This window comes from Eschscholzia californica, unplaced genomic scaffold (genome assembly GCF_041429995.1).
Source record: "Eschscholzia californica isolate CP2 unplaced genomic scaffold, dmEscCali1.0.p SCAF_2, whole genome shotgun sequence".
Taxonomy (NCBI): Eukaryota; Viridiplantae; Streptophyta; class Magnoliopsida; order Ranunculales; family Papaveraceae; genus Eschscholzia; species Eschscholzia californica.
In genome coordinates this window covers 11,936,140-11,994,652 of record NW_028238309.1, presented here as the reverse complement: position 1 = coordinate 11,994,652, position 58,513 = coordinate 11,936,140, and the positions used below count along the sequence as shown (strand labels likewise).

The window sequence follows — 58,513 nt, the reverse complement described above, 5'->3', positions numbered from 1 at the left end:
TTGCATACATTATTGGGCCACATTATTTTAATTCGCTTTGGGCCACCAAAATGTCAGGACCGGCCCTGGCTTTGATTCTGATAATAACCTGCATAGGTGTTTGAGACTGCGTAGAGAGGTATTTTTCACATCTCGCCTTCCAAATAAACTATAAAATTTTAGCATACAGATTAATAAAATTATCATCAAGTTCCTTCCAAAGAAGTATCCAGTCCTTGACATTGGTAATATTATCCGTAGTATGTGGAATTAAAACCAAATTGTTTTGGCGTAACAACAATGTAATAAAGTATGGTTAATAGTTTCGTGCTGGTTGCAATAAGGATATTTTTATCCTTATGCTGCTAAATGACTTTGTTACTTTTATGTATCCAAAATGATACTTTTACCCTTATATTGTTAAATGATATTCTTACCCTTATGTTCTGAAATGATACTTTTACCTTTACGTTGCCAAATAACATTTATCATTTTACAATACCAACATACACTTTTACTTTGATGTCAAATGACATATTTACAACATGATACGTATTCATTTTTATAACAAATTCTTACTCTGGTATTTTTATCCTTATGCTACCAAATAACTTTGTTACCTTTATCTATCAAAACTACATTTTTACTCCACTTTTTATGGTGGCAAGATGACATAATATAGAAGGATAAAAATGTTACTTTGGCAAGATAAAAGTAAAAATGTAATTTTATTGATATAAAAATATAAATATTTTTTTTTACATGAACTACGAGAGTCATTACAACGTATTGATACATCACAAAGATATAGTACAAAGATTCATGAATTGAATCAACACTATAACAACAGATTTTATGACACCCCGAGCCCTTAAAGGCCAAGGGGCCTAAATCCCATCTAATTTACCTATACTTTATGGGTTAATTCTGTTTTAGCCCCCAATTCATGACCAACTCACTATTTTGGCCCAATAAGTGTTTGCAGTTCGTTTTGACCCCCAAACACCTAAAAGATTCAACTCTTTCCGGAAATACTCTATGGGCCCAAAAAGGAATTAATTCTCAAAATACTTAAAAAATAATTAATCCACCTCATCCCTCCCGCTTTCCTCCATTTCATCATCTCTCTCCTCAATTTCATCATATATCTCCTCTACTTCATATTTTCCTTCGCCACCTCATCATCTTCTCCGGCGAAGGTCGTCAGTCATCCACTTATTCTGGAAACCTTCAAATTAAAAAAATAAAATGTATTTCTTCTTCCTCCCTCTCTTCTTCTTCTTCCTCTTCTCTAATTTCTTTCTTCTTCTCTCCATTTTCTCTCTCTAAACTCTCCGAAAAAGGGCTCCCGTTTGTTGGAGATCTGGTTTACGAGATATTCACCACTAGACCTTGAAGATCTGGTGAACCAGATTTGAAAAACCAGATTTCAAACATATATTACAACACTGCTTTTTTTTTCGATTTCTTACTTTCCGTATGTGAGTGAAAAATTTGAAATACAAAATTTCATGAAAATAAATTCTGTTTTGCATCTTTTTATTTTTACCAAAATTGCTCTAAACATTCATATCAAAGGGAAGTTTTACTCCATAACAATTTTGTCAAGAAAGATGCATCTTAAGTTGCCACACACGAGACTAGCCTAATCTTCTAGAAGACTTAGCTATAGTATCGGTGTAAGGTCCATCTCTCACATCCCGAAGTGTAAGATCTTCAATCAATTTAAACTTTTTTTTAAAACCTTTCCAGAACCAAGAAGAATTTGAAGGAGGTTCGCGAGATAATGACCTTCTTACACAATACTAGGCATTAAGAAAAGTAGCACAAAGGTATGTAGGATTAGTTTTGAACCTTCGTACATGTTTAGACATCATAGCCACATTACCGAAGTGTATAATCCTGAAGCCCAACCCAGCTTTGGATTTTGGTTTAGATATAGTCGACCACGCCTTAAGAAAAAGTTTATTAGAATTTCCTAGTTTCCTCCACCAAAAATCCCTCCGCGGGGATGTAATAACATGTTGAACCTTTTTAGGGAATTCAAAAACATGTCATTTGGTATCTGAGGGCAGAATGAATAAGATCTGTCTTACCTACCTGAGAGGAGTTTTGATTTTCAAATACTTAATTTTGATCACTTTATCCTATCAATCAAGAATTAGAAGCATTTAATCTTTGATCGTCTTATGAACAAGGTGGTCCCCAAATATATATCATTTGCATTTATCATATGAACTTTTAGAATTCTGAATACCATTTTGCGGTGTTGCTATGAGCATTAGAACTGAAAAAAAATTCTTGACTTGTGGAAATTAATCATCTGACCAGAGATATTTCCGAACACCTGTAGTATATCCTTCAAAGATTGGACCAAGGGGGCATCCATTTAAATGAAAAGGAATCAACCGCCTGCGAACAACAAGTGTGAAACGATAGGAGAAGTAATTGAGTACTTAAAACCTTGAATGCTCCCATTGTCTTGAGCTCGAGATAACATTCTACTAAGCTTCCCCGTACAAAGAATAAACAAGGAGACAAGGGCTCCCCTTGTCTTAAGCCTCTATTCCTAGTATCCCACTTAACAAAACACTAGCTGACACAGTAGAAATACATTGCTTAATCATCTAACTTAATTCTTCAGAAAACCCCAAGTTAGAGAGAATTTGAAGCAAAAAAAATCATTCAACTCTGTCAAAAGCCTTCGACATATCTAATTTGTGACTCACATATTTCTGCTTTCCCTTCTTAGTCCTCATACAATGCATTATCTCATGGACAAGAATAACATTATTTGTTATATGTCTACCAGGCACAAACGTCGATTTTTTTTTTTGTTGAAGAATAAATAATCATGTCTAAAAAAGATTTCAGTCTATTGAATACAATCTTGAATATGATTTTATATGTTGTATTACAAAAGCTAATAGGGAAGTTTTATAAGGCCTCTCCAATTTTGTTAAAAGGCCTCCCCATGAACCATTTTACTTGCTAAATTATCACTGAGGGGAGGCCTTTTAACAAAAATGAGGGGGCCCTATAAAATCTCCCAAGCTAAGGGAAGTTTTATAAGGCCTCTCCAATTTTGTTAAAAGGCCTCTCCAAGTTTTATAGGTCAGAAATTCCCCTCGAATTTGTGAAACTTTTGTTCAATATTTCTTTTGGCCAGCGCTTTGGGGAAAGCTAAATAATTTCCGGGGTGTGAAATTTTAAAGGGAATATGTAGAATTTTAGAAATTTTCCGGGGAAATAAATTTTAAGGGGAAATAAAAAAAACACTCCACCTCACCTCGCTCTCTCTCCACCTCACCTCTCTCTCACCACCTCACCTCTCTCTCACCACCTCACCTCTCTCTCTTCTCCGACAAGATCGCCGGCCGGAAAATTTTCCGGCCGGCGACCATTAAAAAAAAATAAAAAATTTCACTCTCTTTCCCTCCTCTCTCTCTCTCTAACAATTTTTTTTTCCTTCTCTCTCTCTCTAGATCAGGGGCAGACCCACGTAGGGACCCGTGGGGTCACGTGCCCCCACGGTCCCATGGTTTAAGGCTAAGGGTCCTAATAGTTATGGTTATATAGTGAACGCTCCAGGTTTTTGTCATCAAAGGATGGTTAGCATATTGGTAGTACCCTATGTTGTCCACCTTGTTGACACAAGTTCGAACCCCACCAGCCTCAGCTTCTTTTCTTAATTTTCCAATGAGTAAATTCCGATATGCCCCCTAGTTTGTAATTAGCTGTGCATTTAGCCCTATATTTCTTCATTTTAACACCCTATTTGCAGATCAGTTCACTTTTTGGTCTTTTTTAGGTGTACATTCAATGACTCCCATTAACATTGTTAGAGATATTTTTCTCAATATCATTCTTATGCCTTTTTTATGTTTAATAGTCTTATACACACACACACATATATATATATATATATATATATATATATATATATATACATACATATATATGTTATTTTCTGACTATTTTTCTAAAATGAGTTTATCCACCCTCGTTCCTTAACTTCTTTATATATAATTCGAATGTGTAAAAGATTACTTAGTTATATTGATTTCAATCAAAATAACTCACAAGACAATATTGGTTGAATTGGATTCGAATGTAACGATAATGTACAAAAATTACTCGTTTTACATTATATTAAAAATTTTGGACGATTTCCGTTCTAACTAAAAGTGCCCCCAGCTAGGAAAATTCCTGGGTCCGCCACTGCTCTAGATTTGTTCTAGAGAGAGAGAGAAGGAAAAAAAAAAGAAAAAAAAAAAAAGTTGTTAGAGAGAGAGAGAGAGAGGAGGGAAAGAGAGTGAAATTTTTTTTATTTTTTTTAATGGTCGCCGGCCGGAAAATTTTTGACCAATTTTCCGGCGACCTGTCGGAGAAGAGAGAGAGTGGTGGGGAGAGAGAAGATGAGGTGGAGAAAGAGAAGATGAGGTGGAGAAAGAGGGAGCTGAGGTGGAGAAGCTATTTTGCTTTCCCCCTAAATAAAATTGTCAAACAAAATTGACCAATTTTTGACCAAGTCTTCACACCCCGAAAACTATTTTGCTTTCCCCAAGGCGCTGGCCTTTCTTTTTTGCATTTGATTCCCTAAAAACTCTATTATTTCTAGAGAAAAATCACTAGCAATGGGTGGAGAAGGTACTCGACTTTCTTGGATATGTCGAATAGCTTTTATTTTTTGTATGTTTCTAAAATGATAAAATCGTGTGGTTTACAATCTTCTTATGAAGAGATCCAACGGGTGAAGATCTTTCTAGAATACATCGACGTGTCTAAAATGAAGACCTAACCCTCAAACCTCTTTCTTCTTTCCCAAGTGATAAAACCCCCTTCCCTTATCTTCTCCCACGAGTGTGAAATTCAATTTGCTTTCCATTTTCTCATTCTGGTGTTTCGAAATTAGGGTTTCACGCTCTTCGTATAAACAAGAGCTTGAATCGCCTTTATATTCTTGTCTGCCAATTCTTCCCAGACTCTTAAGTTTATAAAAGCCCCTTAAATTTGACTCACTAATTCCACAAAAATGGCGTCTTCTTCAGCTGCTCAGATTCATGTTCTTGGTGGAGCTGCTTTCCCATCTTCTTCAAAGAAATCAAGTGGTAATGGGTCTAGAAATCTCTTCTTTGGTCAAAGACTAAGTAGTAGTAGTGTCTCATTCGGATTACCTCGTTCTGCTTTCTTGAAGATTAGTAGAAATGGAAGAAGAGGTTACTCAGTTGGTCCTGTTAAGGTTGTAAATGAGAAAGTAGTAGGTATTGATTTGGGTACTACTAACTCAGCTGTGGCAGCCATGGAAGGTGGTAAACCAACCATTGTTACTAATGCTGAAGGACAAAGAACAACTCCTTCAGTTGTTGCTTACACCAAGACTGGTGACAGATTGGTTGGTCAAATCGCCAAGAGACAGGCTGTGGTTAATCCTGAGAACACTTTCTTCTCTGTCAAGAGATTTATTGGGAGAAAAATGTCTGAAGTTGATGAGGAATCAAAACAGGTTTCATACAGAGTGGTGAGAGATGAGAATGGTAATGTCAAGCTTGATTGCCCTGCTATTGGTAAACAGTTTGCTGCTGAAGAAATCTCTGCTCAGGTTCCCCTTACTCTCTCTCTCTTTCTCTCTCTATAATGCTTATTAAACCATCTATTACTAGTGTATTTAAAGCATGAATTAGAAACAGATTATGCCATATTAAGGTTGGGTTAGTGTTAAATTATTGAAATGGTTCTGATTTATGAACATTTGAACTAAATATTGAAGAAAGGTTGCATCTTTACAGTTCAGGTTATGGTATTATGACTAGTAGCTTAGAAAGAAATACTTAGTTATCTAGTCTCTCCTTGGTATTAAGCAAAGATTACTTCTTTTTGGTCTCAGGTGTTGAGAAAGCTTGTAGATGATGCTTCAAAGTTTTTGAATGATAAGGTCACCAAGGCAGTAGTTACAGTGCCTGCTTACTTTAATGATTCACAAAGAACAGCTACTAAAGATGCTGGTAGAATTGCTGGATTAGATGTTCTTCGTATTATCAATGAGCCAACTGCTGCTTCATTGGCGTACGGATTCGAGAAGAAGAACAATGAAACTATTCTAGTATTTGATCTTGGTGGTGGTACATTCGATGTTTCAGGTATCTTTGCTATACTTGTACTTAAACATACTTTTATGTATCCTCTAGGGGCTGTACACTAAAGGTGCCATGGTTGTTACTTGTTAAAATTTCTCAGTTACATAAGAGGAATGCCTGCTTTTCAAAAAAAATAAGAGGAAGGCCTAAACTTAGTTATTGGGACTTCACTATTAAAAAAAGGAGTTGCGGGTTTTATACATTTTCATTTGCAAGGTGAAGAACTTCACATTCTTTTGTTTTAATTGCTTACCTGCCTATGGTGCAGTTCTCGAAGTTGGTGATGGAGTGTTTGAGGTGTTGTCTACCTCCGGAGATACACATTTGGGTGGTGATGACTTTGATAAGGTTTGTACACTTTCCTAAAGTTTGTGACGACCAATATCATTATTGTATGTATTTTTTTCTCCTCGACTTACTAAGCATAACATTTTCAACCAAGCAGAGGATTGTTGATTGGCTTGCTGCTGCCTTCAAGAGAGACGAAGGAATAGAGCTATTGAAGGATAAACAAGCCCTTCAGCGTCTCACTGAGACTGCTGAGAAAGCAAAGATGGAGCTGTCTTCTTTGACTCAAGCAAATATTAGGTGCAAAGAGCTCTCCCATCTCTCTCTCTCTTTCTCTGTGTTCTGTGTGTTTTATCTGTTCACTCTGTTTCCAAAATGCTGATTGTTGTTTGGCGTTCTCTTTTGGTAGTTTGCCCTTCATAACTGCCACCTCTGATGGACCCAAGCACATTGAAACTACTCTTACAAGGGCCAAGTTCGAAGAGTTGTGTTCGGACCTTCTTGACAGGTATGTGATAGTAAAGTTTCCATGTTCTTGTTATTCTCGCAGTCGTGACTCGTGAGAGCAAGTTTGTCTAATATTATTTTTGCTTAGTTATTGAATTATGATGTAGCATCCTCACCTTCTAATTTGGGACTCTTTTTCCAGGCTTAAAATCCCAGTTGAAAATTCCTTGAGGGATGCAAAGCTCTCATTCAAGGACTTAGATGAGGTCATCCTAGTTGGTGGATCAACACGTATTCCAGCTGTGCAGGAGCTTGTGAAGAAATTAACTGGCAAAGAACCAAATGTCACTGTGAATCCTGATGAAGTCGTTGCTCTTGGTGCAGCAGTTCAGGTTAGTCAAACTGTCTGAATGTTTTTATCAGTTATTGTTGTAAAATCCATGCTTGAATCATGCGAAACTAAATGTGATTCTTGAAATTACAGGCAGGTGTTTTGTCCGGAGATGTGAGCGACATTGTACTCCTAGATGTCACACCATTGTCTCTGGGTCTAGAGACATTGGGTGGTGTAATGACTAAAATTATCCCGAGGAATACAACACTGCCGACCTCAAAATCTGAGGTCTTCTCGACTGCTGCAGATGGTCAGACGAGCGTTGAGATCAATGTTCTACAAGGGGAGAGGGAGTTCGTGAGGGATAACAAGTCTATCGGTAGCTTCCGTCTGGATGGGATACCCCCAGCCCCACGTGGTGTCCCCCAGATTGAAGTTAAGTTTGACATTGATGCAAATGGAATCCTCTCAGTAGCTGCCATCGACAAGGGTACAGGGAAGAAGCAGGATATCACCATAACTGGTGCTAGTACATTGCCCGGTGATGAGGTAAGAATTTCAAGCTTACTCGATTGTCTGAAACATCTCTTACATTTAACCTAGAACACGAAATTGTGTGACATGCACTGCACTGTAGTATTTCATACCGTAGCTCCCTTCTTTGTAAGGGTTGTTTGAGTGTGAGTCGACGGTCTGACCTATTCCCGTAAATATATAGTCTTGCTTGTTAGGAATTCACGACTCAAAGTACTGCTCGATCCAGTGAAAGGGTGTGAGCCATTATGTTGGTATATGTTTGCTGCCATCAAGATAAGTATGCTATCTCGAATATATAGACAACCAAGCAGTTCTGTCGAGTTTCTACATTTACATAGAAAATCTTACCGAGTAGTTAACAATTCCAGTGAGATCCCCAGTAGTTTACATGCTGAAGTTTTGTTGCCTTGGTTTACCTTTTGTCAATCATTCACAATCGTTTTTGCAATTCTATCTAATGAAGAGGTAAATGAAAATGGGTGCAGGTGGAGAGGATGGTTAAAGAAGCTGAAAGATTTGCAAGTGAGGACAAGGAAAAGAGGGATGCCATAGACACTAAAAACCAGGCTGACTCAGTAATCTACCAGACAGAGAAGCAGTTGAAGGAGTTGGGAGAAAAAGTTCCTGCCCCAGTGAAGGAGAAGGTAGAGGCCAAACTAGGAGAGTTGAAAGAAGCAGTGTCAGGCGGATCAACGCAAGCGATCAAAGATGCCATGGCTGCTCTGAACCAGGAGGTCATGCAACTTGGTCAGTCCCTCTACAACCAACAGCCAGGCGGTGCAGCTCCCGGTGCTGAGGCTGGGGCAGCACCTGGTGCGGATGCTGGTGCAGCTGGGTCGCCGACTGATGGTGGAGATGTCATTGATGCTGACTTCACCGACAGCAAATGAGGAGAGTAGAGAACATATAAAGTTTTCTACATTTATCCCCTGCGGTGTGTATATGGTTTCTATATTATGATTGAAAGCACAACTGATTATTTTCGGGGAGGACATTAGGTGGGGGGCAGAGGTTGGGATCAAGTTTTGGACTTTTTTTTGTTTGGGAGCCTGAGGATTAGGGTAAAGATAGAAGTAGCTGGTTCTCCCATGATACTGATATTTTGAGTTTGTTCATTATCTTTAATAATCTAAATCTTGATGATGCCTTGAGAATGAATAGTGTCGATTGCTATCCCAACTTAATAGTCAGACCACACATTTTCCGATTAACAATGTTTCAAGTTTAAGCCTTCTGCACAAGGCTTCTCTGTCAAAAATTGTAGAAGTTGCAACCAGTTGGGGCAGATACAGTTCATTATATTAGAAGAGAAAGTGTTCCTAGGTTGTTTAGTTGTTCAAGGGAAAGATCAGCAGAAATCACCTGTTGAGACCTGTGGGATATCACAAGTCAGACAAACAATCATTTTGGAATCTAATCCAGAGTTAGTTTTCAGATATGACTTGGATTAAGCAACTACTAGCTAACACAGAATCCATTTTATGATAAATGGCATTAAATTTGTCAAACAACCTTTGGTCCGACTGGTAATCAAGTTCGTTTACCCCTCTAGGTCAAGGGTTTAAGACACATTCAAAAGCGCCATCAGAGCAAAACTATATCTGAATCTTAAAATATAGGAATAAAAATAATAGTCATTTCAACAACAAAAAGCAAAAGGGTGTCGTACGTTTTTTAGGTAATTGTCCACCTACCAAACTTCGCTAAAACTCTGTTCGAACTCATGTATTCAAATACGTACATTTACTTGGAAACTATTAGAGAACGGATCATAATGATCGAGGAGCCAATCACAATATCCGCAAGTTCAATACGTTTTGGTTAATCTGCGAAATGCAAATTTTGTGGTGGTTTGCGAATCTTGGTTACTTGTTCAAACGAATAGGCTCTCTCAATAAGTTTCGGTTCTGATCCTCTTAGCCCACCAAACCAGATGCCTAAGGCTTTTCATCATTAAAACCCGCAGACACATTGATTGCTGGGTACCCTCCTATCCCCAACATGGAGAAACGCGACACTGGAACCACCACTGCGTCAAGATTGTAATCACTCATTAACTTCTCGAACAACCTCCTCTGCTGATATCTTCTAGGGGTGTTCGTTGGTTCGGTATCCGGTATTTTGGTGTCATCCGTTACCAAACCACTCATGGTTTGGTTAGTGATTTTTCAAACCGTTACCAAACCGCTCGTGGTTTGGTTCGGTTACTAACCAAACCATCATAAGCGGTTTGGATACTACTAGATACCAAACCATCTATAAAAACAATTTGTTCTCCATGAAAATCGGTGAATCGAGTTACTTTCTGCATACATTGACGTATAAAATCAAGACAACGCTCTTAAAAAACCTGGAGAAACGATCAAACTAACATAATACGTCGAAAAACATTTGAAACATTAAAGACATGTGCAGCATCTACCGAAATATTTTATAGTAGCTAGTAACATTAGTATTAGTAACACATGAATTGTTTTAATCTAATCCTAGATAGTGACATTATATTGTAGTAGTATTGTTGTTTTGTATGTGTGGTAGTTATTCTTGTTTCTGGCAAGAACTTGATCAAAGGTGTGTATTTGTATGAAATTATAGAGATATGATAGATATATTTTAGGAAAAATTATGCAAATATATAATACAATTACGTATAATAATTGAACTTGACTGGTTCGGTTTGGTTTTAATGGTTCCTAAAAATTACATCCACTTACCAAACCAAACCAGTTGGTTTTTGGAAATCTACAACCGTACCAAACCACTCGTTGTTTGGTTTGGTTTGAAAACCGACTGGACCGGTTTGGATTGGATTGGTTCGGTCTATTTCTGCACACCCCTAATATCTTCTTCAATTCTTTAAGTGCTCTTATGTGCATTATGTTCGGTAATTTTGTCTCTGAATCTTTCAACCAGCACTGACCGTAATCACCTAATTTCTCCTGCAACAAGACATCCGCTTGTAAGCACAAGCCAAGCTCGGAAATGTTACATAGAAGCCAAGCTCGGAAATGTTACATACAAGCCAAGCTCGGAAATGTTACACACAAGCCAAGCTCGGAAATGTTACCTATATATATTATATAAACTGTGAAATTACCTCTCCATAATGGGCGATAATATCCGCTAACGTTTTGATTTCAGATCCCGGCAAGTTGGACAAGTAATTGTTAAATCGCGTTTGAGCTCATATGCAACAACTATACTAATGTTTGTGCGAATTTCGCGTTGGATGTCACAGAAATTCGGTATCTCTACATCTGTAACGACAGCTCCATTTCGTCTAATTACCTCAACAAAAGAGAATATCAATTCCATTGAATGCTGTCCTAAGGCTAACACCGCCGATAAATATGTTAAAAAAAAAAAAGGCAAGAACATTAGTTTTACCTGAAAGTAGAACAATGTCTCAGAAATGCACCTGAAATGAGTACTGGAAACTCAGCGGTTTCATTTTCATGATCAATGATCTTGTAGTAATCCACCAAATGTCCTAGTCTCTCACCCTTAAGTCCATCAAGTTTTAGAAATCGCTTGTATCCACCAGATGGAATAAATTTTGAAGCTTCTTTTGTTATCTCGTCCCTTGGGTCGAAACCCACGATGGCATCCAATACATGCACAGCATCGGAGACTGTCCTGCTGATAGGACTGCCGACTAAAAAATTTATAAGCAACTATTAGTTCTCGTTTTGAGCTTCTAGTCTCATTTGACATGAAACTTGAAATAGTAGAGCCAATTATAAGAAGAGCAAGAAGAAAATGCGGATTACCCAACACTGTCTTGTCTAAGACTATAAGGAATAACTCCAGACCTACTTGTGAGACCAATAGTTGGTTTAATACCCACAACACAATTAGCAGCCGACAGGTGCAAGATTGAGCCCATGGTGTCAGTGCCAAGAGAAACCGTTACTAGATTCGCCGCAACACTAACTGCAGGTCCTGAGCTAGAACCACCCGCTACTGGTTTAAGCACATAAGGTTTCTGAGACAAAATTAAATTCCAAAAATACGATATAGTAGTATCAAATTGTTTTCTTTTTAGAGAAGAAACAGATAGTGAACTTACTTGAACAGTACCACCTCTTGCACTCCAACCATCAGAGCAGTATTGTGAACGAGAACCAGACCACTCGGTAAGTCCAGCTTTGCCTAATATAGTTGCCCCAGCTTGTGTTAACCCCGTATACAACTTCTGCATCACGAGGAACATCGGATTTAATAAGTGCATAGGAACCCGCCGTTGTTTTGAGTTTATCCTTAGTAGCAATGTTGTCCTTAAACAAAACCGGAATTCCTTGAAGCATTCCACCTCCTACTCCTCCTGGAAGTTTCCGATCGTTATCAGCCTTCTCAGGTAGTTCCAGCTCTTCTTTGTTCACCTCAATTACAGCAAAAAGTATGTCTTGTTGCTTCTCAATGGCATTCAGATAATATTGGACTAGTTCTTTGGAGGCGAGTTCATTACGTCGAAATGCTAATTGGATTACCTCAATGGTTGCTCGTGATATCTTCAGATCAGATCACGAGCTTGATCTAAATTTTAATGGGTTGAGATTGGAAATGTATGAAAACAAATACAGAAGAAGAACTGAAGAAGAAGGTTGAATCAGAGCTTTATCAGTTCCAATTGATTTTTGAGAATAAATATGATCTTTTATCATTTGGGTTGTTGATTAAAAGTTACCAGAATGATTCTTGATTAAACCCAGAGTCTTGATTATTAGATTATAACAAGGAATTACAATAGCTGGAAACTTCTTTCTATAGTTTTGTTAGTTATGAGTCATCAACAAGTTGACAGTAATAACTGTCTTAACTTTTGTAATACTATAGATTCTGTAAGTGAGTTAATTAATACAGTTAAAATTGGATTTTAACTGTGACACAGGGCCCTGTTACATTATCTTGATCTTCATGATCTCTTTCTTGAATTACTCTATGGAGACGAGATTTTGACTGCCAAGGTAAACATGAAGCAGTTTCCCATCTACGGACTAAGTTCGACTAACTCTTAGACATTCTGTTGTTGGTTATTGCTTTTTCCTTAGTCCATACGGGATTCTCACATTTGCGGTACTTTGAGTTTACTGTTTACTTAGTAGAGCGCATTTGCCCGTGGGACTATCGTCTACCCAAGCTCTGAAAAATTTGTGGACATATTCAGACTCATGAGTGATGGTTGATTCTGCCATCTTGTACTGCAGTTATGAACCCCTCTATATTCAAGATCTCAAACAATGGATGGCTGTTCTCTTCATCCTGGTTTCATGTGTTGGGGCTTGTGAAATCTCGCATATATCCCAAGCTTCTATGGGAATTGGGAGTTTGGACACATCGGCGTGCTCAAGTATACCATCATTTCTTGTTTATCTTCCACTTTTACAACCAACTATTTGTAACTTCTACGTCAATACCATTCGAGACACTGGTTCCACAATGAGAAATAAATGAACAAGGATAACACTTGACACTAATCTCCTTGGAGTATAAAAAGACTGCTGTGTATGAATCAAGAGTTAACTACACTAACCACAGTACTCAGAAACAAAATAGAATGTTGTGCTAAACTTTAAACAAGACATCAACCCGCCAACCCTTGCTCCCCAAAAGGAAACGATATCTCGTTTTAAATATATCTCAACACCAAACCATATACACTCAAACTGAGGGAGAAATGCTGAATACTGAAAGCTCCTTGAATAGTTTCTTCATCATTTGCTATCAGTGAAATCTGCATCAATGACGTCTCCACCATCAGGAGACTTGCCCGTCGATCCAGCAGCGCCAGCATCTGCCCCAGGTGCAGGTCCAGCCTCCCCACCGGCTGGTGGCTGTTGGTTGTATAGGGACTGGCCCAGTTGCATCACCTCCTGGTTCAATGCAGCCATGGCGTCCTTAATCCCCTGGGTTGATCCACCAGACACTGCTTCCTTTAACTCCCCTAGTTTTGCCTCTACCTTCTCCTTGACTGGAACAGGTACCTTCTCTCCCAACTCCTTCAACTGCTTCTCAGTCTGATAGATGACTGAATCTGCTTGATTTTTAGTGTCTATGGCGTCTCTCTTTTCCTTGTCCTCACTTGCAAATCTTTCTGCTTCCTTGACCATCCTCTCTACCTGCATCATTTTGGTTTGTCTCAGTAAATGAGCAATATAGACGTATGTGCGAATTTACAAGTTCACTGACAAACTAAGGCAGCGTGCCAGTTCAGTGAAAGCTGCATCTCAAAAAAGAGATGGTCTCAAGATGCAAGGCAAGTTTCAGGATAAGTAAGAGAAGTTCTACATGTCAAAGAGTTGTCAGGCACCCGTTGAGATTCCTATGTAAATGCTGACAAGTTCCTTGGTTGTTTATAAATCCAAGATAGTGGCACTAGTTTATTATTGAGAAAATGGGTACCAAAATCGTGCCTCCTCCACCAGACTCACTGGGCAGCACTCAAACGGGAAAAGAACTAAGGTTAAACTGTCAAATGAAAAAACTACAAGCAATGGATGGTACACAATCTAGCCTTCTAGGTTGCATAAAGAAAGGTTTTAAACAGTGGAGTACGCGCTTGAAATACATACCTCATCACCAGGCAATGTACTAGCACCAGTTATGGTGATATCTTGCTTCTTCCCTGTACCCTTGTCGATGGCAGCTACTGAGAGGATACCATTTGCATCAATGTCAAACTTAACTTCAATCTGAGGGACACCACGTGGTGCTGGGGGAATTCCATCCAGACGGAAGCTACCAATAGATTTGTTATCCCTCACGAATTCTCTCTCCCCTTGTAGAACATTGATCTCCACACTCGTCTGACCATCTGCAGCAGTTGAGAAGACCTCAGATTTGGAAGTAGGCAGTGTTGTATTCCTTGGGATGATTTTAGTCATCACACCACCCAATGTCTCTAGACCCAAAGACAAAGGTGTGACATCTAGGAGTACAATGTCGCTCACATCTCCCGACAAAACACCTGCCTGTAATTTCAAGAATCACGTTTAGTTTCGCAGGATTCAAGCATGTCATTTACAAAGTAACTGATAAAAAATTCAGACAGTTTATGACCAACCTGAACTGCTGCACCAAGAGCAACAACTTCGTCAGGATTCACAGTGACATTTGGTTCTTTCCCAGTCAACTTCTTTACAAGCTCCTGCACAGCTGGAATACGTGTTGATCCACCAACTAGGATCACCTCATCTAAGTCCTTGAATGAGAGCTTTGCATCCCTCAAGGAATTTTCAACTGGGATTTTCAGCCTGGATAAAGAGTCCCAAAATTAGAAGGTGAGAATGCTACGACATAATTCAACAACTAAGCAAATATAACATTAGACAAACTGGCTCTCAAGACTAAAAGAGCAACAAGAACATGGAAACTTTACTATCACATACCTGTCAAGAAGGTCCGAACACAACTCTTCGAACTTGGCCCTTGTAAGAGTAGTTTCAATGTGCTTGGGTCCATCAGAGGTGGCAGTTATGAAGGGCAAACTACCAAAAGAGAACGTCAAACAACAATCAGCATTTTGGAAACAGAGTGAACAGATAAAACACACAGAACACAGAGAAAGAGAGAGAGGGGAGAGCTCTTTGCACCTAATATTTGCTTGAGTCAAAGACGACAGCTCCATCTTCGCTTTCTCAGCAGTCTCAGTAAGACGCTGAAGGGCTTGTTTATCCTTCAGTAGCTCTATTCCTTCGTCTCTCTTGAAGGCAGCGGCAAGCCAATCAACAATCCTCTGCTTGGTTGAAAATGTTATGCTTAGTAAGTTGAGGAGAAAAAAATACACACAATAATGAAATTGGTCGTCACAAACTTTAGAGAAGTTTACAAACCTTATCAAAGTCATCACCACCCAAATGTGTATCTCCGGAGGTAGACAACACCTCAAACACTCCATCACCAACTTCGAGAACTGGACCATAGGCAGGTAAGAAATTAAGACAAAAGAATGTGAAGTTCTTCACCTTGCAAATGAAAATGTATAAAACCCGCAACTCCTTTTTTTAATAGTGAAGTCCCAATAACTAAGTTTAGGCCTTCCTCTTTTTTTTTTCTTTTGAAAAGCAGGCATTCCTCTTATGGAGCTGAGAAATTTTAACAACAACCATGGCACCTTTAGTGTACAGCCCCTAGAGGATACCATTGACAACTATTAGATGCATTTAGTTATCACCTTAAATCCACAGGGATTGAGATAGCAAAAAAGGGATTGAGAATTTGAGATCATATGAAGTCCACAGGAACCATATGAAAGACGGGAACATGTATATCACCTTAAATATATAAATATGAGATCATAAATATGGCCCGAGTCTGAGAGAGAAAGGAGAACATGACAAAAAATTCTACGTTACCCACATCCCACAAGACCTATATATGACAGTAGGAGATGACATGTTCCAAAAAGAGACAACTAGAAAAGCAAAAGGGTACTTCCTCTTGCATAGCATAAAAGTATGTTTAAGTACAAGTATAGCAAAGATACCTGAAACATCGAATGTACCACCACCGAGATCAAATACTAGAATAGTTTCATTGTTCTTCTTCTCGAATCCGTACGCCAATGAAGCAGCAGTTGGCTCATTGATAATACGAAGAACATCTAATCCAGCAATTCTACCAGCATCTTTAGTAGCTGTTCTTTGGGAATCATTAAAGTAAGCAGGCACTGTAACAACTGCCTTGGTGACCTTATCATTCAAAAACTTAGAAGCATCATCTACAAGCTTTCTCAACACCTGAGACCAAAAAGAAGTAATCTTTGCTTAATACCAAAGAGAGACTAGATAAACTAAGTATTTTTTTCTAAGCTACTAGTCATAATACCATAACCTGAACTATAAAGATGCAACCTTTCTTCAATATTTAGTTCAAATGTTCATAAATCAAAACCATTTCAATAGTTCAACAGTAACCCAACCTTAATATGGCATAATCTGTTTCTAATTCATGCTTTAAATACCTTACTAATAGATGGTTTAATAAGCATTATAGAGAGAGAAAGAGAGAGAGTAAGGGGAACCTGAGCAGAGATTTCTTCAGCAGCAAACTGTTTACCAATAGCAGGGCAATCAAGCTTGACATTACCATTCTCATCTCTCACCACCCTGTATGAAACCTGCTTAGATTCCTCATCAACTTCAGACATTTTTCTCCCAATAAATCTCTTGACAGAGAAGAAAGTGTTCTCAGGATTAACCACAGCCTGTCTCTTGGCGATTTGACCTACCAACCTATCACCAGTCTTGGTGTAAGCAACAACTGAAGGAGTTGTTCTTTGTCCTTCAGCATTAGTAACAATGGTTGGTTTACCACCTTCCATGGCTGCCACAGCTGAGTTAGTAGTACCCAAATCAATACCTACTACTTTCTCATTTACAACCTTAACAGGACCAACTGAGTAACCTCTTCTTCCATTTCTACTTATCTTCAAGAAAGCAGAACGAGGTAATCCGAATGAGACACTACTGCTACTTAGTCTTTGACCAAAGAAGAGATTTCTAGACCCATTACCACTTGATTTCTTTGAAGAAGAAGAAGAAGAAGAAGATGGGAAAGCAGCTCCACCAAGAACATGAATCTGAGCAGCTGAAGAAGACGCCATTTTTGTGGAATTAGTGAGTCAAATTTAGGGGTCTTTTATAAACTAATAAGACTTTGGGAAGAATTGGCAGACAAGAATATAAAGGCGATTCAAGCTCTTGTTTATACGAAGAGCGAGAAACCCTAATTTCGAAACACCAGAATGAGAAAATGGAAAGCAAATTGAATTTCACACTCGTGGGAGAGAAGATAAGGGAAGGAAGGGGGTTTTATCACTTAGGAAAGAAGAAGAGGTTTGAGGGTTAGGTCTTCATTCTAGACACGTCGATGTATTCTAGAAAGATCTTCACCCGTTGGATCTCTTCATAAGAAGATTGTAAACCGCACGATTTTATCATTTTACAAAGTTAGGTGACTCCAATGCTGTTTCTTTGGGAGTCTGAATCTGAATCTGGCTTGATTTTCTTTTGGTAGGAAAGAGCCCAAGTAGTACATTAAAGAAATTCAATTTATGTACTTGCTATTCTTCGAGTCTTAAAGGGATCATTTAATGAATAATTTTAAATATAGGGACTTGGTAAAAAGTAACAATAAATTTATTACTTTGTTCACTCTTATCGTGTTGTCTAACATAACCAACTCAACTCTAATATCGATCACTACCATTGACGTCACCATTAACATAACAAAAACTGCGAAATACATAAGTGTACTATCATTAGTGTCTTTGTTACAAATTCTTAATAATGAATTAAAATCTCATGAAAAAAGTACCACCACTAATAAAGGAGGCAACCAACATCAAAAAATAAGAGTCCTTCGACTTAAACAAAATCATCGATTTAAACGAAGATATCAATTTAAACAACGAAATCGATTTAAATCGAAAAACATGTATAGTAAGGATAATACATAACATGCAAAGGAAAATTTTTCCTTTTTCTTTCTTTATGGTGGAACAACTATTTTGAGGGTCTTATGTCATTGTTTGTTCTAATCCATAAAGGAGTTTTCAAGTGGCAGAATGAAAATCAACAAGAAAATTCGGCCAAAACGTATGAAATTTTATTTATTTTTGTAACCAAAGCCAATGAAGTTAATCAATCAATTAAAAAGATGAGAAGTTATAACAAACAAAAAAATAGATAAAACGAAATTGTGATATTGGAATTGAAATTGCAGAGATTTTTCGGTCTAATAAACGACATTGCAGAGATTTTATAAAGGTCGTAACTGAAATGAACTAAAAGAAATCAATCATGTAAGAAGATGAGGAATCAAACTCTTACCTTTCTTTTCTCGTATTCTTCATCTACCAAAGACATTTTCTTAGTGAATTCTTCATCTACTAAAGACATTTTCTTAGTGAATGTTGGGTTATAATTAAGGCCTTGCAGTGGGCCAACCACAATCAAACTCCCCGTATCCATATCGAGAGTGATAATCTAAACATTATAAGGAAACTACGTAAGGAAGACTCGTCGATCCATTGGCAATTTGAAATCTTTTGAAGCTCATTTATCAGCTAGCTGGAAATTTAGAAGAAGTGGTCTACTCTTTTATTCCGAGGGAAGGTAACACCAAAGCTGATCAGCTAGCGAAATGGGGGTGCACAAATGAAGGAAATTGGATGTGGATCTCAGAACAGGCTCTACCGGGGGAAGTTTCTAATAGTTGTTCTTAGTTCTGTTTTTGCCTGTTTCTCAAAAAAAAAAAAAAAAAGACATTTTCTTAGTACCATAAGAAAAGTTGTAATAGATGGGAGACTCAAGAATAACTAAGGGTCCTTCTCATTCATGTAAAAGTGTTTGGGTGAGAAAATCGTCCTTTTCTCATGGGCAGGGGCGGAGCCACATAGGGGCCTGTGGGGGCACAGGCCCCCACGGCTCCGCGCCAAAAGCCTTTGTAGGTGTGAAAATTTCAAGACCGAGTTTGAGTTAAATAAAACAGATTGTTGTATTATGTCACAAAGTTGTAGATGGCATAGTGGTTCCGGTACTAGTTGTGCACCCGGCAAGTCATGGGTTCGAATCCTACTTCTTTAAAATTTTTCAGATTTTCTTGAGTATTTTATTGTGAGAAGTTTTAAAGGTGCCTTGCTTTAGTGTTAAAGGCGCCCCCTTCCTTCACAGACTTTCTCTCATGTTTGTCTTGAGGGAGGCACCATTAATACTTACGTTATTTAATTTAATTGCAAATGTTATTTATTTATATTTAGATTTTTGTCAAAATAAGTCACGGTTAGTTGTAGCCTAATTAGTTGATAGACTGATAGTGTTGTAATGATATATAGAAGTCATTGGTTTTTACAACATATGATTTTTTTTTTTTTTTGTAATTTAGACTTATAACTAATTTTGATAGAGATTAGTAATGAAGCTCGCAATTCGTCATTAATGACGGTATTCGTTTTACTGTTTAACTGTGCCCCCACAAAGAAAACTTTCTGGCTTCGCCACTGCTCATGGGGAAAGAAAACGAAAAACTTCTAATAAGAAATACATTTTTAAGCTATTAGTACATGGTAATGCATTTTTAATTAAGCTATCGGTAAATGGTAAGAAAACTTGAAGGAAAATTCTAAAAACGCCCGACATTATTGATGTTAGCGCCCTCTGTGAAGACAAATACGCTTTTATAAGTTCTCTAACTTAAGTCTCAAAGTGAACTCAACCTTTACGTGTTGAAATGTAGTGTACATTCCTCAGTTCCCGCTACATTTTACCGTTCTCAATTCGTTCCCACTTTTCTTTGTTATGTGGAAGTTCACTGTACATTTTTTAATTTTCATTCGCCTCATATTTCTATCTTTTTCCTTATTTTGTCAAGGTTGCAACGTGAAATCTTTTTCTTAAACAGAGATTCATAGATTTTGGAGAAATTTCCAATTTAGGTTTAGAAACAGAGCTTATAGTGAAGAATGAAGATTTGATAAATGTTTAAATTTCCAATTTAAGAGTTATCCTTAACTTGATTTGCGTTGACTATTTTATTTTATTTTACTAAAAAAATTCCGGTACACAAGAAAATTTCCGATACCTAACATCTTAAAGTTTCCTACAAATATTTTACTAATGTCTAGTACATAACCAAATGGAAATTACATAAAATAATTCTCGGTACATAAGAAAATTTCCAATATAAAAGTGTCACGTACAGAACCAAAGGGCCATTACATAAAACAATTCCCGGTACACAAGAAAATTCCCAGTACAAAAGCGTTTAGTAAATAACCAAATGGCTAGTAAATAAAACAATTCCTGATACACGAGATAATTCCCAGTACAAAAGTGACCTAGAAAAAAAAATGTATAGTACACATAACAATTCTCGGTACACAAGAAAATTCCCAGTGAAAAATGTTTAGTAAATAACCAAATGTCCTGTACATTTCAAAATTCCCGGTTCATGTTAAGAAGGCAGAGTACATAAAAAGTTATACTATGCATCGTAAATTTGTAAAGGTCCAGTAAATATCATTTATATTACCACATTTAGATGATTATATGAAATATAATTATTTTATTTATAGTACATTCGTAATATCCAGTACATTTTAAAATTTTCTTGTGCATGTTACGAAAGCAAAGTATAGAAAAAAGTTACATTATTCACCATACATTCGTAAATGTCCAGTAAATATCATATATATTCCCACATTTAAATAATTATGTAGAGTGCATAGAGTCACACCTAACATCTTAAAGTTTCTTTCGAATATTTTACTAGTGTCCAGTATATAACCAAATGGCCAGTACATAAAACAATTTCCGGTACACAAGAAATTTCTAGTACAAAAAGTGTCTGATACATAACTAAATGACTTGTGCATAAAACAATTCCTGGCATAAAAAAATATTCCCAGAACAAAAGTGTCTCGTACATAACCAAATGACTAGTACATAGAAAAATTCCTAGTACATAAGAAAAATCCGAGTACAAAAGTGTGTAGTACATAACCAAATGGTCAGTACATAAAACAATTCCCAGTAAACAATAAAATTCCTGGTACAAAAGACAATTCCTAGTACAAAAGTGTCCAGTAAATAAAAAAAATGTACAGTACAAAGAAAAATGTCCCATAAATTTCCTTTGAAAGTAATTTATGTTTTGGAAGGAATGTCCAACTCTCCATCATATAAGGAGAAAATGTTTGAGAGAAGGAAAGAAGTTAAGATTGGAAAGAGAAAATATGTTAAAAAAAAAATTTAGAGATAGAATCAAATCAATGGAAAACTATCAAAAAATATTGGAAACAAACTAATGAAAAACTACCAAAAATGAGAAAAATTTCTCTTTGCACAGTTTGTTATCAAAACGTAATTGTTACTAAATCAGAAAAAACATTTAGAAGTAATATCCATTACTTATTTCCAAAAAAAAGAAAAGAACTTCAAGATTTTCAAAAAAAAAAAATTTACTTAAAACAAAAGAAAAAAAATTAGAAAGATATAAAGTATTTGAAGAGAAAGAGAAAAATATTTGTAGAAAGAGAAAAAAAATTAGTTTAGATTTGAGAGAGAGAGAAAGATGGAGAGGACGACGTTAATCTGTTAATGTAGAGAGAGAAAGTGGAGAACACAGTGTAGAGAGAAACGTGAAACACGGGATGGCATTTTTGTAATTTCGGGTGGCAATTTATGTAAATAGGAGTAAAATTTTCGTTATTGTTGTAATTTCCCACAATGATTTGACTAGTGGACCTGCCCCTCATACTTGATGTGCAGTGTGCCTGCTTCTTCTTTTGGAGAAAAAATGGACCTTTTGCCCAACCCTCCTTAGAGCAACTCCAATGTGGGGGGGCTGGGACTCACAACTATTTTATCTCTTTCTCTCTCTCTATCAATTTCTCCTCCATTAATTTTTTTTTTCAATTTGAAATTCAAATTTCCCCCAAAATTTTGGTAAAATTTGAAATTTCAAATATTAGAGTCAAAATTTAATGGGTGAAAATTAAAACACAAACCTCACACACGTACGCCACACATGCACAAAATTTAGATTTGGGAGCCCAACATTAGAGTTGCTCTAAGCTCCATGACTCTCAAAATTCAGGGGCCCGAGCCCCACATTGGAGTTGCCCTTATGATATTGAGGTGACTTTTTTTTTTTACTATTATCAATTTTTCTTTTTTAATATTACCAATTTTTTTTGTGTCCCAACCTACCATCACCCATTAGATAAGTCAATTTAGTCTTTCTTCATTTTTTCTACTTTTTTTTTTAAGGATTATACTAGTATTTGACTCAAACTGGAAAAACATAATTTGCAGAAATGAAGGGTTGTAGGAGAAAATGAATAGGTTGCCAGAGTATCAATCACCCAATTCTCAAATCTCCAAATATAGATGACAATTGGATTAACTGCTCCTTAATATTAGGGCAAAGAACTTAGACTGATTTCTGGCTAGAATCATTAACCAAATTAAGTACCCAAAATAATTTCCAATTTATAATTACCCATATAATCTCCACCATTTATTCACATAAAAACCCATTATTGCCTCAACTTCAAAAGTAAGAGGAGAAACATAGCTTTCAGACCCTGTTTGAATCTCAGCAGTGATTACCCTAATCACCTTTCTCCCTCCATTAAAGGGTTGTTCCTATCTCTCCATTTCTCTCTCTGCTTTATTGAATCATTTAACCTTAATTTATGGTTGGGTTGTTATTGTTTGAATGCAGGTGGTTCTGACTTCACTGCTGGGAAAAAATGGCTTTAAAGACATCAACAATTGCTCTTACTGTTGCATTTTTTGGAGCACTTTCTTTCTTATTGGGAGTAATTGCTGAAAATAAAAAGGTTTCTTAACGTCGCATTTCTTATTTCAAAAAGTATATTCAACCCGCCTTCTCGCACACTATCTTGAATTGTTTGCGAAAGAAACAAGGGTTTCTCTGCGGTTCAAGTGGGCGCCCAAGGGGTCATTTTAGATGATCAAATATGTTATAGGTGTCAACATTACATCATGTCATATACACATCATCAATATGAAATCAATCTATAACAGCCATAAAAACAACAAAAAGTGCAATGAGGGTGCCTTTATAAGGGACCCTCATTTTTTGCTATCGGGCCTCCTCTCTCTTGGCACTCCGTGGGTCTCGGAATCCGAGGCCTGCAGACAAGGCAGTCCAAGGGCACTTAGACTGGCCCGAGTCTTTGCTGTTCAAGCCCAACATTGACTAGGTTCAGTCCTAGTGCTCTCAGACTGCCCAGATCCGTGAGGGGCGCTAAGAGAGGGGCGACCCAAGAGCAAAAAGGAGGGCACCTATGACGTACTCTTGCAACTATGTGAGACCCTCTTAGGTAGGTGGTAAAATGTGTTCATATCGACAACTTTGAGCGGGTTTCAATCTGCAGTTGAAAGTTCTTGCTCTTCTATTAAAACCACACTGACCTTTTCAAAGAACATAAAATAAACAATGCAACTGGCGTCTAGGCCATGATAACGAACCCTAAGTTTATATTGTGTGCTAAAATCTTACAAATATAATAGCCTAAATCATGAATCATATGACATGAATATAGAAAGTTAAACTTTATCTAAATATTACATCTTTATTCTTGTACCAGCCAGCAGCTGGAATTCCTATACCTGGAAATGGTGTGGTGATATGCAAATTTCCTTCTGATGCAACAGTGGCACTTGGGAGTTTATCTTTTCTAGCTCTTCTTTTCTCCACTGCTGTAGGCTTATTTTCTATATTTTACTCCTACAAAGGCGAATCCGTTCCAAGAGATGCTTTGTTTCAAAGCACTACATTGATTGTCTTCCTCGGTATCTCTGTGTAAGTTAACTCATCCCTCTCTCATATTCTCCGTCTATTCTATAATATCGTCCCTGATTTACACACCACCAGCTCATCGGCCTCTCTTAGCTAGACCACCCCACGCATCTCCGTCTGACCAATCTAGGGCGAAAACAACCCAAAAGACCTAGTTAATGTATAAGAAAATGTGTTATGTTATACCCGAGATGTAGAAGGTCTTCTAAAGTAATGTTGGACTAAATTGGCTTCCGCAAAAGAATTTCGTTTAAAACATTGTAAAATGTACCTATGATGTGAGTTTAATGCTGAAATCCAGGGGGGTATCTGTAATCGGAGGTGTTCTAATGTTGTGGGCGACTATTCAAGAAAGCCTTCACCAAGTGAACAATGTCCATCAGGGTCTTGATTATCAGTGTCCCACGGCCAAGACGGGGCTTTTTGGAGGAGCAGCTTTTTTGTGCCTAGATGCATCCCTTTTTTGGTTGGTCTGCCAAATGTTGACACTCAATGCCAGATCCGACTACCTTGAAGACGATGATCCCAAGGGTGAATACGGTCAAGTTCTTGCTACCGAATACGATACAAGTGCAAGAGGTGCTAAGGTGTGATTAACTTCGCCGAAGGAAAGAAAAGTTTCTCTCTTTGTTCATGAATGACCTCTACTCTTCTTAGTCTTAACTAGTGTTAAAACTCGGTTTCGACAAAAACAAAATAAGAATATAATTTAAAGCTAGTTGTAAATATGAAAAATCATGTCTTTAATACCTTTGTTGATTTCGTAATTTAGTAATATGGCATTATGGCTCATTTCATATTCGTTTCTTTATGAACAAAAGTAGAAGAACATGTAAACTATCTTAATCTGACTTTGTTTCATTCCAACTCAAAGCAATATGTTTTTCTTGGGTGATGGAGTAACCTAAGGCACACGAGCTCCACTTCAAGTGAATACTCAAATCTATATCTACCTACTTGATATGCCCATTTCAAACTTGAGGCCTTCCTGGGTTATCTCTTACTTTTTTTTTTTTGTTGAAATGGGGTTATCTCTTGATAGTTTAAACATCAGGGTTAGTTTGATCTTATTGCGAATTTTAATTTTTTTTTCACAAAATCTATAAACGCGTAGATCGAGAGAAGAAAAAAAGTGGTCAAATCATAGCATATATAGTAATAAGGTCATATTTTGAATATTTCTCCAAGATTTGATGAAATAATATGGATACTCTCTTAAGAGCATTTCTAATTATTAAAGCTAGTCATACTATTTGAAATGAAAATTTCTAGATTTTGTTAGAGATTATGTAGCAAGAACATTTGCCAACTCCCCCTGAATTATGTGTCCTTTTTTCATGGTTGTGCTCTCCCACGATATCTTTTTTTTTCAAGGGAAAAAGTCAACTAGGTTTAAAATTGTTGAATACCACCGACCCACCTTACTCATTGTTCCTTTCATGGTGATGCTAGGAGAAACAAGTGTACAAGTGTAATTTGTTGTGGAGTTGGTGTGATTTGTAGGTCTATATAAAATTATAAAATGAAAGTGCATTTTTACTATGACTTGTGGTGATGAATAAGAATTGACCCAAAAATATATACTACAATGTATCAGTACGGCAACAAATAAAAGCAAGCAACCAGATCGACTAAAACCAGAATTATAGGTGTTGAAATTGGACGAAATTGTAAGCGTTATTGCGAAATAACGTTCTGCACATTTTTGCGACTAATGTCACCTTTTAGTCTACTTTAGAAATCAAATTTCATCGTTTAGACCCTCGAAATAGACTTTTATTAGAGTAGTTTTTTATCAACGTTTTTAGTATTTTTTAATTTAAAACGTATCATCAGGTAGTTTTTATTTTCTTGGAATCCAACAACTTATTTATTTAGAAATTTCTTTCCGAATTCGATTAGGTTCAAAAAATCTAATCTTTTGTAAAAGAGATCTAGTAATTGTTTAACTGGTTTAGTTTATCAACAAAATATTATTGTTTTTACTCTTTGTGGATTTCGAATTTTTTTAAGTTTTAAATATTAGAAACTTTGTTAAATTTTTTGCTGCGTCACTTCTATCTTCTGTAATTTGTTTCTGTGACAGTAGGATCGACAAATTATTGTTTATCAATAGCAGTTGACAAAACATAAATATTCAATTTTTCTTTTTGTTGCAAATATTCAATCTTATTGATATCATTAACATTTTATCTATACTAGGGTATATCCCGTGCCCTAGGGCACGGATACTTGTATCAATCAAATATTACGAAATTTATTGTTATATTTTATTGAGAGGGAGAGATTCTAATTAGTTATTATTTCTTGTATTACTTTTCTCCTAAATTAGTTACTATTCTATTGGGAGAGAGAGAGATTTCAATTTCTTTTTTTTAACCCTTGAAATTTATTTTTTTTCTTATTTCTTAAATTAGTTATTTTAATTTCTATGAAGGAAACGATTATTGTTTTTTAAATAGGTAACTTTATTTCTACGAAGGACTATATTTTAAATTATGAAGGGCTTCTAAACAATATCCTTTCTTTTTTTAACCCTTGAAATTTATTTTGTTTCTTTATTTCTTAAATTAGTTATTTTAATTTCTAAGAAGGAAACGATGATTGTTTTTAAATAGGTAACTTTATTTCTACGAAGGACTATATTTTAAATTATGAAGGGCTTCTAAACAATATCCTTTATTAAAAAAGGATGTTTGTCCCCGTCATCGTTTTCCCTTCTGTTTTATATAATAGATTTTATTGAGAGGGAGAGATTCTAATTAGTTATTATTTCTTGTATTACTTTTCTCCTAAATTAGTTACTATTCTATTGGGAGAGAGAGAGATTTCAATTTCTTTTTTTAACCTTTGAAATTTTTTTTTTCTTATTTCTTAAATTAGTTATTTTAATTTCTATGAAGGAAACGATTATTGTTTTTTAAATAGGTAACTTTATTTCTACGAAGGACTATATTTTAAATTATGAAGGGCTTCTAAACAATATCCTTTCTTTTTTTAACCCTTGAAATTTATTTTGTTTCTTTATTTCTTAAATTAGTTATTTTAATTTCTAAGAAGGAAACGATGATTGTTTTTAAATAGGTAACTTTATTTCTACGAAGGACTATATTTTAAATTATGAAAGGCTTCTAAACAATATCCTTTATTAAAAAAGGATGTTTGTCCCAGTCATCGTTTTCCCTTCTGTTTTAAATAATAGATAATAGATATAGTAGTTTTGTTACATTATTCTATTTTATGTATATATCATATCATGTAATGATTATCAATTTCAACAAAAAAAAAAAAAACAAAAAAAATGAACAAAAAAAATGTAATAATTATCAAACAAAAGAAAAAGAAAATCTGGTTTAAGACTTCCCTAACCCCACCAACACAAACATGTCTGAGGCAACTTCTCTTTCTCTCTCTCTCTCTTCAATTACATTGTAAGATGATCATTTCTCTCTCTTTCTCTCTAATTTAATAGAGACAACAAGAACTCCATTGAAAAGGGGGTTTGAAGTTTTCTGGGTAAAAATACGTGTGGGTATAAGTGCTCAACTTTGATTCTAGGTTGTCATTTTCAGAAAGGAAAATAAAAAAGAAGATATGGGTAGGACTACTTCTTTAATGTGTCATTTATGTTTGATGATATAGAGTGGATCCCTGTCTCTTTCTCGAGTTTAACAAAATCGGAAAATGGGGAGTTGTTTCTTTCGAGTTTAATCAACTCTTACCCATTTTAACCTAAAAATTAGAGAAGAAGAAGAAGAAAAAAAAAAGCATCTTTCTTTTTTCATATTTCTGCAACTTGGGGGGGAAATCATTCACTAAATTCCGACTAGGAAACAACACCAGCATAAGTAAATCACCTCTCTTTTTACCTCTTTCTCTCTCTACTCTCTCTCTCTCTCTCTCTCTCTCTCTCTTCAGTCATTAGTGTCAGAGTTGTTTGTCTTTCTTTTATGGGGTAATGAATAATTTGAATTTTAATATGAACAGAGAGTCTTCTTCTGTCCTGTACTAGTTTTTCAATTTTGAATTTTAGGAGGGAGAAAAGGGTGGTGGTTGTTGATATAGACTACTTGTTTTTTGAAATTTTTGCCTACCCTTTTTCTGGTTGAAGATAAAAAACTCAAAAACTTCATCTTCCCAACTGTTCTTATAAGGTAGGTTTTCTCTCTCTACATTTTTCTCCCTTTATGTGTTTTTGAAGTGAATCAAAAGTCTTAGTTCTGATTTACTCATTTAGTCATTTACTTTTCTAGCTTTTTGTTTACTTAACCTTTTCATTCTCATTGCTTAAGGACCTAAAAGCTTTCTTCTTTTTCTTCTTTTTCATTGTGAATTTGCAATTTACCCAATCAGTGTTTTCTAGGGTTTTCATTTGCTCATTGTGAAGGGAATGAAAAGGTAAACTGAAAAGTGGGGTTTTATTATCTCTGGTTTTTAGAATAAGGTTTTGAGAGGGGTCACAGGATGGGTTCTATTTTCTTATTTGATCTCATTCCCCACTTTAGAGATTTTACTTTTCTTAAACCTACCTTTTCTTTTTATCTTTTCTTACAAAATCTACACTCTTCTCTCCACTTTCTAGCTTTTCAATATCTGAGCTTATGATGATACAATAATGTTGTTCACAGGTGCCACAGTGGTTTACTCTCTCTGGGTATCCATTTCTCATGCTTATCCACCTATATAGTATAGTTCTAGTGAGCTGCAAAAGGTGATCAATCTAGGTTTGTGTAGATGCAAGTCCATCGCGATTACAAGATGCACGACTCACCTGTCTCTCATTTTTCATTGAACTTGTAAGTTCAATTTGTACTCTTTTATCAACCCAATTTAGGGGGATTTGTCTGCAAATTCTCTACTTCATTTTCTTTCCACAGAAGTGACTCTCTCCCACAATGTTCAAAGGCTAGAAGAAGAGAATGTAATTCGGGACAACGTCAATTGGATTTTTCGCCCGAGTTTCAGGGTAACAAATCCATGTTAGAGGTTGGTAGTTGTATTTTTTGTCAGGAATGATTTAATTGTCTAAATTTTTTTTATCTGTTGAATTATTCATCTTCTTAACATTTAGGTGAGCACTTCTTCTAGTGGAGGAGCAAGAAGTCTTGGATCTTTTATTAAACTCAACATAGCTCAGCCTTACAGAATCCAGCTTGAGCGAGACGTAAGTGTAGCTTCTTCTAACTAATCGTACTAATCGAAATTTTGCTATTTTTTAGTTTCTTAAGAGTGACTATTTCATCATCAGCATAGTAAATAATATGTATTGAATTGTTTATGTTTTTTGAAGCCAAATGTCAAAATGGATTTTGTTTTTCTATTGAGAGTTTACATGTAGAGATTATAAAGTGATAACGTTTAGGCAGACAAACTGTCACCGTAAGTCCTTATGGAGGTTCGCTTTATTGAAGGTTTGAAGCTATAGTTCAAGTGTTCAACTCTTTCGGTTAATGGGCAGAAACATCCATCAATAAGTTAATGAGTAACGAAGAATAATTTCTGTTGCAGATATAAATACCAATCATAACTAGATGAGGGTTCCTAAAATTTCAATGCTATAGGAGCTAGAGACATCGAAAACAGGTTTACGTACGTGGATGGTAAAAGCTCCCAATAAGGTTTCTTTTTGTTCAAGGCACGATAGGGCTTTCAATAAAATCTGGATTTGGAATCTCACTTAAGAAACTCGAATACCATTATATTTCTCGGATTCAAATTCAGAAACTGCTCTAGATATCTGTAAATCTCTGATTATGTGATACAAACAAGAGACCATATTTTAATTCCACATGATACAGCTATGACATAGGACGGAGGAAGCTGAAGAATAATCGAATGATAAACGAAAATAAAAATTAGGACATAAAGTAATGTTCAGATAAGAAATGGCAACCGGGATTTTTTATATTAACCCATAAGATGATTCTAAACAAAGAACTAAATCTCTTTGTACAGTAGTCTATCTAATTACTAGGAAACCTAAATTGAGTCAACTTCGAAAACTAGTTATAACATAATAGAAAGTACTTGCTTGGTAGACTAATTTTACTTAGAAACTTGCAATGAATCCCCACTTATGGATGTTCAGTTGGCTCTCCTTGATGCACGGCCGGATGGTTCCCATCAAGCTACAAGGAAGAAGATCTTCTAAATACTTCAGAAACTTGGCCAAGTGGGCGCAAAGCTATTTCTTTAAATGCATGAATAATTATATTGAATCTGACAAACTATTGATAAAATTTAAAAATCTGAAGAGTATTATCTGCCACTTTTGTAGGTTGAAATACTGCATCGACAGCTGGAGGAAGAGATGGAGCTCCGCAGCGTCCTGGAAAATGCTGTTGCACATAGTGCTCTAAAGTTATCTAATATATCATGCCTCCCACATCATGTATGCCGCTTTCTTGTTCATTCTTGCTATTAATATTTTAAATGTGCAAAATTCGTACTATTTAGATGGTCAAGCATGGAAGATCTTGATGGACTACGAGTAAAGAGATGATCCAGTAGTCTTGAAATGTCAAGACTTTGGAGAAAACATATTCCCGACAAGATTTATCTCTCATTATTTCAGTTGTCATGACCATTAGACATCACTTAAGAGCAGGGGCGGACCTATGTGTAGTCCAGCCTAGGCCATTGCCCAGGCTGGAATATTTAGTTTCCTCTGTAAACTCATGACACGAACAAGGATCCGGCCCAGTGGATAGGTTTCTGCCTAGTGCATCTAAGGTTTGAGGTTCAAATCCCCTTCAAAGCACTTACATCCCTATTTTTGCATGTTTTTTTCTTTTAAAGAGCTGGTTCTTTTCAGTCCTTCTATTATGACCAACTCACAGAATGACCCCCATAATTTGACCAACTTCGAAAATAGACTCTCAAATTACTTTTTTTTTTTCTTCTGCTAGTGATTATATATTATTTTAATTTCAATTTCACCCTTATTATTTTTGTATTATGAAAGATAGAGTTATTATGAGGGAGACCAAGAGATTTGTTATTTTTATCTTCTCTTATTTTCCTCGTGTTTAAGGTCGCTATCTCGTCTATTTCATCGTTTTCTCGCAAAAGACAAGACTTGTTTGCAAATAATGACTAGTTCTTCGTTGTCGAGTCTCATTTTCTTCTTTTCTCTTTCGTTCCTCACATTAATACCTACTTTATTATAGGTAAAAATTATCAAGATTAATGCATATATGCATAATAATATGTGAAATTAGTACACATAAATAATATCTACACGATTAATTTAGAGTAACTTTAATCTTGCCCAGGCTAGCTGAGAATCCTGGTTCCGCCCCTGCTTAAGAGTATCTGTATATACATATATATAGGGTACAGCTCAGTATTATTAATATAAATTAGGGTTACACACATTAATACTTGTTATAATATAAATCTTCGACAGTTGTACAAGTATATGTAAGGGACACTGTCACACTGGTATGAAGTGTCAGATAGGAAGAGCAGAGTTTGCTCTAAGGTTGGGGTGATCAACCAGTTTTAATTCATAATATGCTGAAGTTCAAGTTAATAGTTCCAACATTTTGATGATTGTATCACCTCAATAAGAGATATATGGATTATACCAGGCACAGGCGAAGGAACTCTTATCTAGCATTGCCACATTGGAGACCACAGTTTCAAATCTTGAGGAAGATATGGTGTCTTTGCAGTTCCAACTAACTCAAGAAAGAAATGAACGGAGACTCGCAGAATACCATCGCAAACATTCACCTTCACAGTCACGCTATCTTGTCTCTCCTGATGATATGGATAGAATGGTAAATAACTTTTCCATTTTTCCTCTTCTTCTGGTACAGGATGGATCTTTGCCATTTCTTGTTTCTACAATATAAGTTTACTGACAATGGTTTCACTAACACATTATTCAGAATTCCTTTACTTCCGAATATGGGGAGCCCTCCATGTTTGAACCAAGTCATAGCTCTGGGAAGATCTCATGCCGAGAGGAAACAGATGGACTATCAGAAACTAGTATCAGATTGCCAGTGACATCTTCGACAAGACTAGTACGTCTTTTCAACTTAACCTTTATTTATTTAAGTACGAAGAATCGTTGCGTGACAGCTTAAGCTTGATTTGTTCTATCAAAACATGGAACTCCATGTCTTGTGTTTGACATTCCAATATGATGGAACATACTGTGTGATGAAGATTGTGATTTTGTCTGAGTACTAGGTTTACACTCTTGGTTTAAATGGGTAGGTGGTTTCCGGTTTCAATTTTATACCCATATATATTACTTACGTGTTCTTATCTGTTAATCTCGGTATTCTGGTCATCATTAATGAACGAAAAATCACAACTTGAAAATTCAAGTTTACACGAGGTGTGCATGTTATGTATAGTTTGAACAAGTTTGCTTATCATGTGATGTTATTCTGTTGCCGAAAAATCACTTATAGACAACTAATCATTTTGACTTTACTTTCCTCAGAATAAAGAGGACTCTTGCTCATCCATCAGAGACAAAGTATCTACACAAATGTTTCAGCATGTAATAGATGGAAAATTGAGAAGAGAGATGTCAATTACAGGTCTCTGGGATCACCCTAATAAGCTATCAGAGGAGATGGTTCTGTGCATGAGGAATATTTTCATCTCACTGGCAGATTCTTCGACTCCATCATCAAAATCATCTTTGTCTTCCACACAATCTGAACGTTCAACAATTTTATCATGGGTCCAGAGCCCACAAGTTGATATGCAGAGTATTAGTGAGATCTTTGCTGCAAAGGATGCATTTGATCCATACAGAGTTCGCGGAAAATTAAGCTGGGCAGATATTGGAATTTACGGGTCGGCAATTGAGGTTTCATGGATGTCTGTCGGGAAGAAACAGCTAGAATATGCTTCTGGGGCACTACGAAGATTTAGGTAAGATGGTCTCTACCATCTCCTTGGTTAAGCTTTCATGGTCGAAGTATAAACATCTTTTTGCCTGTTAGTTTCGAATGGTTCGTGAACATGATTCCTTAATTATAAGGGTAGAGCTGACAATATGGTTGGTTATTGGTAGCAGATTGCTTGTTGAGCAACTAGCTAAAGTGAATCCTGTCCACTTAAGCGACGATGAGAAGTTGGCTTTCTGGATTAACTTATATAATGCTTTGATCATGCATGTAAGTAGTTGTTCTACTTGATTTGTCCTGGATTAACTTATCGAACTAAACTACGCAAATGGGAATACAGAATCAAGAGAATTGATCTATGAATCTCTAATTACTTTATCATTTCAGGCTTACTTGGCATATGGAGTCCCTAGAAATGACGTGAAGCTTTTTTCGTTGATGCAGAAGGTACACCTCTGTAGCATATGTTTCTCTCTTGTATAATTTTTCCACTTCCCTTTAGATCCTGCTTAAACCCTAATTATAATCGGACATTGGTTTCAGGCAGCTTATACAGTTGGTGGGCATTCCTTTAGTGCTGCCGCAATTGAATATGTGATTCTGAAGATGCAGCCACCAATTCAAAGGCCACAAACTGTATGGATCCTCTCATGTCTGATGAAATTTTCAAATCATAATTAATGTAGTAGTATCTCATTCGTAAGCTCAAAATGTTTGCAGGCTTTACTTCTTGGAATGCAGAAGAATAAGGTACCTGACGAACTACGGAATTTCTCAGTTGATGTACTTGAACCTCGTGTAACTTTTGCTCTTAGCTGCGGAATGTACTCATCACCTGCAGTTATATCTTCCCCCAACTCTTTTTTTTTTCTTCACTAGTGTTTGAAGATCTGGTTGAAAGAAAGAAGAGGAACTCATGAATTTTATTGAAATTTCAGGTGAGAATGTATAGTGCGGAGAAGGTAAGAGAGGAACTAGAAGAAGCAGAGAGAGACTTCATACGGGCATCGGTGGGTGTAAGTAGGAAAGGGAGAGTACTGATGCCGAAAATGGTATATGGATATGCAAGGGGGTTTGTTGATGACGATTTAAGTGCGGCTGTATGGATATCCAAACATCTTCCTTTCCACCAGGCTGCAGTGGTTGAGCAATGCATCTCGAAGAGGAGACAAAGCATCCTTGGTAGTCGCAGCTGTGCCATCCTTCCTTTTGATTCTCGTTTTCGCTACTTGTTCTTGCCTTCGTCCCCATCATCATGTCAATAACCTCGTCCCTCTCTTTCTCGCTTCTCTCTGATGACGGCATGAATGATGGAAAGCAAAGGTCATGTTTCCAACCTTGACATATCCAGTTCAACTGATTCTCTTTGACCAGCATGAACGCGTGCTGGTTAGTTCTTTTCGGATGGTTTCATGTGGGCGCTGTTGATTATCCTTTGTATGATGATGGTCTATCTCATATCGAGTTCTTCTCATGTATAGGCACCACTCAAGGTCTGCGGAAATGTTGTAGTAGAGAGAAACTGTGTTGTTGAAATGCATAAACTGAAACTTCGTTATTATGTATGTACATTTGATAAAAGAATTGGTGGTTGGTTTTCAAGTTAGGGAAGAAAAATGTACAGTTAATTCAAAGTCGCAGTTTTCATTTTCATAATATCAATGTCGGGGCTTTAGCTTATGAATTAGGTTGTCGTATTTTGGAATACTACAAACATTTTGATTTTAAATCACCGAGATTTCCAAGAAACAACGGATTGAAGCTTGGAGAGAAGTTTCACTAGAAGCTCGTACTTCCCCACAATTCTTTAGAGATCATTGATATACCTTTATTTGATTAAGCTTCGAGAGAAATTTCAAAGTGAGATTTACTTTATATTTAAACTTTAATGTGACAAAGACTTGATCTATGTTAAAATAAATAAATTTTAATACAAACAGCGAAATCATTTATTTATATTTCTCCATTATTCTCCGTGCTTCTTCCAAACTATCCTCCTCAGTAGGAATATCTTTGGTTCCTTTCGGCCCTTCGTCCTTGTTCAAGGCTATAAACACAAAATATATGAGCCCCATCACTCCCTGTTAGGAAAAAAGAAAGATCCTGTTAATAAATGTACATTTATTAAGGCGATGATGAATATACATATTATAAACGTAACGTAATACTCATTAGTAATTTCAGCTGCCATCATATAGATACCCGTATTTGATGCTCTGATACTTGTTAGATACTAATAATTAGTCAATCGGAAAATGTGTATGTAATGTTTTACATCTTGTATGTACTTGCAGAAATTGTTATTGTGTTGATAATATACCGTTCCAGCATAATGACATTTTATGTGTATAAAACAACAGAAGAGGGAGAAAAAGATAAAAGAAAATAAAGAATTTCAGTACAGAAGAGTTACTAAATGCTTCCAAAAAGAAAACAAAGTGCATTCGTGAAAAGGATAATCAGATAAGGTGAGAACAAGTAGAGACATACCAGAACAAAGAAAACCGTAGATATGAAAGATTTGAGTATAAAAAGGAGAACCACTGATCCTACTCCAACCACAGAAATCTTCGCTATCGGCCTTGGAATAGATTCCTGAAAACCGAAGTGAATAAAATTAGGTGATTACAAGCTTTATAATCTCTAACAGATGATAAGTATTATAAATCATTCAAAACTGTTTACATCTAAATTGTAAGAGTTGAAATGGAGAATAAACATACAGGAACAAGATTCGTCCCTGTGTCAATGCCATCCTTTCCAACCCTCCAAGCCGTCTGAAGAACTATTTCACATAATTAAATAGTAGGAATTAGCAATGCTCATAAAATTAAGAAAAATAAAGCGTTTTCTAGTTTTCATACACAAGATGTGGCCACAACAAATTTGAACCATCCCAACGCCAGAGAGGGTTGTGGTTGAGCATTAGTGATGGAACTCATGTGGGATGGGGTGGGACAATATTTTAATACCTTTTCTTATTATAGCAATCTAAGTATAACAAAAGCTGAAAGTAATCGCCATTGGCTGATTAACTAGCCATCTCTCTCGATTCTTACCATCTACTAGATGTGCTCATGCACGTTTTATTTAGGGAAACGGGTAGCTATGGTAACAAGATCATGCCATACAGAGTCCAGAGGTCCAGATCTACCATATCATCTCTCTACCCTACCTAATAACTCAAAAGATAAAATCTTGTTTTCTTTGTATTTTACCTCCAAATCTCTGATAGATTTGTCCTGTCAGGTAACCAGTTGATGGATCTGATTGGACCTAATTATTCTGAACTCGACCAGTTCACTGGGTTTGAGTAGCTCAATAGATTGATTGCCCCATTCAGACCTTCACATCCATCTCTACTTGATTTAGGAGTAAGTCACAATTCAAAGCGACTCAAGGGGTATACAGACTTAATTCACCTCACTTCCACTCAATGCAGAACAAGAATCTCCCTCTTTCCCTCAAAGATGGAATTTTGAAATAACATTAGGGGCCATCTAGAGGCTATTAAAAGTTCTCTTATTATAGTCTAGGTTGTTGGGCTCGGGACTTGGCCCTAACTCCGCCAAGCAAAGTCCAGTCCTTCCCAAGTTTGCTGATTAACTTTTTCTACTACATATATAATACATATGATATGAACCTGAAATAAGAGTACTAGTTGAGAAGAATAAGTTGCTACGCAACCAACAACAGTGGCAGAAGACGAAGAAGAAAGGTTAGTCGTTTAATCCAAGCAATAGCAAATGATGATTCGTTCTCTTATCATACACTCTTTGCTCTAGAATAAAAAACAAAAGAGAGGGCCTTTTATGCATATTTATACGATTCAGATGACTCCTGACTCAACTAACATGGCCATGACTTGTGCAAGTGACTTTATGAACTAGGAAATCTAGAAGTTTTTGGATCCCCAAGTAGCTTGAGCTAGTGAGCTACTATGACCCCCTAGCCGGCCTGCGGGTCTACTCAAGAATTCAATTACTTAACTAGCTAGGAAAGGAAACTATGATTCTTCAAGGAAAAGTCGGTCGCCTATAACCCTCAGATTACATGCAACTGTGGCATAAGCTCTACTTGGCACATCAACTCCAATTCACATTCCAAGTTTCATCACATAGATGGTGGCATGGGGCTCATCTCAATCCAATATCAAGGCCCCCATGGCCATTTACACCCACATCCCATCCACTCAGCCGAACCAAGTGAGTATGGGGTCGAGCTAGTTCTTCCTCTACCCAAGAGCAACCAAACAATATGCTACCCAACTAAAAAAAACCTAAGCAATACAAGATTTACTTGTATAGCCATGGTAACTGTGAGAATAGTCGTCAACAACCCTTGGTTGGAGTGGTAAGAAGTTCAGTCTTCCACCTTAGAGGTCAAGGGTTCGAGGCACACTGACAATTCAAAGAAACAGTGAGAATAGTCCCACATGGGAGAAGGGTGATCTAGTAATCAAGAATATAATGTCCAGGTCCTGTGAGAATTTGGACAGTTTCAGTGGGTGAGCTGGGATGAATATCCAATTTGAGAATTTTATCAGTTTAAGTCCAAAATTGTTTGCTCATCAAGTAATTTAAGTAGAGATTTATGACTTGGAGCTCCAAAAAGATTGTTATTTTCACATGAGATTCAAAACCCTAGTATATAAAGTAGCTAGAAAGGGAGAACCAACCTTTGAAGAAAACATTGTTGGATTGAGCTGCAACTACGACGGGTGCCGACCGATGTTGAATAGGGTTTCTTCTTTTCCTCCTTACAGAAAGAAGGGTGAGGTTCTTATTGTTCTCTTTCTTGAAAAGGGATAAGGATTTGACTGGAAAAAGTTGAGAAGTATAAGTAGTGGTAAAATGAGGAGACAAACAAGAGGATGATATTTTGGGTAGGAGATGAAGTGACATTGTGTATGAAGAAGAAGAAGAAGAAGAAGAAGTTGGTTTTAAAGCCAAAGTTCCATTCTTTTCTTGTGTTTCCCCTGTTTTATAAAGTTAATCGCTATTTTAAAATGAATGGACATGGAAGATAGGGAAATTCTGTTTAGAACCCTTGTTTCTTCTCTAGGCAGCCTACTCTGGTCGGTTTCCCTTACAAACTCGTATTGAAAATGATATGGAATTTGATCATAACAACCTGCATAGTTAAATGAAAGCTGAAACTTTTATCTAACATCTTGTAACATTGTAGATGGACTAAATTTATACCTAATTTTCAAGGGAAGAGAGGATGTCCGAAGGAAGGAACTAAAAGTTGATTCCAAGTTATTTCACCCGTATTCTCTAGACAAAGAGACCATGCCTACTCGAATCTTAACCAAAAGAAACGAGTCGGACACCTGGTAATTCGGATCCCCTCATAGTACGGATATAAATATCGAAGTAAGCCAAGGACTAAAGTGAGCGACAAAAAGAGAGTTGAGAAATGAGATACAAACCATGGCGACATGGAGGAAAATTCTCCAATATATAGTATACTCCGGGAACAAAGGGTACCGTAAGATTGATGTTATTATTTCATTGAGGAAAAGGGGAAAGGGGCCCTAAAGACATAAGGTCAAACAAAGTGCCATTCTAAGCATACCTGGTCCCAGGTTTCAATGACATGTGGTTGTAGTAGGATCCTATACGTGGTTGTTCTGATTGAAGATCAAAAGCTTTCAATAACTGGTCGACCGACAAGCAAAAATTGATTCCGGTAGAGGAAGGGTGGAATTCAACACGGATGTTGGGCGACAGTAAGATGACCGAAAGAATGACAGACAAAAAAACCATGAAGAGTAAACATGACTAATCAATAAAGCGGAGATCTAAATGAAATGGTGTTTAGTTTATGCCATGTAGTGGTGTTTAATTGACTAGGGTTCTTCTAACTTACTAGATCTGATGAATAAAATAGAGCTGAACCAAATAATCAAATTTAAAGATCCAATCGAACAAGATCGATTGTATCCGCCGAATATAAGAAGTAATTAAGAAATAAAATATAAATTAAAACTAAAATAAATAAGGTTAGATAGACTCCCTCCTAGTTTGGTTTAGTAAATTTGTTGAGGATAAAATCCCTCAGTGAAAACAATAGATTCTTGTCTGCGTTGTTAGATTTCGAATACTTCCATAGATCTGTGTTGTATATGTATACTTTATGTATAGTTGTCTGTGATGTTTAGATCTACTTAGTGTCAATAAATCTGTAATGAAAATGAAGCTTAAGATTGACTGGGCCAGCTGATCTAGGAATCTGCTGATAAAATCTTTAGGGTTAATTCAGTTTTGGCCCCCGATTTGTGACCAACTCGCCGTTTTGGCCCCCATAAGTGTCCGATAGTTCGTTTTGGCCCCAAAATCAAATTTTCGGGCAGTGGTGACATCATCATGGCATAAGCAATAATTTCACATACCCAAAATACCCCTCTGATCAAATCAAAAGTTTGATTCTGAGTTGTCAAATCAATTAACCCTAATTATTAAGTACATTTCCTTCCCCCAAGACACCTTCTTCTCCATTTCAAGATTTTCTTTTCCCCTTCATTAATCTCTAGCAAAGTTCATCAAAGAAATCCTATGAATCTCTCTACTTCTTTGATTTGATCCATAAAACTCCACGAATATGAAATCTTTCACAAAATATTCAAATGATTTTGAGTGAAAATGAGGACTTTTAGGTTGAAGAGATTTGAGTAAGAAATAGAAACATTGAGTTGTTGACCCATAATAACTGATCCAAACATTTATTAGATTTTCAGTCTTGAAATCAACCCTAATAGTATCCAATCAATCATTTTCCAGGAACTAAGTTGTTTAAATCCAACTAAGAAAGCTTTAATGGAAGTTTTATTAGTGGTGAAAAAAGAAGTTTAGAAAGATGAAGCTAAGAAAGACTTATAAAAATGAAGATGAAGCTAAGAAAGCTTTAATGTAAGATGGGGCTAAGAAAGCTTTAATGGAAGTTGAAGCTAATAAACCTTTAATGGAAGTTTTATTGTTGGTGAAAAAACAAGTTTAGAAAGATGAAGCTAAGAAAGCTTTAATGGAAGTTGAAGCTAAGAAAGCTTTAATGGAAGTTTTATTTTTGGTGAAAAAAGAAGTTTAGAAAGATGAAGAAGTTAATGGAAGGAGTTGAGTATTGACTGCTAAAGTTAATGGAGAAGAAAGTAAAAGTCTTAGGAGGATAAAAAATAAGGTATTAAATAACTAGATGTGACAACTCAGGATCAACTTTTGATTTGGTCAGAGGGGTATTTTGGGTATAGAAAATTATTGCTTATGCCATGATGATGTCACCACTGCCCGAAAATTTGATTTTGGGACCAAAACGAACTGCCAGACACTTATTGGGCCCAAAATGGCGAGTTGGTCACAAATCGGGAGCCAAAACGAAATTAACCCAAATCTTTATCTTTGACTCTAAGATTGAGGGACACCCCTCCCGTAAAAAAAAGAGATTTAAATTGATTGAAAACTGGTATTCAGAGATTTTTCTTGTTGTTGTGGATCTAGTTTAAGATGGGATTCGACTCCGTATTCGGTTTTGGGCCAACCTACTTATATTACAGGCACTTTATCAAAGTTTAAAGGTGTCTTTTTTTCTTCTTCTGGAAATTGATTATGATCTAAGATAGTCATTACAATGGCATTGATAGATCAAAGATATGATAAACACGATAAGTTCCTAATTCAAACTCTTACAAGAACGAGCCTATAACCCAACTAAATTATGGTTCGAAGTCCAACTAGACTATGGCCTAAAGCCCAACAACATTATTTATACCTTAATAATCCAAAAGTTCCATAAACCATGAAATCCGCTTCTTCTAGGCATCGAACCTCGAAACCTCTAGGGTTTTGGAGTTTATGCCAACATTATCCACCACTTGAGCTACCAAATATTGTCTCAAAATTCTGAACTTTCTTTGTGTTTGGTAAGCTATTTAGGGTAAAAAAGATGGGGGTCCCTTGACTCATTTTTCTGTGTTTGTCCGAAATATGGGGAACTTGTCACCATCCCCCAACCCGAGTAAGACTTTCTCCGTTGGGTAAAAGAAAATATCTCTTTATTCTTTGTCTCTATATCTTTACTGTTTCTCCCACTCTCTCTCTCACTCTTTTTCTGACTTTCTTTAACGGTTGCCAACAGGCTGTGTCGTGGCGTGCCCAAACTACAAAGGTCTGGACGCCATTATTGTGCCGAGTCGTGGCTAATGAGTCAACTGTTGCCGCCACATTCACGAACTATTTATTTATTTATTTGTAAACAAAAAAAATAACAAAAGAAAATACTAAACATTTTTTAAGTCAAACGTTGCGATCTTTGTTTAAACTTTAGAATCTATGTTTGTTTTATTAATCAAAAATTTACTTTCAACAAAATGACAATAATCTTTGTAAATTAAATACCTATTTCTAATGGATTAACGTAACTTAGCGGGTTAGAAACACTAAGGGTCGTGTTTCCCATTCCTAACGTGTCGTGATTGATGGGTCTGGGAGTTTAAAATCTCAATCCCAACCCCACCACGACCCGCTTGATCCGTGGCAGGTCGGCATGGCACGCCATGCGCCGTTCCTTGTCATATAAATGTTTGTTATAGAGTAAACTTTTCTTTCACTAAATTTTTGTAGGAACAAATTTATAAAAAAAAATTTGGAGTGGGAGTTTTGAACAAATACTTGGTCAAAGTTAGGAGAACAATTCAAGAAGGGCGGGAGTTGGGTTGTGAAACTTGGAAACAATATTTTCGAAACTTTGGAGGTCCCATCTCTCACTCACTCTGTCTCTCTCTCTAATATTGAAGTTTCTCTCTCTAAATTGTTTGTTCTTCCCGTGGCCAAAGAGCATTTGACATGCCATTTTTACCAAATAATGAAACATTAAGAAACTTAAACCAATCCATCTTGACATTACTAGATAAATCCAATCATCTTAACCATCTCAAACAACTTCAATCTTTCCTCATAACTTCAGGTCATGGCCAAACTCAATTTTATTCATTCAAACTCGTTCGTTTCTGCATTCTCACTCTCTCAAATCTCGATTATGCTCGTTTCATCTTCGACCATCTTCATTCACCAAATGTCTATCTTTATACCGCCATGATCACAGCATATTCTTCACAGTCTGATCATAATTCAACTCTTATCTTATACAGAGATATGATTCGCCATGGAAAACCTCGACCCAGTCATTTTATCTACCCCCATGTTTTGAAATCCTGTTGTGGGACTAAATCTATACACAATCACATTCTGAAATCAGGTTTTAATGGGTACCCAGTTGTTCAAACTGCTCTTATTGATTCTTATTTGAAGTGTTGTTCTGATGTAGTTGTTGCTCGTCAACTGTTTGATGAAATGCTTGATAAGAATGTTGTTTCTTGGACTGCAATGATTTCTGGGTATGCTAGAGTTGGGGAGATTGGTAATGCTATTATACTGTTTGAAGAAATGCCACAGAGAGATGTTCCGTCTTGGAATGCTATTATTGCTGGGTGCACGCAGAACGGGTTGTTCACAGAGGCCATCTCGTTTTTTAAGCGAATGATTTCTGATTCTGATATGAGACCAAATCAAGTTACTGTAGTTTGTGTTCTTTCAGCTTGTGGTCACTTGGGTATGCTTCAACTTGGGAGATGGATCCATGGATATATTTATCGAAACGGTATTATTCCTAGTTCATTTATACTAAATGCTCTCGTAGACATGTACGGAAAATGTGGGAATTTGAAAGAAGCAAGATGGATTTTCGACCAAACGTTGGGCAAAAGCCTCACGACTTGGAATTCCATGATCAATTGTCTTGCTCTTCATGGACAAAGTGAGTCGGCAATTAGTGTATTTGAAAACTTGATGAATTATGGAGGTCAAGTGAAACCTGACGAGGTTACCTTTGTTGGGTTGCTTAATGCCTGCACTCATGGAGGATTGGTCGAACAAGGTTGTGAGTACTTCACTTTGATGACTAGACATTTCGGAATTGAGCCACATATTGAGCACTATGGTTGTGTAATTGACCTTCTTGGTAGAGCTGGTAAGTTTGAAGAAGCGATGGAAATCATTAAGGAGATGAGAATCGAACCAGATGAAGTGGTATGGGGTTCTCTTCTAAATGGTTGTAAGATCCATGGACGTATGGATTTGGCGGAATTTTCAGTGAAAAAACTGATTGAAATCAATCCAAATAATGCAGGTTATGGTATAATGTTAGCAAATATATATGGTGAGTTAGGGAATTGGGATAAAGTGAGAAATGTGAGGAAAATGTTAAACGAAAGGGGAGTAACAAAGACTCCTGGGTGTAGTTGGATCGAAGTTGATAGCCAAGTTCATCAGTTTTACTCGGCGGATAAGATGCATCCTGGAACAGATGATATATACAAGATGCTTGATGGTTTTGTTGGATTTTATTAATTTCAAATTTATATATATATATTTGAATTTTCAGCTAAGTTGGTATATATTTGAATTTCTAAGTGTCAACAACCCTTGACTGGAGTGGTTCCCAAGTTGGTGTCCACCCTTTCAGAAGGAAAAAAATGTAAGGGGAGAGGGTTGTGTTTAACCAACTTATCGCAGCCTGATCTACCCGGTTCCATTGCAGGAATGAGTGAGTTTGGCTCATTGAGATCAGTTTCTGGGTTTCAAATGGAAGAAGGGGGTTGGTTTGAGGTGGGATTGACATAGCTGGAGGTCTTGGGATTTCATGATTGGAAGCACTTGATTCTTCCGAGTTAAGAAGTTTGCATTGTCAAGTTATTGGAGACTAAGGGGACGAGATTCCTTATGGTAGGAAGAGAGCAAGTAGTCGGTGATGGATGAACAGTCAGGGTAATGGTGGACGAGGAAGGGGTTAGGGTAGTTATGATAGAAAACTAGATCGAAAGCGAAAAAAGAACCAATGCTCGTGATACAATGAAAGAGTTCAAGTCTCTGATATTTTCCATGAAGGTCAGAGCGTATTTTTAAATCTTCAACATTGTTACAAGATTTGGTGAAAGGCAATATTGTTATAAGTTCAATATATAATGTAATCCAATTTGGTGGAGATCTTATCTCTATAAGGTTTTTGTTTGAGTCTGACTTGCCTGAATCTGACTTGGTCGAATATGACTCTTTTGTGTCTCTGTCAGGTTAATGATAGAGTCGAATGGGTAACGAGATAGCAAAAACATTACTAAACTAAACATCAAAATAAACTCTTCGATATAAATCCGACTCACATCGGTATACCGAAAGTTCGAAACCATCCAACTCGAAAGAGAAAAACTACAAAACACAAAACAATTTAACCGTATTTATTATTTATTTTGAAATGGGTTCATAACATGATTAAAATTGAGAAAATAAAAGTTGGTTATGATCACTTATTCCATGAATAAACCAAGTAATTGGTATCTCCATCATTAGTATATAAACCATCGTCAAAAGCATTATATACACAAACAGCATTACCACACCTTTTCATGTCTCTATCAGAATTGAAAACTAGATAACCTCCTTGTATAAGTTTTCCATTTAATTTCTCATCTCTCCACCAAAAATTGCACCAAAATAGTGTTCTCACAGACTTAAATTTCCATTGAAACTTCTGCCCTCGGCCGAGATCATGTCAACCAACATCCATATTTCTTGATTTACAATGGAAGGTTAGCTTCCAGGTCTCCGTTAACTGGTTTACGACTGTTATTTGTGTAGTACCAAAGCCATAACAGATAGATGATGAAAACCCAAACAGTACCAATAATATCAAAGCAAATTTCAGAAAACAATTCATCATTCTTTCAAAATATATGTTTTAAGCCAACAGATCTATTGGTTGTGTTGAACTCATATAAGTGTTTTATTTACCAGAGTAGGAAGGAGTTGGGTTGAGACTTATCTATATGTAAAATCTTTTAAGATTCTAAATTTTATGACAATATTTTCTATAAAGTGAAGGAAATCATACAAAGATTTCAAATCAACAAGTGTCCATTCGGTTCCTGTGAACTTTTATACCCAATCTGTAATGGGATTTGAAATATTACTTTTTGTGTGGGAGATTACCCAATCTGTAATTGGATTAGAATTTGTCTGGGAGATTTGGAACTAGTATCGCGTTACTATTTCATGTTTATACAAATTTGAATAGATAATATTGATCGAAACCCATAATTTATGTGGTCCATTATAATAAGTTATTTGAAGGGGTTTTGATTTAATGAGCTCAAGCTCATGTGGGAAGTCATGAGCTTGAGATCCCTCACCGTTGATCTTCTTAGATTTAATCAAGAATATAAGTACAACTGTAATAGATAAAAGCAATAAATGAAAAACCATACTTTTCTCTTTATTTACCAAATCACCACTTTTTTCATTCATCTCCCGACCGTTTCATTCTCAATCTCCCCTTACTTTCTCTCTCTTAACCTTCTCTAAGTAACCATTCATCTCTCTACCGCTCTGCTTCTATCTCCACTTACTTTCTATCCCTAAAAATTCTCTACCGTGGACAAAACTACATCTAGAAAAGAGACAAAGTGAATAAGGGTTTTAATTGCCCCACCAATCAATCTACTCCTAGTGAATGTAAATTCTCCTGAATTTTTAGACAACTCAAATAAATCAGAATCAAATTAAGTAAAATAAACAACCCTTCAACAAAAAAAAAAAAAAAAGTAAAATAAACAACTTCAATCAACTAAAATCTGATCCTAACAAGCTACACCCAGAATTGAAACACACAATACAAATGGTTGTTCCACCTGCGCCAAACGTATAAGGTGACATCTGAGACGAAGAACTTGATTCCCCAACCATAGTTGATAGTTGAACCAGATTATTAAATCAAGATGAAGATTGTCTTTTCTTAGATTATAAATGAAGCAATTTAGGGTTAGATGGAGATGAAAGCTCACCTTCTCTTCCGGTGAAAAACGTGGATCTTGAAACAAAAAGAGAAAATAGAATTTGTAGGTAAGTTCTAGAGAGAGAAAATATGGAGAGATTAAGAAGGGGAACAGTGGGAGATGAATTAATATAGGTGGCGATTTTGTAAATAAAGTGAAAAACATGACTTTTTGTAGATTGATTTTATCTCGTACAGCTGGACATGTTTTCCTCTCATTGATCTAAGAAGATCAACGGTGAGGGAGCTCAAGCTCATAGATTTCCTCATGAGCTTGAGCTCATTGAATCGGGACTCTATTTGAAGTTAGACTACTGATGTAAAATCTTTTTTATGTAAATCTACTCAAAATAGAAGGCTATTAGTGTCAACAATTAAGTTCTAACTTCTTGAAACTACCATTAACTATAAAGCTATTGTCGGTATTTACTAGATATCCAACAATTATGGAAGGAGATCGTGGGAGGAAGAGAAATTAGTCGAGAGGAAGTCGGTTACAATATCAACAACATAAATCACTTTCCCTCACCGACACATATATTTTTCTCAACTTAATATGGTTATATTTCTCTCTATCCCTCTCCACTTCTTTGCAACTCTCTCTATTAATTTTGGAATCTGATATATGAAGATTACTGAAATTATTGAAGTTGTTAATTTGCAGGAAAGAATTTCAGAATCTTAAAGCGTTCGGCAAGATGGACCTGTCGCGTCCGTAAGACGCATCGAAAACCTAGTTTTAGTAAAGATATAACATGACTTTATAAAAGTTTACATTCTTATTCCTATACGAACCAAACAGCAAGTTAGAAATCTATCAGAAACAAAATTTCTATCTCTGAAACCAAACATCAAACTAAAATAATCTGGTTCTCAAGAATCGCGTTATGGGAATGCGATTCCTAGGAATCACATTCCATTCCCGCTTGCCAAACATGACCTTATAGCAATATCGAGACAAAACCCCTAAGACCCCATTTAAACAAAAATAAAGATGGATTCCACCTCCATCGTGAATTGGACCCAGACCTACGAGTATTTGGAGTAGATACACAACCAACTAGCCAAACAGTCCATCACCCTTTGATGCAGCAGTTGGACACCCCTGTTAAGCTCATAAGGTCGTGGGATCGAGTTTCGGTTGAAGCAGTTTGCCATCAAAATTTATCCCATATAATTAAGGCAATATATATAGTAAATAGTATAAAGACTAACGTAGATCGTAGTCGATTTCTCAAAAAAAAAAAAAGCCAAACAGTTGTTCGTTTTTTTCTTAATTACTGAAGGTGGATTTTTTGAAGTGTTTTTTTTTTTCTTAATCACGGAAGGTGGATTTTTTGAAGAATCCAAAAAAATCTCCGGGACATACTTATTTTTTGGTTAAAAATGTAAGTGATGGTTAATTTGTGACTACCACCACCTTTCCGTCCACCAACCACCTCACTCATTCTTTCACCACCACCACTACAACTTCCTCTTCAATCATGAAAGTGGATCCAACTTAATTGTTAAGGGAAAATTTTGATGGCCCAACTTAATTAGAATCAAATGAAAGAAAATTTATAATTTTTTTTTTGTTGAAACAGTTCATTACATTAAGACTTTAAAATGTTATTACAATACAAGTCTACTAAAAGATAAGGAACATTCTTCCATGTCTTGGATCTGTTCTTCTTTCGAGCCTATTTCGCTAACTTGTCCGCTGGTGAATTTAGCTCTCTTTTTGTATGTTTGAATTGAACGCTATCAAGTCTTCTTGTAATTTCTCGGATGCTTCGGATGTGTATCAAAGATTGCCATTGAACTGAATGTCTTTTGTTTTGAATATGCTTGATGATATTAATATTGTCACTTTCTATGATTATAGTCCTGTAATTATGTTCATCTGCCCACAAGAGGCCTTTGAGAATGACCATTGCTTCGCTTTCTTCACTATTTCGCGCCCTGGTGGAAAAGACTTGTGCTTCTAGGAATTTAGATTCTGCATTATGTACAATTAGACTTAAACCAGAAGTAGATTCAACTGAGGTAAAAGACGCATCTACATTAATTTTGAGGTAAGGTTCTACCGGCGGTTGCCATTTGTCCTCTGCGATTTGTTTGTTTTTCACTTTTGTTTACTATTTTTCGGAAAGGCGTGAATCATTTTGATCATAGTGCTGACTTTATTAATGGAATGCTGGAAACAGTGATCACATCTTGTTTTCCAGATGTTCCATAATATGGTAGCATAGTGAATGTCATTAATAGTGTAACATTGTTGTGTGGGGTCTTTCCATGAAAAAAATCCATTCCTCTAAAGAGGTGATGTTCTCCGAGATAATATTGAAGTAAAACCACACGTTTTTCGCAATAGGGCAGTGTAACAGTGCATGTTCAATGAATTCTATGTTGTTACAATTCAGACAAATGATGTTATTATCAATATACCTACCAATTCGGTCTCTCATCGGTAGAGCTTTAGTGCAGATCTTCCATATGAATAATTGAATTCTGGGGATGGTAGGGAGGGACCAGATAAAATTCCAGTTAGGCTGAGCTGGGTCTGGAGTAAAGTTGTTCATGCAGAGATGTTGATACATCGAGTTAAGCGTAAACTTGCCCGTATAAATGACATTCCACTTAAGTTGATCCTTGCCTTCATTGGTAAGCGGAATAGCTTTGATAAGATTTTTTGTCGAGGCGTCGAAGGTGGCATTGAGCATATCCTCATTCCAATTATTATTCGTGATGAGCTGAGCGACTGAAACTAGGTTAGAATTGGTGTGGTTCGTCAGAGTGTTGTTCAAAGTGGGAATCCAACTGTCCTGCCAAATGTTGATATCCTCTCCTGTATGAACCTCCCAGGTAGTTAAACCGGCGATCTGAGTGAAATGCTTCCTGAGGGTTTTCCAGTTACAAGAATGGTGGGATTTGGCTGGACCAGGATGGTCAGAGTGAGGATAGTACTTAGCTTTAAGGAATTGGACCCATATAGCATTCTACTCAGATTTAAGCCTCCAGGCTAGCTTGCTAAGAAGGGCAGTGTTGTCCAGTTCCGGTAAATGAATCTCCAAACCTCCTAATTTTTTTGGAAGACAGATATATGACCATGCTTTGGTGCATATAGCTTTAGACTTACCCCACCAAAACGACCTTTGTAAAGTCGTAATGCTTTTGCTTACACCTTTGGGGATGGCGAAGCATTGCATTTGATATCGGGGTACGGCTGCAGCAATTGCCGAGAAGACAACTGTGCGGCCCGCTTGGGAAAAGAAAGAGTGGTTCCATTTATTAAGTTTGGTTCTGATCTGCTCGAGAATATCGTTGAAAACTTTAGTTTTCTGGGCTCCTATGAAAAGCTGAGCCCCTAGGCATTTCTCCGAGGTTGAAGCGTGTTTAACTTTGAGGGCTCGCATGATGAGGCGCTTAAATTTAGGGTGAGAGTTTTTGGAGTAGAAAATGTTTGACTTGGTGTAGTTTATCATTTGACCAGAAGCATCACAAAAGGACTGCAAAATGTTCTTGAGATTATGGATGTTGTCAATTGAGTTACAACCAAAAATAATACAGTCATCAACAAAAAGAAGGTGAGAGATCTCCAGATTTGGGTTGTTAGTCGGGAAACCCATGAACTTACCAGGATTGGTATTAGAGACAAGAAGGTGGCTAAGTCCCTCCATAGCTTGAGTGAAAAGGAAAGGAGATAGAGGGTCTCCCTGTCTGATGCCCCTGGAGGGGTGGAATTTGGGTCTGGGATGACCATTAACTAGAATCGACATGGAAGAGGTAGAGATACAGGTGCAAATCATCTTGAGCTAGTGATCGGAGTATCCCAGCTTCCTCATTATGTCAATAAGAAAGTTCCACTCTATCCTATCGAAAGCTTTCGACATATCCAGGTTGTGGTCGAAATAACCCGTGACACCTTTCATCTTCTTGTAGGAGTGAATAATCTCTTACCCCATAATGATGTTATCGGTAATCTGTCTGCCTGGGACATAAGCCGCTTGAAACGGGGAGATAATGGTGTTCAGGGAGTGTTTTAATCTATCAGCCATAATTTTAGTAATGATTTTGTAAGTGCTCTTGAAAAGGCTGATAAAACGATAGCCTGCCGAGGTTTGGGGAATGGGAGATTTTGGAATAAGGAAAATGTGAGTATGATTAGTATCCAGGGGGAGGTAAGCCGAGTGGAAGAAGTTGTGGACAGGGTCATAAATGTCTTTGCTTACCGTGCCCCAATTAGATTGGAAGAAGTAGGGGGGGTAACCATCCGTTCCAGGAGCTGCCTCCTTCTTAAGCCATCTGATTGCATGATCAATCTCCTCTTTATCCGGAATGGCAATAAGCTCCTGATTCTGGTCCAGGGTAATAATGGGATGAAAGAGATTTAAAATGGCTGGATCTGGATTGGGGTTATTGGAAGTGCTGATCTCAAGGAGATGGGATGTGAAGATATTCTGAATGTCTTTAAGATCATCATGCCATTCACCATTATGATCCTTAATAACAAGGATTTGATTAGTTCTGTTACGTTGAATGGCTTGAGAGTGAAAATATTTCGTGTTCTTGTCCCCTAGAGAAATGAAGTTGTTATGAGATTTTTCCTTCCATAAACTCTCGTGATGCTTATACAGCTCCTCTAGTCTGGAATTAAGGGTAATAATTTCCTCACTGTTATTGCTGATCTGAAAAGAAGCAATGGTCTGATTGATATTCTTATCGATGTTACCGAAGACTGTTTTATTCCACTTAGTGAGATGAATACTAAGCTTGGACATATCAGATTGGATGTTGTGAGGGTGGTGGGAATTATGGGGGTGGGACCATTTCTCAGCTATAAAGTCATGGTAGTTCGGATGGTACATCCACGTGCGAATGAATTTAAACGGTTTGGGGCGCTGCTGATTATGATCAAGATCCGCGAGGAAAATAGGGAGATGGTCCGAGCCCACCGACTCAAGGTGGGTGACTCCAGAGGATTGGAAGTTCTGAAGCCAGGAAAGGTTAGAAAGAGCTCTATATCCAATCTCTCTTGAATGAGATTCCCTCCAAATTTTCTGTTACTCCAAGTGTAAGGGGGGCCTTGAAAGCCCATGTCCACTAACTCCAATTTATTGATGACAGAGAGAATATTAGAGAGATGAGAGTTAGATGGATTCGTGCCTCCATTCTTCTCCATAGGGTCAAGGATGTTGTTCATGTCACCAATGACAATCCAAGACACGTTATTACCAGGGTTAAGATTTTTAAGGTTCTTCCAAGGTCTCATCTTGTTCTTGTGATAAGGACAACCATAAAAACCCGTGATGTACATGTGGCTAGGGGAATGGGAGTTGGTAATCTCCGCATGGATGGTATTAGAGTCAGAGAACAAGATGTTCAAGTTGATGTGATGCTTCCAGTACATGACTAACCCGCCTGCCTGCCTTGTTGATGGGTTCGACGAAGTGGTTAGCGTACATCTTACTAATCGAGATGTGTTTAATAATGTTGATAGATCTGTTCTTAGTCTCGGGCAAGAAAACGATGTCGGGTTGCTTTTTATTAATGAGGTTGAGGATATGCTTCTTGGTAAGAAACGAGGAGGTGCCCCTCACATTCCAGCTGAGAATGGATGGACCCACACTCGGGGGGTCGTATATAGACATAGGAACAAGGAAGAACAGACTCCCTAACCCACAAAGTCGAAACCTAGCCTGGGACGAGAACCCCCCCCCCCCCCCCCCAACACTCTCTGAAGGCACCACTACAACTAAGGGTTTGCCAGCAGGATACAAGGCCACGAAAAACACAAGCAGAAAAACAGAGAAGCAAAAATCTTAGACCAAGAACTAACTGAACAGAAGGAACTAATAACACACAGTTGTTAGAAAAGAGAATAACTAAAAACCAAAAGCAAACAACAAGCTATATAGATCAAAAGAAGTAATCAGAAATAAAACCAAGATCTTGTCACAACATATAACAACCTCAGCTATCTTTATATTAGCTGGAATCAAAATATCAGACTGTAGGAGGGGGATACTACCTCCCTGATCAGCATCTAGACTAACAAAAAGTTTGGACATGCCACCATTCACCATGAGATAATACCAAGAAAACTACACTACCAACATGATCATATAGAACAAGACTAATAAACAACTAACACTAACAGACCAAGATCCCTGTTAAACAACCGAACTAGACTGTAATTCAGGCATATCGCAAGGGATATTCCCAACCGCCCAAAAAAAAAGTACTTCAAAATTACAGATTAAAGATGTCATAAATAGATAAATCATTAGTTTTTCATCCATTGGAACCTCATGAGATAGGGACTGTATAAAGAATACAATTCTAAAAGAGAAAAAACAATCTAAAGACAAAAAGTAGAGAGAGTTAATGGAAGACGTAGCGGTGATGATAGTAGACTGCCATATGTAACTTTTACAAAGAGAATTAAGAAGAACTTGTGAAGACTCTTTTTTCTTCTTCTTCTTCTTCCAAATCCAGTCATTATTTCTTATTCTTCTTCATGGGAACCCTTTTCCTTAGTTTCTTCGCTTCATCTAATGGTGCAACTACAAGTTCTTATTTTTTTCAGAATCGAGGTCTGCCAGGCATAGTCTTGAAATGATTTGTAGAAGATGACAAAATTTGGTTTTTAAATTATTAGGTTTTATCTGGAGAGATAGTATAAGAAAGACGAAGAAATTGAAGAAGCAAAATCTTTTAACATCCATTCTGCAAGAAGGAATTAAAGAGTTAGTAAGAGACAGATACAGTAAGATAGGGAGCGAAATAGTAAGGCAGCAAGACAGTAAGAGAGGGAAATAGAGCGACGGAGAAGGAGAACGACAAAAGAGAGAGAGAATGAAAGTGAAAGAGCAGTAGGAGAGAGTGAGAATGAAATACATGAGGGAATGAAGATTGTGGGGCAAAAAAAAAAAAAAAATTAATTTTTGGACACAAAATGAAAATGCATCTAAGTCAAAAATTTCATTGAGCAAAAGTCTTTATGCCCCCAAAGATTTTTCTTTATGGCCAAAGCCTAAGCTTACTCAAAGAGTTCAAACTTTAAGAAAATGGACGACCAGACTTATCTCTCATATAGCCGACCGAACTGTTTTTTATATATAGGATTTATCTTCCCCATTTCGTTTGCCACTTCAATCATTCATATTTTGGTTTAACCGTTAGGAAGATTTCCTCATGGTAACTCTAGAGTTAAATGCATACGGAGACAGTAAATTCCTACTAATCAACCTAAACTTTTGATCCAAACAAGAAATAGAAGATTAAAATATTGAAGAAAATTATTATTATTATTATTATTATTATTATTATTATTATTATTATTATTATTATTATTATTATTATTCATAAATCATGACATGAAATTTCTTATCTTCTTGCCCATGGTCGAATAAATGTGTTCTGATAATATAAACCATCATTTTTAGCAATGTATGTGCAGGTAGCATCGCCACACTTAATATGATCTCTCCCATAATCGAAAATAGCATAACTTGCTCCTAGAAATTGTCCATCATTATTATTTTTCCATTCAAAATTGCACCAGAAGAGTGTTGATCCGCAAAAGTTAATCTTGAATCTAAATTCATACTTTCCATTGTAGCCAAGAGCATGAAGACCTAGATCGTCATCTTTCGATCTACAATGGACTGTCAACATCGGCGTATTTTGTATCTGGCTAACCACTATCACATGTGTGTACCTAGTATGAATATAGCATCCTCCCCCGCCGCTACCGCAGACATAGGATGATGAAAAGCTAAATAGTACAAACAACACCACAGCCAATTTCAGGAACCAACTCATAATGGCTAAACACTAGTAAAAGTAATTGTTTTACTCCAATTGATCTATTGTACCTTTTCTTTATTGAAATATTGTACTTCATTATTGTGTTGAACCTATGTATCTATTGTACCCAATATCTTTTAAGATTCTGGCAAAAGAAAAAAATATCTTTTAAGATTGAAATATTCTATGGTAATGTTTTCATTAAAAGGAAGGAAATCTTACCGATCTTTCAAATCCATAAATGCAAACCAGTATTTCTAGGGATTTTCAATAAGGTCATGTTTTATGGCGAAGGACTGAACTGTGATCGCCACAAATTGCTCTCATATACCCGTTGGACTTCAGATCTAATCTTGACTCTTCAGACGTTAGTCGACGTCTGGACATTTTTATGCATCATCAGGCACCACTCAAGGTCTGCGGAAATCTTGTAGTAGAGAGAAACTGTGTTGTTGAAATGCATAAACTCAAACTTCGTTATTATGTATGTACATCTAATAAAAGAATTGGTGGTTGGTTTTCAAGTTAGGGAAGAAAAATGTACAGTTAATTCAAAGTCGCAATTTTCATTTGGGTTATTTCCCTAATGGCCCCCAACTTTGTGACCAGCTTCCCGCCTGACCCCCTACTTTACGAGAAATACCCATATGGTCCCCTTCCGTTATAACACCGTTACTCTCTCTCTTCCATTTCTTTTCTCTCTCCTCCAGCATGTTTTCTCTCTCTGCCACCTCGTTAAAACAAGCCACATCATCGTCTTCACCGACAGGGTCGCCGGCCGGCCAAATTCCGGCCGGCGACCTTCAAACTTTTTTTTTTCTCTCTCTTCTCTCTCTCTAAAAAAAAAATATTTTTTTTAGATTCTCTCCTCTCTCTCTCTCTAAACTCCGGCGAAGGGAACCCCCTTCGCCGGAGTTTAGAGAGAGAGAGAGAGAGAGGAGAGAATCTAAAAAATAATTATTTTTTGAGAGAGAAGAGAGAGGAAAAAAAAACAAAAAAGTTTGAAGGTCGCCGGCCGGAATTTGGCCGGCCGGCGACCCTGTCGGTGAAGAAGATGATGTGGCTTGTTTTAACGAGGTGGCAGAGAGAGAAAACATGCTGGAGGAGAGAGAAAAGAAAGTGAAGAGAGAGAGTAACGGTGTTATAACGGAAGGGGGCCATATGGGTATTTCTCGTAAAGTAGGGGGCCAGGCGGGAAGCTGGTGACGAAGTTGGAGGCCATTAGGGAAATAACCCTTTTCATTTTCATAATAGTGTTCTCGGGATGTTTTGTTTCTATAAACATTTTGATTTTAAGTCATCGAGACTTCCAAGAAACAACGGATTGAAGCTTGGAGAGAAATTTCACTAGAAGCCCGTACTTCCCCACAATTCTTTAGAGGTCATTGATATACCTTTATTTGATTAAGCTTCGAGAGAAATTTCAAAGTGAGATTTACTTTATATTCAAACTTTAATGTGACAAAGATTTAATCTATGTTAAAATAATTTTTTTTAATACAAATAGCGAAATCATTTATTTATATTTTTCCATTATTCTTCGTGCTTCTTCCAAACTATCCTCCTCGGTAGGAATATCTTTGGTTCCTTTCGGCCCTTCGTCCTTGTTCAAGGCTATAAACACAAAATATATGATCCCCATCACTCCCTGTTAGGAAAAAAGAAAGATTGTGTTAATAAAATGTACATTATAAACGTAACGTAACGTAACGTGATACTCATTAGCATTCTTGGATGCCATCATATAAATACTCGTATCTGATGCTCTGATACTAAAATCAGTCAATCAGAAATGTGATATTTCTTTTTGTATGAATTTTTTTAAATCTTGTAAGTACTTGCAGAAAATTGTTATTATGCCGATAATATACGGTTCTAGCATAATGACATTTTTGTGTATAAAACACCTGAAGAGGAAGAAAAAGATGAAAGAAAATACAGAATTTCACTAGAGAAGAGTTACTAAATGCGTTCGAAAAGAAAAAAAAAAGTGCATTCCCGAAAAGGATAATCAGATAAGGTGAGAACAAGTAGAGACATACCAGAACACAGAAAACTGTATATATGAAAGATTTGAGTATAAAAAGGAGAACCAATAATCCTACTCCACCCACAGAAATCTTCGCCATCGGCCTTGGAATAGATACCTAAAAACCGAAGTGAATAAAATTAGGTGATTACAAATATTATAATCTCTAACAGATGATAAGAACCATATAAATCATTAAAAGCTGTTTACATCTAAAACAGGTTCTCTGCTCGAACAGTAGTGTTCTCCTCGAACAGGTAATTTTTTCTTGCAGTAGCAGGTTCTCTGCTCGAACAGTAGTGTTCTCCTCCTCTAAAGCTTTTAATCTTTCGGCGTTTTCTTGCATCTGGGCAGTAAGTGCAACAAGTTGTGTTGAGAAATCCACAGAAGCATGAGCCATGTCTCCTTCCATGATACGTGTCTTTTCGGTAGTTAGTAGCTGCCCCCCTCCTTCTAGCGCCAAATTGTAGACGGTAAAATGTGTACGGGTCGGAAAGTCTAACAGTCAACGGGTTGACGGTCAGAAGTCTTATCGGGTCGGGTCGGATGCTTCGGGGACCGACTACGTGTCGAAAAGAACCTACACACAAAAAGAGAAAAGAAATCGTGAAGCCTCTGGGACACCGGGATGGTGCCGGCCTAAGGGGGTTCTGACGGTTAAGTCAGATACTCGGTCAAATATAAATAAGAAAGTCAAAGTAGACAATAGAAGGATAACCGTGGTCGGAGTACTTAGGTGTCGCGGCTCGTGGAGTTGTCGGAACAGATCTCCACGATAATGTTATACTTACTGTAATGAAGAGGGTGATGGTAATGATGTATTGACGTTAACTTGCTGGACGTAAGTGGGCTTCGCAGTAAGCTGCTGGTCGTAAACGAACCTTGCAGTAAGGCTCTGGTCATAAGTGGGTCGAACGGTGCGGATCGATGGATGGATGATGTCGATACGCCTAGCTTCTTATCGCTAGATGAGTGATGTGGTAAGAAGGTGATCGTATTAGGATGGTGATACAGCCAGCTAGTTACTGCTGGATGAGAGATAGATTAGACCAGAAGGCTATTTTAAGTGGTAAGGTGGTGGTAGTAATGGTGTCGATACGACTAACCAGTTACTGTTTAATTTGGGACTACCAAGCTCTTATCTCCAACTTCTAAAACAATGAGTCAGAGACTTTGGAAAAATGGAGAGATCTTTGAGAGGCTTATCGGAGAGAATGCTAGAGAAGATGGATTAGATTACTCGAGTACTGTTGTCGAATATTGAATGCCCTAGTCTGAATGTAGCCTCTTCTATTTATAGTGGTAGAGGAGGGTCGTTTTGATGACGTCCAACTAGTAACCGACGTAATCATTCTGTGACTTTACTCCTGGGAAGCACGTTAAGGGATAGGGGATATGATGTATCGACCACCAGATGAATATTTGAATTCCTCGAGGGACGACCAGGATGTTACCGCGTGTGCGATAGGCTACTGGCCGGTAACGTCCGGCTTTAAGTGGCAGATACGAAATATTTACCACCAGTGAGGTTACGGATTGCACAATAACTCTCTGGCCGTCAGATGGCTTAGTACTAGCAGGTGGCTATCGCGTGACACGTGTCAGATATACTTAGCGTCAAGCGGGTATGGGTTCGTCGGCCAGAGTGGCGACTTGGGCCATTATCGGGCCTTGTGATCGTGCCTCGCGAATTTTAACCTTACGAAGCAGTTGTTTCGTTATTTTACAGGCACCTTGTTAGGCGAATATTTGCCCATACAATGACCAACCTCTTTTCGTACTTTTAATGCAAAAAATAGAGTTTCACTAATATTCAATTAAAAGGAGGGTATCGCTAATTGGACATCAGTAGTGAGGGGGTATCGCCAAATTCCCGATTTGGAACTATTCCTTTCATTCAGGGCCGTGCGTGAGAATTTCGGGGTCCCGTGCCAAATTTAACTGTAGGCCTTTCGAACAAAAAAAAATTTCAAGCAAAAACCGAACAAAATGCAACATAATCTATCAGTAGATAAATAAAAATTATGGATGAATCCAATGCATTTTGAAAAAAATAGTCGTAGAAAACAAATTATCTTTTGATAACATTTTTATAAAGGATTTGCGAACGAAGAATATTTTTTATTCTATCTTAAATTATACTTATAACTATATATAGTGAAATTCAAAATTCTCATAAAATGTTGGATCTTAACATATATATATTTACCTATTGTTAGAATTTTATACAGTAAAAAAAAAGTTATGATTTCTATTGCTTAAAATCATATTAGGGACTTTACCAGCTGAGCTGGTTTACGTTATATGTCAGAAGTACTGTCTTTACAGATAATATATGAATTTGACATGAACTTTTTTTAGCAAGTGGGCCCTTTGGTGGTGGGGGGCCTGTGCGGGCGCCCTGGCCGCACCGCACCCCCAACCGCACCGCACCCCCAACCGCACCGCACCCCCAACCGCACGGCCATGCTTTCATTTATAGCAATATCGGGACAAAACCCTTGTGTTTTGGGAATAACAGTTGTAGACCCCTATTTGGATAAAAATAAAGATAGATTTCACCTCCACCGTGAATTGAATCTAGACCTTCGAACTTTTGGAGTAGATGCATAACCAACTTGGCAAACAAGTGTTGACTTTTTTTCTTAATTACCTAAGGTGAATTTTTTTAGAGAATCCTAAAAAATCTCCGGGGGCATATTTATATTTTTAGTTAAAGAATTTAAGCTATGATTGATAGCCCCCCAAAAATCTCTGGGAGCAAGACAGTAAGACGGGGAGCGAGAGTGACGGAGAGGGGGGAAGGATAAAAAAGAGAGAGATATAGACAATGAAAGTGCGAGAGAGAGAGAGAGAATGAAAGTGGGAGAGAGGGAAATAA

At 36.9% G+C, this 58,513-nt stretch overlaps 6 protein-coding genes and 1 pseudogene across 9 annotated transcripts; 4 read left to right on the top strand and 3 right to left on the bottom strand.

Annotated features, from left to right (window-relative positions):
* Positions 1-4,847: 4,847 nt before the first annotated feature.
* LOC147556253 (stromal 70 kDa heat shock-related protein, chloroplastic-like) lies at positions 4,848-8,876 on the top strand. Its single transcript, XM_086664089.1, has 8 exons — positions 4,848-5,581; positions 5,867-6,119; positions 6,385-6,464; positions 6,562-6,704; positions 6,814-6,912; positions 7,054-7,243; positions 7,336-7,734; positions 8,208-8,876. Exons 1-8 carry the CDS (start codon positions 5,015-5,017, stop codon positions 8,610-8,612), a joined length of 2,136 nt encoding a protein of 711 aa, XP_086520215.1. The 5' UTR covers positions 4,848-5,014; the 3' UTR covers positions 8,613-8,876.
* A 667-nt stretch (positions 8,877-9,543) lies between these two features.
* On the bottom strand, positions 9,544-12,917 carry LOC147556252 (putative amidase At4g34880; annotated as a pseudogene).
* A 287-nt stretch (positions 12,918-13,204) lies between these two features.
* LOC147556251 (stromal 70 kDa heat shock-related protein, chloroplastic) lies at positions 13,205-17,495 on the bottom strand. Its single transcript, XM_086664088.1, has 8 exons — positions 16,745-17,495; positions 16,208-16,460; positions 15,555-15,634; positions 15,315-15,457; positions 15,111-15,209; positions 14,786-14,975; positions 14,295-14,693; positions 13,205-13,841 (listed from the first exon to the last, which is right to left on the bottom strand). The coding sequence occupies exons 1-8, from the start codon at positions 17,324-17,326 to the stop codon at positions 13,437-13,439; spliced, it is 2,151 nt and encodes a 716-aa protein (XP_086520214.1). The 5' UTR covers positions 17,327-17,495; the 3' UTR covers positions 13,205-13,436.
* Positions 17,496-22,738: 5,243 nt separating this feature from the next.
* LOC147556250 (uncharacterized) lies at positions 22,739-24,801 on the top strand. The gene is made up of 4 exons (XM_086664376.1): positions 22,739-22,864; positions 22,951-23,068; positions 23,843-24,057; positions 24,356-24,801. The coding sequence occupies exons 2-4, from the start codon at positions 22,979-22,981 to the stop codon at positions 24,645-24,647; spliced, it is 597 nt and encodes a 198-aa protein (XP_086520502.1). The 5' UTR covers positions 22,739-22,864; positions 22,951-22,978; the 3' UTR covers positions 24,648-24,801.
* Positions 24,802-27,333: 2,532 nt separating this feature from the next.
* LOC147556249 (ubiquinone biosynthesis protein (Protein of unknown function, DUF547)) lies at positions 27,334-34,564 on the top strand. Of its 4 annotated transcripts, none has more exons than XM_086664084.1 (13): positions 27,334-27,652; positions 28,683-28,850; positions 28,932-29,040; positions 29,126-29,218; positions 30,332-30,445; positions 31,647-31,838; positions 31,950-32,087; positions 32,516-32,955; positions 33,101-33,200; positions 33,318-33,377; positions 33,474-33,566; positions 33,651-33,770; positions 33,869-34,564. In XM_086664084.1, exons 2-13 carry the CDS (start codon positions 28,789-28,791, stop codon positions 34,193-34,195), a joined length of 1,848 nt encoding a protein of 615 aa, XP_086520210.1. In that variant the 5' UTR covers positions 27,334-27,652; positions 28,683-28,788; the 3' UTR covers positions 34,196-34,564. The 4 variants fall into 4 exon arrangements, with proteins under 4 accessions (XP_086520210.1, XP_086520208.1, XP_086520207.1 ...); XM_086664082.1 differs by having other exon boundaries at positions 27,373-27,902; XM_086664081.1 differs by having other exon boundaries at positions 27,405-28,208.
* A 219-nt stretch (positions 34,565-34,783) lies between these two features.
* LOC147556248 (uncharacterized) lies at positions 34,784-38,143 on the bottom strand. Its single transcript, XM_086664085.1, has 4 exons — positions 37,609-38,143; positions 35,654-35,715; positions 35,421-35,525; positions 34,784-35,011 (listed from the first exon to the last, which is right to left on the bottom strand). Exons 1-4 carry the CDS (start codon positions 37,832-37,834, stop codon positions 34,880-34,882), a joined length of 525 nt encoding a protein of 174 aa, XP_086520211.1. The 5' UTR covers positions 37,835-38,143; the 3' UTR covers positions 34,784-34,879.
* Positions 38,144-41,627: 3,484 nt separating this feature from the next.
* On the top strand, positions 41,628-43,967 carry LOC147556247 (Pentatricopeptide repeat (PPR) superfamily protein). Its single transcript, XM_086664352.1, has one exon. The coding sequence runs from the start codon at positions 41,771-41,773 to the stop codon at positions 43,331-43,333; it is 1,563 nt and encodes a 520-aa protein (XP_086520478.1). The 5' UTR covers positions 41,628-41,770; the 3' UTR covers positions 43,334-43,967.
* The last annotated feature ends 14,546 nt before the right edge of the window (positions 43,968-58,513 follow it).

Bases quoted from the DNA above. Each gene is read 5' to 3' on its own strand.
- LOC147556247 (XM_086664352.1), top strand. From the start codon at position 41,771: ATGCCATTTTTACCAAATAATGAAACATTAAGAAACTTAAACCAATCC.
- LOC147556249 (XM_086664084.1), top strand. From the start codon at position 28,789: ATGCAAGTCCATCGCGATTACAAGATGCACGACTCACCTGTCTCTCAT. The intron at 28,851-28,931 runs GTAAGTTCAATT...TTCTTTCCACAG, and splicing joins TCTCATTTTTCATTGAACTT to AAGTGACTCTCTCCCACAAT. The intron at 29,219-30,331 runs GTAAGTGTAGCT...CCACTTTTGTAG, and splicing joins GAATCCAGCTTGAGCGAGAC to GTTGAAATACTGCATCGACA.
- LOC147556250 (XM_086664376.1), top strand. From the start codon at position 22,979: ATGGCTTTAAAGACATCAACAATTGCTCTTACTGTTGCATTTTTTGGA. The intron at 23,069-23,842 runs GTTTCTTAACGT...TTCTTGTACCAG, and splicing joins TAATTGCTGAAAATAAAAAG to CCAGCAGCTGGAATTCCTAT. The intron at 24,058-24,355 runs GTAAGTTAACTC...GCTGAAATCCAG, and splicing joins GTCTTCCTCGGTATCTCTGT to GGGGGTATCTGTAATCGGAG.
- LOC147556253 (XM_086664089.1), top strand. From the start codon at position 5,015: ATGGCGTCTTCTTCAGCTGCTCAGATTCATGTTCTTGGTGGAGCTGCT. The intron at 6,120-6,384 runs GTATCTTTGCTA...CCTATGGTGCAG, and splicing joins TGGTACATTCGATGTTTCAG to TTCTCGAAGTTGGTGATGGA. The intron at 6,913-7,053 runs GTATGTGATAGT...CTCTTTTTCCAG, and splicing joins TGTTCGGACCTTCTTGACAG to GCTTAAAATCCCAGTTGAAA.
- LOC147556248 (XM_086664085.1), bottom strand. From the start codon at position 37,834: ATGTCACTTCATCTCCTACCCAAAATATCATCCTCTTGTTTGTCTCCT. The intron at 35,716-37,608 runs GTTGGTTCTCCC...TATGTGAAATAG, and splicing joins CAACAATGTTTTCTTCAAAG to TTCTTCAGACGGCTTGGAGG. The intron at 35,012-35,420 runs GTATGTCTCTAC...TTTTCCTAACAG, and splicing joins CTACGGTTTTCTTTGTTCTG to GGAGTGATGGGGCTCATATA.
- LOC147556251 (XM_086664088.1), bottom strand. From the start codon at position 17,326: ATGGCGTCTTCTTCAGCTGCTCAGATTCATGTTCTTGGTGGAGCTGCT. The intron at 14,976-15,110 runs GTATGTGATAGT...CTCTTTATCCAG, and splicing joins TGTTCGGACCTTCTTGACAG to GCTGAAAATCCCAGTTGAAA. The intron at 13,842-14,294 runs GTATGTATTTCA...AAAATGATGCAG, and splicing joins GTACATTGCCTGGTGATGAG to GTAGAGAGGATGGTCAAGGA.